The sequence below is a fragment of the Syngnathus scovelli genome, unplaced genomic scaffold, assembly GCF_024217435.2.
Source record: "Syngnathus scovelli strain Florida unplaced genomic scaffold, RoL_Ssco_1.2 HiC_scaffold_41, whole genome shotgun sequence".
NCBI lineage: Eukaryota > Metazoa > Chordata > Actinopteri > Syngnathiformes > Syngnathidae > Syngnathus > Syngnathus scovelli.
Window position 1 is genome coordinate 1 of NW_026061507.1, and position 72,089 is coordinate 72,089.

At 45.2% G+C, this 72,089-nt stretch overlaps 5 non-coding genes and 2 pseudogenes across 5 annotated transcripts; 4 read left to right on the top strand and 3 right to left on the bottom strand.

The window, feature by feature from the left end:
- The first annotated feature begins 1,685 nt into the window (after nucleotides 1–1,685).
- On the top strand, nucleotides 1,686–1,758 carry trnah-gug (transfer RNA histidin (anticodon GUG)). Its single transcript has one exon. It is a non-coding gene; the product is annotated as a tRNA-His (tRNA).
- Nucleotides 1,759–3,711: 1,953 nt separating this feature from the next.
- LOC125967997 (U5 spliceosomal RNA) lies at nucleotides 3,712–3,823 on the bottom strand. Its single transcript, XR_007480990.1, has one exon. It is a non-coding gene; the product is annotated as a U5 spliceosomal RNA (small nuclear RNA).
- A 1,400-nt stretch (nucleotides 3,824–5,223) lies between these two features.
- trnas-gcu (transfer RNA serine (anticodon GCU)) lies at nucleotides 5,224–5,305 on the top strand. Its single transcript has one exon. It is a non-coding gene; the product is annotated as a tRNA-Ser (tRNA).
- Nucleotides 5,306–12,024: 6,719 nt separating this feature from the next.
- LOC125967995 (U5 spliceosomal RNA) lies at nucleotides 12,025–12,134 on the bottom strand. Its single transcript, XR_007480988.1, has one exon. It is a non-coding gene; the product is annotated as a U5 spliceosomal RNA (small nuclear RNA).
- A 12,322-nt stretch (nucleotides 12,135–24,456) lies between these two features.
- LOC125967993 (U1 spliceosomal RNA) lies at nucleotides 24,457–24,622 on the top strand. Its single transcript, XR_007480987.1, has one exon. It is a non-coding gene; the product is annotated as a U1 spliceosomal RNA (small nuclear RNA).
- Nucleotides 24,623–25,923: 1,301 nt separating this feature from the next.
- Nucleotides 25,924–26,008, top strand: LOC125968002 (U5 spliceosomal RNA; annotated as a pseudogene).
- Nucleotides 26,009–30,611: 4,603 nt separating this feature from the next.
- LOC125968000 (U2 spliceosomal RNA) lies at nucleotides 30,612–30,819 on the bottom strand (annotated as a pseudogene).
- Between the last annotated feature and the right edge of the window lie 41,270 nt (nucleotides 30,820–72,089).

A 72,089-nucleotide genomic window follows, 5' to 3' on the forward strand; every position in this document is an offset into this window, starting at 1 on the left:
TGTAGTTTATTTAGAGTAGCAACGTGTATGTTGTTAGACTTCAGTAGTTTCCGATTTTTTAGGGAGGCCGTGAAGGCAGCAGGGCGTGGGGGGGGGCGGAAAGAGCGATCCTGGGCGCTTGCGTGTGTTGGCTCACATGTTGAGCTCTTGATTTGTGAAATAAAGAGCCGGCCTGTTACCAAACCCACGTCTTGCCTGGTACTTCTGTAACGCTACGATATAGTTATATATGTAGATCTGTGGAATAATTGGAGCCGCCAACTGAAAATGAGGCTGACATCAGCGCCGCACGTAGGTCCGGAATCGACAGCTGTTTATTTTGGGGGTTTTTTTACACATAGGATGAATATTCCGGTGGATTTAATGATTTGGAGTGACACGGATGGTTTGTTAAAATTGATGTTTATATTACATTTATTTGATATATCTAGTCTGACGTCCGTGGCACACGTATTCTTTCCGGCGTCAATTTTTTTTTCTTTTGTTTTTTTCTCAAGTGACACGGAAGACGAAGATTCTGATGGATTTATTGATTTGGAGTGACATGCATGGTTCGATAAAATAGTTGTTTATATTTTTGTTATTTCATACATAGTTTATATATTGTTATATGGGCCTGTAGCAAAATTTGAACTGCAACGCGCCGCTGACATCGGACTTGTTGACTTGACTTAAATCACTGACATTCAGTCTTCAGGTCCATGTCACATGGGCTACCAATCGGAATATAATGGGGTCAGCTGGTCTAGTATGGGGCTCATTGGTGCAGGGGAATGATTCTTGCCTAGGGTTCTTTGATTACCCGGGTAAAACTCCCGGACGGACTCTTCTTTGAAACACTGTTGTCTATCGTTGTATGGAGTGTTTGACAGGCCAATGTTACACAGAATGTAACATGGTCTGCAAGCTTTCTTTGAGGCTCGTTGGTCTAGGGCATGGGTGTCAAACTCATTTTTGTCGCGGGCCACATTGTAGTCAAAGTTTCCCTCGACGGGCCATTATGACTGTCAACCCAAATAAATAAACGCCTCATATTATATACAGTATAAGCTACAAAACAAACTGACAAATAATTGCTTTTTCAAATCAGACTCGTGGAAACTTTTCACATATTTCAAAAATAATTTTAAGAAGATTCTTAAAAGTTCCGACAATTTGCAATGTTAGTATGACATAGATTTAATGCACAATTTGTCGTTGCGGGCCACAGAAAATGATACGGTGGGCCATAACTGGCCCCCGGGCCTCGAGTTTGACACCAGTGGTCTAGGGGTATGAATCTTGCTTTGGGTGTGAGAGGTCTGGGGTTTAACTCCCAGATGATCCCTTCGTTAAAACATTGCTGTTGATCAACTAGCCCCATTTCATCTGAGGTGCATGTCACATGGGCTGTCAATTGAAACGAAACGGGTTGTGTTCATTTACCTTGGGTCTCTTGAATCTGTTGTTTCGATTCTCATCACTTGAATCTGCCGTCATGTGTCATCCATTGCGCCACTCACCCTACAAGACTGTATCGACTGTAAACTTGTGTGGAAAACTGTCATTGTCCAAAGGAAGGCTGTTTAGCAACAGTGACCAGCAGACAAATTCAACAAGGTCATTTGATTATACCATAACCCGGATTCGAATCGAACATTAACCACTACACGATCATGGCCTGTATGCAGTAGCGTTAATAAGATGCACATGATGGTATAGTGGTTAGTACTCTGCGTTGTGGCCGCAGCAACCCCGGTTCAAATCCGGGTCATGGCACACTCCAATTACTGTGTGGAATTTGTCCCTTTCTTAATATTGCTAAACAGCCATCTTTTGGACAATGACGATTTTCCACACGTTTGCGGTCGATAGCCTTAACTTGTAGGGCGAGTGGCGCAATGGATAAAGCATCATGGCGTATTCAAATAATGTCACCCATTTTTTATTTTATTTTTTCATTTTTGCAAAAGCTTACAAGCCACATATTCCCGTGGGGCTCGTGGAGCAATGGATAACGAACGCATCTGTCTACAGATCAGAAGATTCCAGGACTCCTGGCCAGCTCACATGCCATTTTGTGGTCAACATTAGCTATGTGTAATTTCTGTGAACTATTGGGTTGAAGTAACTCACAGACACTGTCAACCAATAGTCTTTCCAATTTTGTCTCATCTCGAGACTTAGGGATCATCGGATCTGCGTAGTTATTGGATAGTTCCACCAACATTTTAACATCAACAATCTTTCATGGTCTGCTTGAGTGTCGTGGCTGAAGATCCTAGAGAAAAGACCCTAAACATGCAACTGCATGTTGGCCATAATATAGCATTGAGGCGGCTGCAACCCCAGTTTGAATCTGGTTAATAGCCGAATGAACTTGTTGCAGTTATTTTTTATTCACCCTCAACAGTCTTACGTTGGACCATGACAAATTTACATACACGCAAGCTTACAGAAAATGACAACTTCCCGTGGGGCTAGTGGCTCGTTCCTTGCTCTGAACGGACAGCCAAAACGATTCCTAACACTTACTAATCAAGTCCTAACCAATTCCTGTGTGTGTATGGGGGAGGGGGGGGGGCAAAGGAACCAATCAGATGGCCCGAATCCATGCATGGCCGATGACGGCAGTGATCGACACAGTGATATTTGAGAATTGAAATGAAGTTTATAGGATTTGCAGACAGTGTACAATCATTATTTAAACAAAAGTAGGCAGGCGCATACATTTGGAAACCCCAACAGAAAAATGACATCAATATTTAGTAGTTCCTCCTTTTGCAGAAATAACAGCCTCTGAACCAGTGGTTCTTAACCTGGATTCGGTCAAACTCTAGGGGTTCGGTGAGTCGGTCTCAGGGGTTTAGCAGAGCCTCCCTCCACTGCGGAGGTCCGAACACACCTGATTTATAAATTCGTGATAACGCATATCTGAACTGGTCTCGCAAAGGCAACAGCAGAAGTACTACTGATTTGCTGGTATATCATTTGTCGTGAATTCATGCATTGTGTTGGTTTTATTCTTTCAACAAGGTGGTGTCCATGCACTTCTGCATAAGTTCCGCTCTAGTCTTCTGGCCCAACTCTTTCGTACATATGATGACCATGGAAAGTTCTTTGCGAATGATCAATCTTTGCCTTTCATGTTCATCGGGACTACCCTTTTAATAGGTACCTACACTGTGTATTTGGATAGAGACTGCTGAAAGGGGACACATATATGCCTCGTGAACTACATGCATTACTGCGGGTGAAGAAGAGTGAACAAATAAGTCAGCAGACAAGCTTGCCGATTTATTAGTGCCCAGAAGAGCAGCACTCTGTTCCGTACTGTAACCTGCTAGGTTTGTTCCCGGTTCTTTATCTTTAATGCTCGATATGCTAACAGCAATTACCAAGAGGCAGCCTTCACAGTTTAACTCTTTAATGTATGCCAGAATGATCGATGCACAGCTGTGGAGCCCTTTCTGCCAGATGCGAAAGAAGGTCCCTCTCTCAGCGCCAAGGTTCCTGCTCTTATACTACTCTGGGCCGCCTTCCTGCAAGGAGGCGACTCTGCCTAATCTGTATGATAACGTGTGACCTTGTCGTCTTAACTGAGAGCGAATTCTACATATGTGCAAAGGGTGTCATAGAGAAGAGAAAGCTAATAAAGCAAGAGAAGGGTTGCAGCAATATAACGGCATAGCTCAAGCTGCCCAGCTAAACACATGTGCCAAAGAGGCCTATTCTAACAAACCGTTGGTGAGAATGGCTAGAGATAGACTCTTATTGTTCCTCCCCACGGAAATCTTTAGTAAAAGGCGAACGATTTATTCGATCTGAAGAGAAAAAAGAATGAGCTGATAATCTGGGTGAAAACGGGCCACCCCACTGCTGGTCTCACCAAATTCACAGAGGGTCTCACACTCAAATTGCAGCAACCATTCCTTCTAATACAAACAATAGACGTTCATAGATTTACTATACTTAGAAGGCCTCAACCTAAATAGAAGGTTTAAACGAACGAGTATTTTGTGTTCATTAATGTCTTTTTTACTTAAAACATTGTTGGCGCACAGGATTGTAGGTACCTGATCGAACACATTCTTTCAAACAGCGATTGGGCGTCTATTTTGAGTATTGAAGGTAAAAACAGTTGTATGTCTTGGTACGTGTACTTTTGATATCAGAGAATGGGAAACGATCCCATCTCTGTGTTTTATTTGAAAACATGTGATTTCATAACGACACAAATCGGGAAAGAAAATACGATCGTAATTTCTCAAATGATTTCTCAAATTTCAGAAGTGCTCTATATCTCTCGTGTCGCAAATAATTGAGGCTTTTGTCGTTGCAGTGGAGGTGAATTTGGAGTGTAATTCACCTCCACTGCGACGGTGGCGTTCGAGATTTGACATTTGAATATAAATCTGTCCGTTACATTCCGATTGGTAGCGAATATGACATGGACCTGAGGACTGCATTTTAGTGATGAACGAATTCTGATTAATATCATAGCCGGTTTGGGCGTGCCCTTTCAGGGTCATATTTTGTTTCTACCGCTGCCTCGTGGCAGCCAGGCCTAAAAAAAGATGGGAACACCTGAGGGAGGGAGTTTCACCAAGATGAATTTGGAAGAACTTTATGAAATAAAGTTGATGTTAAAACATAGGTGGACGTAATGTCTGGAAGCCTGCGTTCAACAGAAGGCTGTTTGGCAACAGTGAACAACGGACAAATTCAGCAAGGTAATTTACTGACGCCATGACCCAGATTCGTTCCGGTGATGCTACGGCCACAACACTATACGATCATGACCAATATGCAATCGCATACAATAAGTTTAGGGTCTTTTCTTTAGGATCTTCAGCCAAGACACCCATGAAAGAATGTTGATGTTAAAATGTCGGTGGAACTATCCAACTGTGCAGATCCGATGATCCCAAAGATTTGGGGTGAGACAACATTGAAAAAACGTTTTGCTTTGTTTACAGTGTCACTTATTTTGTGGCTTACCTTTTCTTCGTTACACATCTAAAGTATCGTATCATTTTACCTTGCGGCTTATACTACACCGTACATACCATATCACGTCGCCTATTCAACTCATGCATGAGATGCGATGGCTGAAATATTTAGGCGATGGGTTGCTACTCCATTGTGCTCTCCACTCATCATTTCATATCACATCCTCGTCGGTTTCACATTCACATCCAAAGTATCTTGGCACAACATACGTAACATGACTTATCAACACAAGACGAGGTGGCCGAGAGGTTAAGGCGATGGATTGCTAATCCGTTGTGCTCTGCACGCATGGGTTCAAATCCCATCCTCGTCGAAGGCTTGCTTTGAGAGAATATTTGCCACAAACTAAACAGGAAAGAGGGTTCTTACCTGTGTATGTGTTTTGAACTGTCGCTTCTCTGAGAATCTTTGACCACAAACTGAGCAGGCAAAAGGTTTTTCTCACCAGTGTGGGTTCTTGTGTGTCTTTTGAAGTTTCCCATCTCTGAGAATCTTTGGCCACAAACTGAGTAAGAAAAAGGCTTTTCACCTGTGTGTGTTCTTGCATGTGTTTCTAAATTTACCTTCTGAGAGAATCTTTGGCCACAAACTGAGCAGGAAAAAGGGTTCTTACCAGTGTGGGTTGTTGTGTGTCTTTTCAAGCTTCCTTTCTCTGAGAATCTTTGGCCACAAGCTGAGCAGGAAACATTTTTTTCACCTGTGTGTGTTCTTCCATGTGTTTTTAAGTTTACCTTCTGGGAGAATCTTTGAAATTCTGCTGGAATGTAATGGGGTCAGCTGGTCTACTATGGGGCTCATTGGTGCAGGGGAATGATTCTCGCCTAGGGTTCTTTGATTGCCCGGGTTAAACTCCCGGACGAGCTCTTCTTTGAAACACTGTTGTCTATCGTTGTGTGGAGTCAAAGTCAAAGTCAAAGTCAGCTTTATTGTCAATTTCTCCACATGCCAAAGACACACAAAGAAACCGAAATTTCGTTCCCCCCTATCCCACGGTGACAAGACATGGCTCACAACAGACAAACAAGTAAACAAGTATAACAAAAGCGTGCTGAATAAATAATGAATAAATAACACAACAATAAATAAATAAATAAATAAATAAATACCGTATTTGCCGGTGTACAGGTCGACTCGGTGTATAAGTCGACCCCCTAAAATTCAACGGAAATTTACGATTTTATGATATATCCTTTGTATAAGTCGAGCTCAATTGTTGCATTATATTAAACTTCAAAATTCAATATGCGAAATTTATTGACGAAATGTGTTCAAATTCCGGGAGGCCGTGCGCATGCGGCTGTTTATAAGCACCGCGGAGGAGATCGCGGCCGGCGAGCTCGCGCACGCCGCCCGGCACCAACGGGAGGCCGGAAATAGCTCCAAGCCGAGCGGATCGGCACTTTATAAGCACCGCGCAGGAGATCGCGGCCGGCGAGCTCGCGCACGCCGCCCGGCACCAACAGGAGGTCGGAAATAGCTCCAAGCCGAGCGGATCGGCACTTTATAAGCACCGCGCAGGAGATCGCGGCCGGCGAGCTCGCGCACGCCGCCCGGCACCAACGGGAGGCCGGAAATAGCTCCAAGCCGAGCGGATCGGCACTTTATAAGCACCGCGCAGGAGATCGCGGCCGGCGAGCTCGCGCACGCCGCCCGGCACCAACGGGAGGTCGGAAATAGCTCCAAGCCGAGCGGATCGGCACTTTATAAGCACCGCGCAGGAGATCGCGGCCGGCGAGCTCGCGCACGCCGCCCGGCACCAACGGGAGGTCGGAAATAGCTCCAAGCCGAGCGGATCGGCACTTTATAAGCACCGCGCAGGAGATCGCGGCCGGCGAGCTCGCGCACGCCGCCCGGCACCAACGGGAGGTCGGAAATAGCTCCAAGCCGAGCGGATCGGCACTTTATAAGCACCGCGCAGGAGATCGCGGCCGGCGAGCTCGCGCACGCCGCCCGGCACCAACGGGAGGTCGGAAATAGCTCCAAGCCGAGCGGATCGGCACTTTATAAGCACCGCGCAGGAGATCGCGGCCGGCGAGCTCGCGCACGCCGCCCGGCACCAACGGGAGGTCGGAAATAGCTCCAAGCCGAGCGGATCGGCACTTTATAAGCACCGCGCAGGAGATCGCGGCCGGCGAGCTCGCGCACGCCGCCCGGCACCAACGGGAGGTCGGAAATAGCTCCAAGCCGAGCGGATCGGCACTTTATAAGCACCGCGCAGGAGATCGCGGCCGGCGAGCTCGCGCACGCCGCCCGGCACCAACGGGAGGTCGGAAATAGCTCCAAGCCGAGCGGATCGGCACTTTATAAGCACCGCGCAGGAGATCGCGGCCGGCGAGCTCGCGCACGCCGCCCGGCACCAACGGGAGGTCGGAAATAGCTCCAAGCCGAGCGGATCGGCACTTTATAAGCACCGCGCAGGAGATCGCGGCCGGCGAGCTCGCGCACGCCGCCCGGCACCAACGGGAGGTCGGAAATAGCTCCAAGCCGAGCGGATCGGCACTTTATAAGCACCGCGCAGGAGATCGCGGCCGGCGAGCTCGCGCACACCGCCCGGCACCAACAGGAGGTCGGAAATAGCTCCAAGCCGAGCGGATCGGCATTTTATAAGCACCGCGCAGGAGATCGCGGCGCCTCATTGGACTTCCAGTGGGCCGCGCACTCGCGCACGCCGCCCGGTTCAAATTTTCTAAGTGCAACGCACAATGAGATGCATGAGAAACGGCCTTGGTTACCATCACATTTGAAGCGATGAATACGAAGTTAAATTTTATGACTCGGTGTATAAGTCGAGGTCGATTTTTTTCGGTTGATTTTGGATCGAAAAAGGTCGACCAATACACCGGCAAATACGGTAAATAAATAAATAAATAAATAAATAAATAAATAAATAAATAAATAAATAAATAAATAAATAAATAAGAGGAGCAGAAAAAAAAGGAGCAAGTGCGCGTACAGCAGACATTCCCGAAAATAGCGCAACAGTGCCGCACGCTACGCAGAAGGGGGTCGCGAGTTCAGGGCCCTAACAGCCTGGAGAAAGAAGCTGTTGGCGAGTCTGGTGGTGCGGGAGCGCAGGCTCCTGTACCTCTTCCCAGAGGGCAGAAGGTCAAACAAAGAGTGAGCCGGGTGACTCACATCTCTGGCAATCGAGGTTGCCTTGCGGGCGAGATGGGAGGTGTAAATGTCCTTCAGGGAGGGGAGCGAAGCACCAAGAGTCTTACCAGCCGTATTCACTATGCGCTGCAGGGCCTTCAAGTTCTGTTCAGTGCAGTTACCACCCCAGACAGCGATGCAACTGGTGAGGACGCTCTCAATGGTGCCATGGTAGAATGTAGACAGGACTGCCTGAGGAGCACATGCACGCCTGAGCTTCCGCAGGAAGTACAGGCGGCGCTGAGCTTTCTTTGCCAGTGACGAGGTGTTTGCGGACCAGGAGAGGTCCTCACTGATGTGCACCCCCAGGAACTTGGTGCAGCTCACCCTCTCCACCACAGCACCGTTGATGATCAGCGGCAGGTGTGTTGTGTGACCCTTCCGGAAGTCAACAATGATTTCCTTGGTCTTATTGACGTTCAGCAGGAGGTTGTTGTCCCTGCACCACGTGGTCAGAAGGTCAACTTCCGACCTGTACCGAGTCTCGTCGCCTTTCGTGATGAGACCCACCAGAGTCGTGTCGTCAGCAAACTTCACTATGTGGTTGTCGCTGTAGGTCGCAGTGCAGTCATGCGTCAGCAGGGTGAAGAGCAATGGACTGAGCACGCAGCCCTGGGGGGCCCCCGTGCTCAGCGTGATGCTGGCGGAGATTTTGTCGCCAACACGCACCACCTGAGGCCTCTGACAGAGGAAGTCCAGTATCCAGTTGCAGAGGGAGGTACTGAGGCCCAGCTCATAGAGTTTGCAGATGAGTCGCTGCGGCACAATGGTGTTGAAGGCAGAGCTGAAGTCCACAAACAGCAACCTCACATATGAGTCCTTTCTCATATGACAGGCCAATGTTACACAGAATGTACCATGGTCTGCAAGCTTTCTTTGAGGCTCGTTGGTCTAGGGCAGGGGTGTCAAACTCATTTTTGTCGCGGGCCACATTGTAGTCAAAGTTTCCCTCGATGGGCCATTATGACTGTCAACCCAAATAAATAAACGCCTCATATTATATACAGTATAAGCTACAAAACAAACTGACAAATAATTGCTTTTTCAAATCAGACTCGTGGAAACTTTTCACATATTTCAAAAATAATTTTAAGAAGATTCTTAAAAGTTCCGACAATTTGCAATGTTAGTATGACATAGATTTAATGCACAATTTGTCGTTGCGGGCCACAGAAAATGATACGGTGAGCCATAACTGGCCCCCGGGCCTCGAGTTTGACACCAGTGGTCTAGGGGTATGAATCTTGCTTTGGGTGTGAGAGGTCTGGGGTTTAACTCCCAGATGATCCCTTCGTTAAAACATTGCTGTTGATCAACTAGCCCCATTTCATCTGAGGTGCATGTCACATGGGCTGTCAATTGAAACGAAACGGGTTGTGTTCATTTACCTTGGGTCTCTTGAATCTGTTGTTTCGATTCTCATCACTTGAATCTGCCGTCATGTGTCATCCATTGCGCCACTCACCCTACAAGACTGTATCGACTGTAAACTTGTGTGGAAAACTGTCATTGTCCAAAGGAAGGCTGCTTAGCAACAGTGACCAGCAGACAAATTCATCAAAGTAATTTGATTATACCATAACCCGGATTCGAATGGAACACAACCATTAACCACTACACGATCATGGCCTGTATGCAGTAGCGTTAAATAAGTTGCGCATATTGGCCATGATCATATAGTGGTTAGTACTCGGTGTTGTGGCTGCAGCAACCCTGGTTCGAATCAGGGTCATGGCATACTCAAATAACTATGTGGAATTTGTCCCTTGCTCACTATTGCTGAACAGCCATCTTTTGGACAATGACGATTTTCCTCACGTTTGCGGTCGATAGCCTTAACTTGTAGGGCGAATGGCGCAATGGATAAAGCATCATGGCATATTCAAATAATGTCACCCATTTTTTTTTTGTTTTTCATTTTTGCAAAAGTGTTACACACAAGTTTATAAGCCACATATTCCCGTGGGGCTCGTGGAGCAATGGATAACGCATCTGTCTACAAATCAAAAGATTCCAGGACTCCTGGCCAGCTCACATACCATTTTGTGGTCAACATTAGCTATGTGTAATTTATGTGAACTTTTGGGTTGAAGTAACTCACAGACACCATCAAAAAATAGTCTTTCCAATTTTGTCTGATCTCAAGTCTTAGGAATCATCGGATCTGCGTAGTTATTGGATAGTTCAACCAACATTTTAACATCGACATTCTTTCATGGTCTGCCTGGGTGTCGTGGCTGAAGTTCCTAGAGAAAAGACCCTAAACATGCAACTGCATATTGGCCATAATATAGCAATGAGGCGGCTGCAACCCCAGTTTGAATCTGGTTAATAGCAGAATAAACTTGTTGCAGTTATTTTTTATTCACCCTAAACAGTCTTACGTTGGACCATGACAAATTTACATACACACAAGCTTACAGAAAATGACAACTTCCCGTGGGGCTAGTGGCTTGTTTCTTGCTCTGAACAGACAGGCAAAACGATTCCTAGCATTTACTAATCAAGTCCTAACCAATTCCTGTGTGTATGGGGGGGCAAAGGAACCAATCAGATGGCCCGAATCCATGCATGGCGGATGATGGCAGTGATCAACACAGATATTTGAGAAGTGAAATGAAGTTTATAGGATTTGCAGACAGGGTGCAATCATTATTTAAACAAAAGTAGGCAGGTGCATACATTTGGAAACTCCAACAGAAAAATGACAGCAATATTTAGTAGATCCTCCTTTTGCAGAAATAACTGCCTCTAAACCAGTGGTTCTTAACCTGGATTTGGTCAAACTCTAGGGGTTCGGTGAGTCGGTCTCAGGGGTTCAGCAGAGCCTCCACTGCGGAGGTCCGAACACACCAGATTTATAAATTCGTGATAAAGCATATCTGAACTGGTCTCGCAAAGGCAATAGCAGAAGTCACACCGATTTGCTGGTATGTCATTTGTCGTGAATTCATGCATTGTGTTGGTTTTATTCTTTCAGCAAGGTGGTGTTCATGCACTTCTGCATGAGTTCCGCTCTATTCTGGCCCAACTCTTTCGGTGCAGCCGTTGTACATATGATGACCCTGGAAAGTTCTTGGCGAATTATCCATCTTTGCCTTTCATGTTCATCGGGTCTACCATTTTAATAGGTATCTACACTGTGTATTTGGATAGAGACTGCTGAAAGGGGAAGCATATATGCCTCGTGAACTATATTTATTACTGCGAGTGAAGAAGAGTGAACAAATAAGTCATCAGACAAGTTTGCCGATTTATTAGTGCCCAGAAGAGCAGCACTCTGTTCCGTACTGTAACCTGTTAGGTTTGATCCCAGTTCTTTATCTTTAATGCTCGATATGCTAACAGCAATTACCAAGAGGCAGCCTTCACAGTTTAACTATTTGATGTATGCCAGAATGATCGATGCACAGCTGTGGAGCCCTTTCTGCGAGATGCGAAAGAAGGTCCCTCTCCCAGCGCCAAGGTTCCTGCTCTTATACTACTCTGGGCCGCCTTTCTGCAAGGAGGCGACTCTGCCTAGCCTGTGTGATGACGTGTGACCTTGTAGTCTTAACTGAGAGCGACTTCTACATATGTGCAAAGGGTGTCATAGAGAAGAGAAAGCTAATAAAGCAAGAGAAGGGTTGCAGCGATATAACGGCATAGCTCAAGCTACCCAGCTAATCACATGTGCCAAAGAGGCCTATTCTAACAAACCGTTGCTGAGAATGGGTAGACGGGGAAGCCTGTAAGTGAGTCCGTCACTCGCATACTCCATCGCTTCTCGGCCTTTTGGCTAAAATCAAGTGTAGTCTCGGTTCTTGGGTTTGAGGGATTAAGAGAGCTGATCATAGAAGAGAGAATTTTAACCATAAAAGTGGTGCCAAAGAGGCCTATTCTAACAAACCGTTGGTGAGAATGGGTAGAGATAGACTCTTATTGTTCCTCCCCACGGAAATCTTTAGTAAAAGGCGAAAGATTTATTCCATCTGAAAAGAAAGAGAGATCTGATAATCTGGGTCAAAACGGGCCACGTCACTGCTGGTCTCACCAAATTCACAGGCGGTCTCACACTCAAATTGTAGCAACCAGTCCTTCTAATACAAACAATAGACGTTGATAGATTTACTATACTTACAAGGACTCAACCTAAATAGAAGGTTTAAACAAGTATTTTGTTTTCATTAATGTCTTTTTTACTTTAAACATCTTTGGCGCACAGGATTGTAGGTACCTGATCAAACCTTCTTTCAAACAGTGTCACCTATCGATTGGGCGTCTATTATGAGTATTGAAGGTAAAAACAGTTGTATGTCTTGGTACGTGTACTTTTGGTATGAGAGAATGGGAAATGATCCCATCTCTGTGTTTTATTTGAAAACGTGTGATTTCATAACTTTATTCAAATCGGGAAACAAAATACGATCGTAATTTCTCAAATGATTTCTCAAATTTCAGAAGTGCTCTATATCTCTCGTGTCGCAAATAATTGAGGCTTTTCTCGTTGCTGGCATGGTTTGGAGTGTAATTTACCTCCACTGTGATGGTGGCGTTCGATATTTGACATTTGAATATAAATCTGTCAATTTACTTTAGAAAGTAAATGTTGTTTTCTAGAAATCTATACTGAGATGTATGAGGAACAACAATCGGGCGTATTCTTAAAAAGACAGACCTACAGCCGACAAAAAGGTTTTGATACGTTCATATCATATGACGAGTCAGGAACGTGGTAATTCCATATTATTTTGCATTGACTAATTTGGTTAATACAGTTTAGCAAGCAAATGCACAGTTCCATAGTACAGTTAATAACATGCTCAAAAGCATTCAGTGTGTCACAGCACCGCAGACCTAAACTCCATGTACGTACGACTGCGTGTGATTTTTGTTTTAATCAGAAAGACCAGGGGAGAGCGCGAACGCAGTCCACGACTGTTGTGTTTATACGGAGTAGAGATGAACACGAATGCAACTTCTTTATTCAGCAACTTTTTATTTTCTCCCCACTCATGTCTTACATAGCAGTACAATGCCCCTGGCGCACCACAGAGCCCCCAACTGTCAACATTATTTGAGACCTCCAATAACAAACTATATAATATTATAGTTTCAACATACGATAATACCACATCTCCCTTTTTCCAGGGATCATAGGGTAGACTGCCTTTGTCTCGTCAGACCTTAGAGCAGTGGTTCTTAACCTGGGTTCGATCGAACCCTAGGGGTTAGGTGAGTCGGCTTCAGGGGTTCGGCAGAGCTGGTATGTCATTGCCCCGCCCCCGCCCCGGGACCCCCCCCCCCCGCCCACGGATGGCTGAACACACCTGAATATCGTGTAAATTCGTGATAACGCATATCTGAACTGTTCTTGCAAAGGCAACAGCAGAAGTCACACTGATTTGCTGGTATGTCATCCCCCCCTATATAGAGGGGTTCGGTGAATGTGCACATGAAACTGATGGGGTTCGTTTAACCCGCCCCCCAAAGAGGGGTTTGTTGAATGCACATATGGACCTGATGGGGTTCGGTACCTCCAAAAAGGTTAAGAACCACTGCCTTAGAGGATTATTCTGCCTCTTGTGTAGAAAGGTCTGTTCCTAACTTTTGCCAAGGTCTTTCAGGGCACCCTGATGGCACGAGTGCCTCTTTTGGGTTGTGTCGCTCTTGTATGCATGTCCTGCAGTTCAGTACCATTTTGTTCACTTGCTGGCTGAGTCCCGGCCACCACACAGATTGACGTGCACGTGATTTACATTCCAGGACACCTAAGTGTCCTTCGTGTAATTTGAACAGCACGTCGTTCCTCATTGCGGAAGGTATTACCAGTCGTGTGTCCTTTAGCATCTTTCACTGTTAATGTGGCTCGCTCCGGCCAGTCATTTTTTAGCGCTGGTTCCTGTTTTGCATGTGCTGGCCATCCTTCCATGCACATGGTCATGACACGCGAGCAGACACTGTCGGCTTTCAACTGCTCTTTCAGGTTTTCTGTATATGATGAGCTGACAGGTAGACTCTCAGTGACACAGTCCACAAATATGTTTGTGCTCTCCATCAGCTCCTGGTCATCAGTGGACATGCGTCATTTTACAGGTTGCACGTGAAAGTGTGTCTGCTGTCCAAAGCGACTTTCCTGGTACGTGCACGATGGAGTATGAGTAGCACATCACCCTCATCCTGAAACCCTGGATTCTCTGTGGCAAAAGATCCAGTGCTTGGGCTCCAAGCAGGATGAGAAGGGGTTTATGGTCGGTCTCCAGGCAAAACTCCTTTCCAATGAGGAAATCCCGAAACCGTTCACAGGCCCATGTGAGGCCCATGTGAGGCCCAGAGCTTCCTTCTCCACCTGTGTGTATCGTTGCTCAGTTGGAGTGAGTGACCGTGATGCGTAAGACACAGGCTTCCATCCTTCCCCTCATTTCTGAAGAATTACGCCCCCCAACCCATACGATGATGCATCAGCAGATACTTTGGTGTCTCTGCCCGGGTCATACATAGCCAGCACCGGAGGAGAGGACAGAGCTTTCTTTAGGTCTTCAAATGCTGCTTTTGTCCTTTTGGGGCACGACCACCATGCCGGCACACCAATCAGTTGGCTCCTTCACCCGACTAATGACGCCCAGAGCTTCCATGCGCTGGAGCTCTCTCTTGACTTCACCCACCAGTGGTAGTGGAATCCTCCTGTTTTTTTTTACTGAATATGGCACGGCACCTGGCTTGACCTTTATGGTGTATGGTTGTTGTAGCTAACCCAGACCGCTGCGCAACTTGGGGTAACTTGCCTTGAAAGTCTCCATGTCTATGCTGTCGACTCGGATAAGCAAGCCAAGAAATGTGCTCTGGTTTTGATCAATATATCAGTGTTTTTTTTCATTTGCCGTTCTCATCCCTGATGTTTAGCTCTGCTTCAAAATGAGGCTTGTCATCTTTCTGTGGCAACTGTGATTTTTTTCTGTGGCTCATCACCTGACACCTACCCACAGTTTGCGGTGTATTTGTCTCCCTAGACTCAATATATATATTTGTGTGTGTATATATAAACAGTGATCTCCAAGAACCACCATCATGTGTTTTTTTTTTTTAACAACGATTACTTCTAGAACATTCCTTGAAAATAATACGTCCTCATCAGTGAGTTGTTTTAGAACAGGCCTGTCGGCTACTCATGTGGTAGTTGGGGGCTGCCTTTTGCCGATGGGCACAACTGTAGTGAATGCAAACTTCCTGTGTTGCAGAGAAGAACCAGCGGACACACATAGTCATTGCTTTTCTTTTTGTACCTTTAATCAGAAATCTGCTATTGGCTGTAATGAAGATTTGGCACACAAAACGTACCTATATTCCTGGACTTGGACTCTGACTCGGGGACTCGGACTCGGTCGGACTCTGTCATTTTTGCCGGACTCGGACTCAGACTCGGTGCTGATTTTGACCGAGTCCACCGAGTCCGACAATAAAAAAATCACGTTCAATTTTATTTTCATCATGCTGCTCAGAATGCGAGTAGGAATACTGTCCACAGCCCTGCTTACGATCAATGTGGCCACGTTGAGTTGCACTTAGGCTAATGTTTACATTATGTACCAATGTCAAGGACGATTATGTCACCCAGCTTATATCATTGATGTGTTTCGATAGTTGTGGGGTCGTCACTAATTATTTGTGTTTAGATAAATGTCTGAGCTATAATGGTGTAATTAATGATTAAAAAATATTATCTTACATGTCCCGTGTTTCAGAATGGTTATTTAATTGGGCAAGAGTGTTTTCAAGCGTTTTGCCTCATGCCAATGGCACTCAGGGCTAAGGGTGGGCTTCAATGACCGTTTTTGTAAAGCCACGCATTTAATACCATGTCAAATAATATATTAGAGTGTAGGTTATGTTCCAATGTATCCACTTCTATCGGTTAAATTGTCAACCGTACATTTATGACTATGCCTCGAGTGATCTACGTTATGAACTAGCACAACTCCGGTGGGGCAGGGAAAATGTTATCGATCCGACGTCCGATTGGAACGTCGCCTCACTTTTACGTCCGCCCTCTCAGCAAGGGATCCTATATAAGCCGAACCAGCCAGTGTGAAAGCAGTTGCGTTCGTTCTGATAGATTTTGATCTAAATTAGCCTTGACTAAAGACGAAGCAGTCACATGAATTAACGGAAAAAATTGACAGCCGGACTGGGACCCGGACTCGGACTCGGTGGTCAAGAGGCCGGACTCGGTGCAAAAATCCGACCGAGTCCACAGCCCTGGCTCAAACCTCATTGAATAAAGTACATAAGCAGACAAGTATATTCACATATTAAATAAATAAAAGAAACATTTTAAACATAATTATACCTACACACCAAATCAATAAAGAAGACATAACTAGACATTTTTGATAAGTGGTAATGAGAAAGGTTTTTATAACTTTATGATCTGATATATATATTTCTGAGCACTTTGAAATAACAAATGTTTTTTGATATATTGCCTGAATAGCTTAATGACCCTTAAGGAACTGTTCAATGCATGCCTGATGATTTTCTAAATCACGGACACTGCCAAAGTTGTCTAAAAATGTTCAGTACTTGATTGTATCTTATGTTTTGACTAATTCTAGACACCAGTTTTCGATTACTACTGAACGTTCTGGACAGAGGGAAATATTTTGCCTAACAAAGAAAAGATATGGTTGAAAGCATGATTAAATTAAGAATATGATGACGTAAGCAAGTACATGGAGATCAAAAGAACAAACAAACAAAAACATGGTAAGTGGTGAGTACAAACTTTGCATGGTCAGGGAACATTAATAAATAGGTAGATGATGTCACAGCCAAAAGCTCACATAATTCCGTACAAAATGACAAAATTGAAAGAATGATGAATGGATGAGGTGGAACAGTATATGTGCAAGAATGTTTACAGGAAGGTCACTTGGAGATAAAACCAGCAGGTGCCAGAGGGAGACAGCCAAGCCAAAGACGATCGTCAAGGCTGAAAGACGGAAAGGACAACAACAGCCCCCACAAATCGAATCTCCCATAATCAGCACCCAACCCCACGGAACCAGCTCTCACCGAACCAGCACCCACTCCCATGGAATCAAACTCTCCTGTGAACTTGCCCCACCCCAAAGACTCATCACCCATCAAACTCGGCCCACACTGGCCGACTGAATATAAGCTGACCAAAGAACCTTGAAGGTGGCCTTTTCTGAATGGAGACTTTGCGCTCTTGAAAGGCCCAGCGCTGTATTGTACTTTCCTGAAGACAGAGCTTTCTGAACAAGAATTGTGATTGAACTCAACCAACCTGTGTAAGTCTAATTTCTGCTTCAGTGTCTTAGCATTTTCCTAAATCTGAAGAAATCAAACGAGCACACAGTGAGTAAATTGGATAACTGGTGATTGGCAATGACTTTTGCCGTGAGGCGCAGATAGTGCGCTCCCTAAATTGTGGACAAAATCCAACAGGTGCATGAACTCAATCTGTTCTTCAACAGATTTGATTCCGCCTCCCCCCCCCACCCCTTCACCTCGCTCCGCATCTTTTTCTACCACCTTCGACACTCCAGCCCCCCCGCCAGCTCACCAACCCCCTCCCCCGGAGTCACTCTTCTGTCTCCTGTCTCCACTCCATCACCCCGGTCTTCCGACATCCCCCTCTTCTTTACAGATCTTCAGGTTCACTTCAGAAAGATCAAAGCAGGGAAGACCCCGGGCCCAGACGGCATCTGGCCGAGACTGCTCAGGGATTGTGCGGACCAGCTGAGTGGTGTGGTCAGGTACCTGTTCAACCTAAGCCTGAGCCTGAACAAGGTCCCAGTACTGTGGAAGACCTCCTGCGTGGTCCCTGTACCAAAGGTGCCATGCCCCAAGGAGCCTAACCACTTCAGGCCTATTGCCTTGACTTCCCACCTGATGAAGACTATGAAGAGGATCATCCTGGGTCACCTGCGTTCACTAGTGGGAGCGCAGCTGGACCCCCTGCAGTTTGCTTACCTGCCTGGTGTTGGGGTGGACAATGCATTGATTTATTTACTGCACAGAACACTGCTTCACCTGGAGGACAACAGGAGCACTGGGAAGATCATGTTCTTTGTTTTCTTCAGCGCTTTTAACACCATCCAGCCGTCACTGCTTAGGGTGAAGATGGAGAAGGCGGGTGTGGACCAGTGCCTGACTGCATGGACAACGGACTTCCTCACCGACCGGCCGCAGTTTGTGAGGTTACATCGCAGTGAGTCCGACGTGGTGCACTGCAGCACTGGTGTCCCCCAGGGTAGGGTGCTCCTTTCCTTTTCACCCTGTTCACGTCAGACTTTACCCACGACACCGCGCACTGCCAAATCCAGAAGTTCTCCGACGACATGGCCATTGTTTGAAATGTCGCAGAGGGGAACGATCTGGAATATAGGTTGGTCATCAAGGACTTTGTCAGCTGGTGTGAGCTCAACCAGCATCAGGTGAACAACACCAGCAAGACGAAGGGGTTGATTGTGAGCTTCGGGAGGACAGCACCCATCTTCACTCCAATGAACATCCAGGGATCGGACAGTGAGGTAGTGGAGAACTACAAATTCCTGGGTGTTCGCCTTAACAACAAACTGGACTGGACTGGACTGGACTGATCACACCCATATCCTGTACAAAAAGGGCCAGAGTCGCCTCCATCTGCTGAGGAGACTGAGGTCCTTCGGTGTGTGCAGGGCTCTCCTCCGGACCTTCTATGACTCTATGGTGGCCTCGGCCATCATCTACGCTGTGGTCTGCTGGGGTGGGGGCAGTAGTGACCGGGACAGGGGGGGACTGAATAAGATGCTCAGAAGAGCGAGCTCTGTTCTGGGCTGTCCCCTGGACTCCATTGAGGTTGTGGGTGAGAGGAGGACGTTGATTAAGCTTAAATCCATCATGGACAACACCTCTCACCACCTCCATGAGAGTGTGCGGTTCCTGAGCAGCTCCTTTCGCGGCAGACTTTTGCACCCTCGGTGTAGGAAGGAACGGTTCCTCAGGTCCTTCATTCCCTCTGCTGTCAGACTTTACAACATGCATGCCGCCTGATAAAATGAATGTGTTTCGTCTCTACTAGCAGCACTTGTGTTTATCCTTGTCTGTTATTTACTCTTTTTTGTAATTCTGGCACTTGTTTTATTCTTGCACTCGTATTATTATTGCACTGATATGCGCTGCTGTGACAAGTGAATTTCCCTGCTGTGGGATGAATAAAGTTCAATCAATCAGTCAAGAGTTGGTTCAGACTGAAGTCAAGTTTTTGATTTCAAAGCATGACACGTTAAATTGACTATGAAAGGGATCGTCTGATCCGAAGTCAGGTGCCTTATCCATTAGGCCACATCGCCATGTGAAATACTCCATGTTTTCAGTGTGGCCTTGATAAGACTGTTTAACGGTTCCCAACAAGCAAGGATGCCCAATGTGGGAACCGAACCCACGGCCCTGAGTTTAAGAGTCGCATGTTCTCCCCACTGAGCTAACCAGGCTTTTCGACCTTGGAATTGTTTCATTTTTTCATTTTTTTTGAATGGGTTAGGGGAAATAGAGAAATGTTTTAAGTGTGGCCTCTGAAACACATCTATTGATAAGACTAAAGAATCAAAGGTTCCCGACAAGTGTGGGCTGCCCAATATGGGGATAGAACCCACAACCCTGAGATTAAGACTTGCATGCTCTACCACCTGAGCTAACCAGGCTTCTCCTATTAAGAACTGTTTCATTCTTTCACTTTTTTAATGGGTTTGGTTCACGAAAACCAGAAGCCACGTTTTAAATCTGGCCTCTGAAACACATTCGTTGATAAGACTAAACATTTAAAGGTTCCCAACAAGTGGCAGCTGTCCAATGTTGTCTCTAGTTGGAAACCCCAGCCCGAGTTGGAAACCCTAATTGGAAACCCTTGCCCCAGTTGGAATTCCTAGTTTGAAACCCTACCCGGAGTTGGAACCCTAGTTGGAAACCCTAGCCCTAGTTGGAAATGCTGGCTCTAGTGTGCAATAGAGAAAGCATTTTTTCTTTTGGTTTTTGTCACTTTGTTGCACTGAAAATGGAGATTGGGGGGGAGTCAGCACAACAAAAAAGAAATCAGAAACCAAAACCTTTCTGACAGTATAGAAAAGAATAATAAATAATACATAGAATAAGGTTTACTGTCTGTGAAGTTGAGTTTAATTGAAATGGCCAGTGGTTGAATCAATTTTACAGTAAAATAGCTTTGTAAAACCAACTATTCATGGCCTCGGTAGCGCAGGCGGTAGCGCGTCAGTCTAGTAAACTGAAAGTCGTGAGTTCAACCCTCACACGGGGCTATGTTTTATTTAGTCCTAACCCTAACTCGAGCCCTTGTTGGAAACCCTAGCCCCAGTTGGAAACCCAACTTTGAGAATGGTCAGACAGAAGTACCTTTTTCTTTTGATGAAGTTCAGTTTGATGGAAATGGCCGGTGGTTGAATCAATTTTACAGTAAAATAGAATTTTAAGACAGGTGCCACAAATTCTCGTTGGCGCAGGCGGTAGCGCGTCAGTGTCGTAATCTGAAAGTCGAGAGTTTGATCCTCACACGGTGCATGATTTATATATATTCCAACCCTAAATCTAGCCCTACCTGTAAACCCTAGTCCTAGTTGGAAATCCTAGCCCTAGCCTAGTTAAGTTTGATCAAAATGGGCGGTGGTTGAATCAATTTTACAGTAAAAAACAATTGCACAAATTGCAAATGCATAGCCTCGTTCGCGGAAGTGGTAGTGTGTCAGTCTCATAATCTGGAGGTCGTAAATTCGACCCTCACACAGGGCACACTTTTATATAGTCCTAACTCTAGCCCGAATTGGAAACCCTCATCCTCGTTGGAAGCCCCAGTTGGAAACCCTGGCCACAATTTGAAACCTTAGTTGGCTTCCCTAACCCGAGTTGGAAACCCTAGTTTCAGAATGCTCAGACTAAAAGTCACTTTATCTTTCTGTGAAGTTCAGTTTGATTGAAATGGCCGGTGGTTGGATCAATTTTACAGTAAAAAAGAATTGTAAAACTGTAAATGCACAGCCTCATTAATGCAGGTGCTAGCATGCCAGTCTCACAATCTAAAGGTCAAGAGTTCGGTCCTCAGGTGGGGCAGACTTTTTATATACCTAGTCCAAACTAGCCCTAACCCTAACTCTAGCCCTAGTTGGAAACCCTAGTCCTAGTTGGAAGCCTTAGTTGAAAACCCTATTTTCAGTAGGGAGCAGGTTGCTCAGACTAAAATAACTTTTTCTTCTTTTAAGGGGTAGGGCAGCAAAGTAAGCAGGGATTGTGAATATCAGCAAGCACAGGTTGCTCAACTGGAGTCAAGAGAAACAAATTAAAAATTGTACATCAGATGAAAAATGTGCCTCTTTCTTTTGGCTTTTGTCACTGACATTTGGGGTCACCACAACAAAGATCAAAACAGCACAAAAACAGTTTACCTATATTTTGTCACGTCTCGCCCCCAACTGCTCCACTATGTGTCTGTCTTGGTTTCTGTCTGTGTGCTCGCCCCTCCCCTCCTGTGTGCCCATGATCAGTGTGATTGTTCCCACCTGCTTCTCGTTACCTGTCGTGTATAAAAGTCCTGTCTGCCCCTCTCTCCCTGTCGGATCATTGGTTTTGGTTTTGGTTGCTGTCGTTCGGTGTTGGCGTGCTGTCTTGGTGCCGTCGTGTCCTGCTGTCTTCTTGTTTCACGTCCTGGTCAGTCAAGTTATTGTTTAGGTCATGTCAGTTTACCGAGTCTGTATTTTGAGTTGCTTCGGTGGACCCTGGTCCGGGCTGCACTTGGTCGTCCTGCTCCATGCTCCACACCCGACCGTGACATATTTTCCTCTTTCAATTTGATGATACACTAGACATGAATACCTGTTTAGATTTGAAATCTTATCCATTAGGCCAGATAGCCATACAGGAAATTCTGACAAGTGATAGCAGTGCAATGATTTTTGAGCATATACAGTAAATCTACAGCCTAGATTCAAGTGGAGTTAACTGACTGGATCAGAAGATTAAGGGGTTCAAGTCCCTTCGTTGTCAATTTAATGAATGTCAAGAGGAAAGTAGCCTAGTGGATAATGTGTCTAACATTAAATAATAGTTTTTATTTTGTTTCTGCATTACCCAATACATCTCCTTCACATTGTGACACATTCTCCCATTATCTGTCTGTGTTAGGTAGAGAAAAAGATTTTAAAGGAAAGGTAAGTATTGTTGTGTTGTGTTTTGTTGTATTGTGTGTTGTCATTACCGTATTTTCTGGACTATAAGTCACGTTTCTTTTCATAGTTTGGGTGGGGGGGCGACTTATACTGAGGAGCAACTTATACGTGATTTTTTGTCACAAATTTTCAAAATAAAAAAAAAACGAAAAATGGATAAACGAACCGTGATGTAGCAAGGGATTACTGTAGTTTGAACTGCAAGTGACATCAGCGGCGCGGCGGTTGTTTACTTAAAGGACAAAGGATTCGATCACGGGATGACGAAGATGACGAAGGGCCCCATGTACTACCGGCATCTTTAGTGGCTTTGCTTGTAAGTGACACAGAGGACAGAGAGTTTTTTTTTCCCAATGATCATCACACACACATCTGGGTGTGGTGAGATTTGTCCTCTGCATTCAACCCATCCCCGTGTGATTTTGATCCATCCCCTGGGGGAGAGGGGAGCAGTGAGCAGCAGCGGTGCCGCGCTCGGGAATCATTTGGTGATCTAACACCCAATTCCACCCCTTAATGTTGAGTGCCAAGCAGGGAGGCAATGGGTCCCATTTTTATAGGTATGACCCGGCCGGGGTTTGAACCCACAACCTTCCAGTCTCAGGGCGGACACTCTACCACTAGTTTGAAGGATTTAATGATTTGGAGTGACACAGAAGGTTTGAAAAACTATTATATGTTTCACGCACACCCGGTCCTATTCTATGGAGCTCTCTTCGACCTCTGTGGCTGGAAGTGCCACCTCCAGGGATGGAAGTCCACGCTGCCACACGCCTGGAAGTCGATGCCGGTGCTTGGGGCTGTGTGGCGGTGAACTGTTTATGTTATTGTTATTTGATATATTTGTCATTTTCAAAACTTGTTCAGGAAAAAAAATATTATTCAGTGGTAATGTTGGACGTTTTCAATAAATACAAATTCATACAGTTTTAGGGTTCTCAGGTTAAAAAAGGCAATGCATGCACGGGGGCCCCCAGGGCTGCGTGCTTAGTCCATTGCTCTTCACCCTGCTGACGCATGACTGCACTGCGACCTACAGCGACAACCGCATAGTGAAGTTTGCTGACGACACGACTCTGGTGGGTCTCATCACGAAGGGCGACGAGACTCGGTACAGGTCGGAAGTTGACCTTCTGACCATGTGGTGCAGGGACAACAACCTCCTGCTGAACGTCAATAAGACCAAGGAAATCGTTGTTGACTTCCGGAAGGGTCACACAACACACCTGCCGCTGATCATCGACGGTGCTGTGGTGGAGTGGGTGAGCTGCACCAAGTTCCTGGGGGTGCACATCAGTGAGGACCTCTCCTGGTCCGCAAACACCTCGTCACTGGCAAAGAAAGCTCAGCGCCGCCTGTACTTCCTGCGGAAGCTCAGGCGTGCATGTGCTCCTCAGGCAGTCCTGTCTACATTCTACCGTGGCACCATTGAGAGCGTCCTCACCAGTTGCATCGCTGTCTGGGGTGGTAACTGCACTGAACAGAACTTGAAGGCCCTGCAGCGCATAGTGAATACGGCTGGTAAGATTATTGGTGCTTCGCTCCCCTCCCTGAAGGACATTTACACCTCCCATCTCGCCCGCAAGGCAACCTCGATTGCCAGAGATGTGAGTCACCCGGCTCACTCTTTGTTTGACCTTCTGCCCTCTGGGAAGAGGTATAGGAGCCTGCGCTCCCGCACCACCAGACTCGCCAACAGCTTCTTTCTCCAGGCTGTTAGGGCCCTGAACTCGCTACCCCCTTCTGCGTAGCGTGTGGCACTGTTGCGCTATTTTCTGGAATGTCTGCTGTACGCACACTTGCTCCTTTTTTTGCTCCTCTTATTTATTTATTTATTTGTTGTGTTATTTATTCATTATTTATTCAGCACGCTTTTGTTATACTTGTTTACTTGTTTGTCTGTTGTGGGCCATGTCTTGTCACCATGGGATAGGGGGGAACGAAATTTCGGTTTCTTTGTATGTCTTCGGCATGTGGACAAATTGACAATAAAGCTGACTTTGACTTTGACTTAAACAGTTCTACGAATCCTGTTTCATCCACTGAGTGTGTATGTGTGCCACACGTTTTTAGCAATTAAGCCCGTGACTGAAAATGGCGTGTGCGGTAAAGACGTCGGCCCATGATCAAGAAGGTGGTTCACCCCATGTGAGGCTCAGCCATTGCACTACGGTTGTGCTGACCTCTGCAAATTCCCCTACTGTGTGAATCTTGACTGCATTATTTCTGGTAGTGGGGGACTGTGTTCGCGCTCTCCTCTGGTCTTTCTGATGAAAACAAAAATTAAGCGCAGTAGTATGCACATGGAGTTTAAGTCTGCGATGCTGTGACACACTGAACGCTTTTGACTATGTAATTAACTGTACTCTGGAACTGTGTGTCAGGGTTCTCCAGATTATTCTTATCGTATGATTATGTTGGAATGCAGCCTGTAATAAATAACCTAGCTAGATTAGTTTTATGCTTATGTTGGAATGCAACCTGTGATAAATCACCTAGCGTGTCCCATCCTACACAAAGTCGTAAAACACCCCTTGCTATGTTTTGACTAGAGGTCAAGGGCTTTCTCTATTCAGTCCACTCTTACCCCCACCCTGTTTCTCTTAATAAAAATGCTCTTGCAGGAGGCGAGAGTCAGACCTCCATTCGAACATCGCTGTACGCACAGCGACGAATGGACTCTCCACCTGCAGGTGTCTAAAGGGACTTACTCGTCTCCCGTGTGGTTCTTGCAAAATAAGTTGGACTGAGCGAATCTCTAACACTGTGCATTTGCTCGCTAAACTGTATTCACCAAATTAGCAAATGCAAAATAATATGTAATTACCACGTTCCTGACTCGTCATATGATATGAACGTATCAAAACCTTTTTGTCGGCTGTAGGTCTGTCTTTTTAAGAATGCGCCCGATTGTTGTTCCTCATACATCACAAGTATGGATTTCTAGAAAACAACTTTTACTTTCTAAAGTAAAATGACAGAAATATTTTCTAATGTCAAATATCAAACGCCACCAACGCAGTGGAGGTGAATTACACTCCAAACCATGCCAGCAACGTCAAAAGCCTCAATTATTTGCGACACAAGGGAGACATAGAGCATTTCCGAAGTTTGAAAAATCATTTGAGAAATTACGATCGTATTTTGTTTCCCGATTTGTGTTGAATAAAGTTATGAAATTACAAATTTTCAAGTAAAACACAGGGATGGGATCATTTCCCGTTCTCTCAGACCAAAAGTACACGTACCAAGACATACAACTGTTTTTACCATCAATAATCAAAATAGACGCCCAATATAATTGAAAGAACGAGCGCCATCAGTGTTCGATCAGATACCTACAATCCTGTGCGCCAACAATGTTTAAAGTAAGTGAGACATTAATGAACACAAAATACTCGTTTAAACATTCTATTTTGCTTGAGTCCTTGTAAGTATAGTAAATCCATCAACTTCTATTGTTTGTATTAGAAGGAATGGTTGCTGCAATTTGAGTGTGAGACCGCCTGTGAATTTAGTGAGACCAGCAGTGGGGTGGCCCGTTTTGACTCAGATTTTCAGATCACTCGTTTCTCTTCAGATCGAATAAATCTTTCGCCTTTTACTAAAGATTTCTGTGGAGAGGAACAATAAAGAGTATACCATTTCCGTGGAGAGGAACAATAAGAGTATATCTCAATTTGTTGATGCTCTGCGAAAGAATATCAATATTGCAACGGATAGCCGCCTATATCATACTCCGTGCAACAATCATACGTTCACATAATTCATACCGGCACGTGTGAACATGTTCACATAAACAGAGAAATTATGCCGAGTGCAGACAGACAATCACGTTTAAAACCTCGTTTATCATCCATCCATTTATCCATCCTATTCCGCTTATCCGGGTTGGGTCGAGGGGGAGACCGCTTTAGGAGGGACTCCCAGGCTTCCCTCTCCCCAGCCACTTCATCCAACTCAACCCGGGGAATCCCAAGGCGTTCCCAGGCCAGCCGAGAGACATAGTCTTTCCAGCACGTCCTGGATCGCCCGCGAGGTCTCCTACCGGTGGGACATGTCCGGAACACTTCCAAAGGGAGGCGTCCAGGAGGCATCCTGATGAGATGCCTGAGCCACCTCATCTGGCTCCTCTCACCGTAGAAGAGCAGCGGCTCTACTCCGAGTCCCTCCCGGATGACCAAGCTTCTCAAGGGAGAGCCCGGACACCCTGCAGAGGAAACTCATTTCGGCCGCTTGTATTCTGGATCTCGTTCTTTGGGTCACGACCCAAAGCTCGTGACCATAGTTGAGGGTAGGAGCGTAGATCGACCGGTAAATTGAGAGCTTTGCCTTTTGTCTCAGCTCTCTCTTCACCACGACGGATTAGTACAGAGTTCGCATTACTGCCGACGCTGCACCAAACCGCCTGTCGATCTCGCGCTCCATCCTGCTCTCACTCGTGAACAAGACCCAAAGATACTTGAACTCCTCCACTTGGGGCAGGATCTCATCCCCGATCCGGAGAGGGCATCCCACCCTTTTCCGACCGAGGACCATGGCCTCGGATTTGGAGGTGCTGACCCTCATCCCGACCACTTCACACTCGGCTGCGAACCACCCCAGTGAGAGCTGGAGATCACGGCTTGAAGAAGCCAACAGCACCACGTCATCTGCAAAAAGCAGAGACGCAATGCTGAGGTCCCAGAACTGGACCCCCTCAACGCCTTGGCTGCGTCTAGAAATTCTGTCCATAACCATTATGAACAGAATCGGTGACAAAGGGCAGCCTTGGCAGAGTCCAGCCCTCACTGGGAAAGAATCTGACTTACTGCCAGAAATGCGGACCAAACTCTGGTATTGGTGATACAGGGACCAAACCGCCCTTATCAGTTGGCTCAGCACCCCGTACTCCCGAAGCACCCTCCACAAAACTTCCCGAAGGACACGATTGAACCCCTTCTCCAAGTCCACAAAACACATGTGGACAGGTTGGGCGAACTCCCATGCCCCCTCGAGGATCCTGCCCAGGGTGTAGAGCTGGTCCACTGTTCCATGGCCAGGACAAAAGCCACACTGCTCCTCCTTAATCCGAGGTTCGACCTCCCGACAGACCATCATCTCCAGCACCCCTGAATAGACCTTACCAGGGAGGCTGAGGAGTGTGATTCCCCTATAGTTGGAACACAACCTCCGGTCTCCCGTCTTAAAGAGGGGAACCACCACCCCAGTCTGCCAATCCAGAGGCACCGTCCCCGATGTCCACGCAATGCTGTAGAGGCGTGTCAGCCATGATAGTCCCACAACATCCAGAGCCTTTAAAAACTCTGGGCGGATCTCATCCACCCCCGGGGCCATGCCCCAGAGGACTTTTTTGATTACCTCAGTGAGTTCGACCCCAGAGATTGGAGAGTCCACCTCAGAGTCTCCAGGCCCTGTTTCCACAATGGAAGGCGTGTCGGTGGAATTGAGGAGGTCTTCAAAGTACTCTCCCCACCGACTCACGACGTCCCGTGTCGAGGTCAGCAGCACGTCATCTCCAGTGTAAACAGTGTTGACGGTGCACTGGTTCCCCCTCCTGAGACGCCGGATGGTGGACCAGAATTTCCTCGAAGCCATCCGGAAGTCATTCTCCATGGCCTCGCCAAACTCCTCCCACGCCCAGCTCGGGCTCCTTTTCAGTCAGAGAGGCGATATTCCATGTCCCAAGAGTCAGCTTTTGCAGCCAGGGATCGGTCCGCCAAGGTCCCTGCCTTTTTCCGCCGCCCATTTTGCACTGCACCCGACCCCTTTGGCCCCTCCGGCAGGTGGTGAGCCCATGGGAAGGGGGACCCATGTTTCCTTTTCGGGCTGTGCCCAGCCGGGCCCCGTGGGCGAAGGCCTGGCCACCAGACGCTCGCCTTCGAGCCCCACCTCCACGCCTGGCTCCAGATGTGGGGCCCGGTGACCCGCGTCCGGGCGAGGGAAAACAAAATCCATTTATGTTTTTCTTCATAAGGGGCTTGTGAGAGCCGTGCTTTGTCTGGCCCTTCACCTAGGATCCGTTTGCCATGGATGACCCTACCAGGGGCATGAAGCCCCAGACAAGATGGCTGCTAGGATCATTGGGGCGTGCAAACCCCTCCTCCACGGTAAAGTGATGACTAACGAAGGGGCTTCGTTTATCAATGCAGTTTAACTTCTGGTGGGACCCATTTGAATTGGCACATGCCAGTCTATTGTAATTTGGCAAAAAATATTGTTTTTAAATAAAAACCAATAACCAACCCTGTCAATTGCACAAGCACTCCTCTTTACTGTTCACAAGCACAATCACAAGTACAAGTCGTCTTCATCCATAAGCACATGAGTCTTTCCTTGTTAAAACACAGCAGCCCTACAAAAAAATGTTCCATCAACTTTTAGTGTCTTAATAGACAATGATGGTATTTATTTATTGAAACAAAATATCTACCTCCTTCAATGTTACACGTGAATGCACATACAGAGAGAAGTTTTATTCATTTTGATAAGGCTACATGAAGCAAAATATAAAGGTGAATACACACTGTTTTCGTGCACCATTTTAGCCCAATTCCATCATTTCCTTGTCTGTCTGTGCCTCCTTACCAGCAAATTTCTGGAAGTCCACATGGCGTCTTTGATGGCAGCAAAAGTGAGCCACTGCTTTGTAAAGTCTTCTTGCTTGATTTTCAACGGGCTCACCCCATAGAGTACAAGGTTCAAGATTCAAGATTCAAGAGTTTTTTATTCGCCATGTTTGAGCGTGCCAAACAAGGAATTTGACTTCGGTAAATCACAGCCTCTGTTCAACATTTAGGTGACTAACAACAACATGTGAAAAATGAAAGATATTCTCAAACATCCCCTGATCTTAAACTAATCTTAAACTCCCAAGAGGGCAAGGAAAAACTCATAACTCCAGCTAGGGGAAATGAGAAACCTTGAGAAGAGACCACAGATGGGAGGGTCCCTCTTCGAGGATGACCAGGCTGCAATGGATGCAGAGAGGACACATAGTACAAACAGTGTAAACAAAAAAGGTGTGGAAAGCGGGATGTTATTGCACAGTAATGACTCTGAGACTCTAAGAGTGGTGTGAGTTCATCAGAGCGACAGCCTGGGGGAAGAAGCTGTCTCTGTGTCTGCTGGTTTTAGTGTACAGAGCTCTATAACGGCGTCCGGAGGGGAGTAGTTCAAACAGGCTGCAACCTGGGTGCGAAGGGTCTGTTGAGATGTTGATGTCTGCATTCAACACTTCCCTTGCCGGGAACTGCAGGTCGCCCACAGGTATACGGCAGCCATGAACTACCTGAGCAGGTGCCACACTGACTCCTGGGCGCCACAGCCAGGTCGGGGGCACGTTGAGAGCGCTGATATGCCCCGGGAGTGCATAACGGACCTGACTGGGAGGCCATCATGGGCCACCATCCACGACAGGTCCCAACAAGTTTGTTTCGAGAGGGCGGGGTGGTTGACGTTGTGCCAAACTGTTGTGGGCTCGCCGAATGCGGGTCCGAGCACTGGACAAACCACTTCCCGCTGTACGACAGAGATCATAGATCTGTGACTTGTTAAAATGTCACTATTTTCTTGCTGTAATTTAAAGTTCTTCAAAAACTTTTTGGTGAAGAAATAAGAAGGTGGCGCGTTAAAAGACACAGGAATTCATTGGTCGATGGGTATTAGCTTTAGTTTCCGGAGGTATGTGTCACGTCTCGCCCTGCTCCACTATGTGTCTGTCTTGGTTTCTGTCTGTGTGCTCGCCCCTCCCCTCCTGTGTGCCCATGATCAGTGTGATTGTTCCCACCTGCCTCTCGTTACCTGTCGTGTATAAAAGTCCTGTCTGCCCCTCTCTCCCTGTCGGATCATTGGTTTTGGTCATTGGTTTTGGTCATTGGTTTTGGTTCCTGTCGTTCGGTGTGTCGTCCTGTCTTGGTGCCGTCATGTCCTGCTGTCTTCTTGTTCCACGTCCCGGTCAGTCAGTCAAGTTATTGTTTAAGTCATGTCAGTTTACCGAGTCTGTATTTTGAGTTGCTTCAATAAACCCTGGTCCAAGCTGCACTTGGTCGTCCTGCTCCATGCTCCACCACCCGACCGTGACAGTATGAGCCCATCCAGAATCGTGTCATTGCTTGGCTTTTCGATGCATTTGGTGTAACGAGCGCGCTTCGCAGGTGCAGGGCAACATATCTGCTTCCGAGGAAGAGTTTTAAGTTCGGGACTCCTTCTCCTCTGTTTTTTTTTTTCTTTTTCTTCAGTCCCTCTGACTTGGATTTCCAGGTGAAGTAAAAAATGGCTCGGTCCAATTCTAAAAGCAACTTACTTGCTGGGATGAAAACAGAACTGATTAGTAAAAGCAAGGGTAAAATCACCACTTTTATGGTTAAAATTCTCTCTTCTACGGTCAGCTCTCTTAATCCCCCAAACCCAAGAACAGATACTACACTTTATCTTAGCCAAAAGGCAGAGAAGCGATGGAGTATGCGAGTGAGGGACTCGCTTACAGGCTTCCCCGTCTACCCATTCTCACCAACGGTTTGTTAGAATAGGCCTCTTTGGCACATGTGATTAGCTAGGGAGCTTGAGCTATGCCATTATATCGCTGTAACACTTCTCTTGCTTTATTAGCTTTCTCTACTCTATGAAACCCTTTGCACATATGTAGAAGTCGCTCTCGGTTAAGATGACAAGGTCACACATTATCACACAGGCTAGGCAGTCGCCTCCTTGCAGGAAGGCGGCCAGAGTAGTATAAGAGCAGGAACCTTGGCGCTGGGAGAGGAACCTTCTTCTGCATCTCGCAGAAAGGGCTCCACAGCTGTGCATCAATCATTTTGGCATACATTAAATAGTTAAACTGTGAAGGCTTTCTCTTGGTAATTACTGTTAGCATATCGAGCATTAAAGATAAAGAACTGGGAACAAACCTAACAGGTTACAGTACGGAACAGAGTGCTGCTCTAATGGGCACTAAAAAATCGGCAAACTTGTCTGATGACTTATTTGTTCACTCTTCTTCATCCGCAGTAATGCATGTAGTAGTTCACGAGGCATATATGTGTCCCCTTTGACCAGTCTCTATCCAAATACACAGTGTAGATACCTATTAAAATGGTAGACCCGATGAACATGAAAGGCAAATGAGAATTTGCCAAGAACTTTCCAGGGTCATCATATGTACAACGGCTGCGCCAAAAGGAGTCAGGCCAGAAGAATAGAGCGGAACTAACACAAGATTTGAACGCACGCCTTAGTAGAGACTGAGAGCCTAAATCCAGCGCTTCAGCGACACTACCTACCAACTGCAGTTTCAACATTGAATTTTGTTGACATTTCTAATAAAATGTGAAAGTGGATAAAAAGTTGGTTTCTCCACCAGCATCCAGGTTAGTGCTGCCCGACTGAGCTTTGTTCATAATGTAATGAGTGACAGTCAGAATCCAGTTACGAGTTGGAACCGAATGCTTGTTAGCCGATTAGAGGACTTGATGAATTGCTAGCACTGAGCAGCAGAGTGGCGCAGCGGGAGCGTGCTGGGCCCATAACCCAGAGGTGGATAGATCAAAACCATCCTCTGCTGTTTGTCTGGTTTGGACCTTCTTTCAAGTCATGCTTTTGAGAAAAAATGTCGTGCGCATTATCTTTTCCACACGTTGGTTGTGCTGCACCTGGAGGCAGGGCTCGAAGGCGAGCGTCTGGTGGCCGGGCCTTCGCCCATGGGGCCCGGCCGGGCACAACCCGAAAAGGAAACGTTGGTCCCCCTTCCCATGGGCTCACCACCTGTGCGAGGGGCCAAAGGGGTCGAGTGCAGTGTGAGCTGGGCGGTGGCCAAAGGCAGGGACCTTGGCGGTCTGATCCCCGGCTGCAGAAGCTAGCTCTTGGGACATGGAATATCACCTCTCTGGCTGGAAAGGAGCCCGAGCTGGTGTGCGAGGCAGAAAAATTCTGACTAGATATAGTCGGACTAGCCTCCACGCACAGTTTGGGTTCCGGTAGAAGCCCTCTCGAGAGGGGCTAGACTCTCTTCCACTCTGGAGTTGCCCACGGTGAGATGTGTCGAGCAGATGTGGTGGGTATACTTATTGCCCCCCCGGCTGGGCGTCTGCACATTGGGGTTCACCCCGGTGAACGAGAGGGTAGCTTCCCTCCGCCTTCAGGTGGGGGGACGGGTCCTGACTGTTGTTTGTGTCTATGCCCACCCTTCTTGGAGTCCCTGGAGGAAGTGCTGGAGAGCGCTCCTTCTGGGGACTCCATCGTTCTACTGGGTGACTTCAATGCTCACGTGGGCAATGGCACCAGGACTTTGTAGTTGTGTCATCAGATTTGCGGCCGCATGTTTTGGACACTCGGGAGAAAAGAGGGGCGGAGCTGTCAACTGATCACCACCTGTTGGTGGGTTGGCTCCGATGGTGGGGGAAGATGCTGGTCCGACCTGGAAGACCCAAACACTCTGTGAGGGTCTGCTGGGAACGTCTGGCAGAATCTCCTGTCAGGAAGAGCTTCAACTCCCACCTCCGGCAGAGCTTTTCCCACGTCCCGGGGGAGGCGGGGGTCATTGAATTTATATAACTCGACCTCTACGTTTTAAGCTTGATGAGCCAAAATATCAGATCTTGCTCGTTTCCTACCGTTTTAGCCTATTTGTTTTATCCAAATCTGTTCAATCTCTGATTATAATCTGTAGCCCTACGTATTTTTCAAATTTTTATTTATTTATTTATCAAATCTCCTCAGTTCTGTCAAACTCAGTGCACAATGAACCTCCCTTCCACTTTGAACCAAGCTTCACCAAATTTGGGAACGCCGTAGCAAGGAGTGCGATTTGGTTGTCGGACACTCCAAGTCCATATCTTTTTGCCGCACTTCACCCTCTCAAGTTGGTGTTCTTTTGTTGTTGCTTCAGAGCGACCCCATCCATCACTCTTGAATGAGTCCATTGTTCAAATGAGTCAATTTTCATCATTGTGAGTTCCTCCGCTTTTCACTGTCTTTTCTCGTCCCCGAGGATGTTGTCTGTCCTCCGGAGTGTACTTGTCCTCCTCCAAGCACAACAGCAGTCTTTTCTTGTCCTTCGCCAAAGGTCAAAGGTGCTTCAGAGCCAGGCACCATTTTGTAGTTGTTCACGGCTGCAGGCGAAGTCTCGGATTGGGTTTCAGGGACTCTGACACTGAGAATGACAGGCTGGGACATCAAACTTGTAAGACTATTTCCAAATGTAGCTGCTTCCATCAATTTGCTGGTAACGTTTATTTACCAAACTTCAAATTCTCCTAATAACAGCGGTCTCGGTTTTATATCGTAAATCCTGCAACTCATCCTATTTTTGAGCTACATTTTATCTATAGTTCCAATTTAATCGGACAGTATGTTGTCTTCAGTATCATTATTGAAAATCAACTCATCGAGGTCTGCTTTCCACATCAAGCCCTGATCTGTATGTCTTGACCTCTCACATGTTATTGTCATGCTTGCTCAAAAATGTGACTTAGAGTATGGTGCTGTGAATTCTCAATCTCCCCAATGAAATTGGATCCCACCTCGTAGTTCTTATCGTTCTCATGTTCCTGTTAGCCTGCAATTGTCCAAATCAAAAATGTTTTCTTTTAACTGTCTTTCTTTTGAACCTCTAAATCTCTCGTGTTGCTAACCTATCTACACCAGAACAAAAAAATTACCACAATATAACATGTATTTGAAAATTCATTGTCATAACGTGTTGTATTATTACTATCTTCCACTATCTGTCCTACTCACTCCCCCCTTTTTGAGGCTTGGCAACGCCCATGCCTCACACCTTGACAAACTTTTTGGGAGAATGCGTTCTTTACTACATACGATTCCATCATCATTTAAGTTGACTTTCTTTCCAAAACGCTTCTCAATTTCTCAGTTCACACATCTTCTGCATGTGTTACTGGTTCTCCAGTTTTTTTTCTTCTAGTTAATTATCAATCCAAAAGCTATGTGTTTCTTTCTAACATTCAACCTGCTCAAAATCACTCTTTCATCGAAGTCGCTCTACTAATTTTCTATAGTAGTCGCCAACGACTTCAACCATTCAACCTGTAATTTCTTTTCATTCAGGCTATCATTCATCAATGTTCATTTGCATCTCACACGCAGTCTCCAAAAAGGAGTCTTTCTATCACATTGGTCCCAATTCATCCAAGCTCACCACACAACATTCATATATCATTTTCAACTCAGGTTTCCTGGTAGAACAATCCACCAATTCAAAAAAACTTAACTAAAACAAACAATTGGCAAATTAATCTGAATTTCTTTTCTTTGTTTTTAAATTTGAAGAACTCAATCTCTCAGATTTAGCTTGCATTTAAAAGTTTGCATAATCTTATAACACAACCAATCAATTATTCCTATTAAATGTAGCATTGCAAAATCTTAAATTCACAATTTAGCTTCTCCCAATTCCTGAAAGCATGTTCTGTTGTTTTGTTAACTCAGAATTTCTCATGAGGGCTTGACACTAACATGCACTAGTGTGGATTAGTTTCTGTTCGCAAACAGATTTCTCTCTTTTTCTTTCATTTTTATCTGTCAAAATTGTTTCTGTTCTGCGGTGTAAATTGAATAGACCACAGTCTAGCAATTTTTTTTATACTAAAACTATAGCCAATGTTCATCATTTTAACATATACGCACACACATGCACAGCTCTCGCATGCAAAAGGTAGTTCCCAGCACCAATGATTCGTCACAGGCTGGCCATTTCCTGTGGTCGATCATGAGCTGGTCCCTCCCATGCACACGAGGACAGCACATTCTACTTTTATTTATTTATCTTCTAGAAGCAAGTTGCATTTCTTTACCACTTGATTTGCATATTTTAACTTCAGTGTAACACAATTTGATCCCTATTCATTTGTAATTGGGCCTACAAACAGCATTGTCATACTTCTTGTGTGGACAGGGGCTCTAACAATCTAAAACGATTTTTGATAACCTGACAATGACATGTTTTGCTGTCATATGGGAGAGGTTTCAGATCTTTTAAATTTCGATACATGATTTGCATAGGACCGGAAACTCCTCTTGCCCCTTGCTTGAGCCGCGGCTTGAGCTGCGGCCTTGCACCTGCTCACAGGGGCCTTATTGTCTCCTGGTCTGACAAACACTTGTGACCGCATCAGTTTTCATCTTTCTAGCTTTTGTCTCTTGAATTCGTTCTCATCTCTTTGTTAAGATTTCAACCACACTCTAGCACTTCTACCACTTCAGCATGTATTCCATACAATTAAGAAATCTACTTGCCATGAACTTCTCGTTTTAAAGAAGAGCAGAGCAAGAGATTTACCGTTCTTTTTTCCCATCTTAATTTCAGTAGTTTAAGGTTTTACATTTTTTTTCCAATTTTTTTTCTTTGAGGATCCTCAATGCAGGTTTAAATTGACCTTTCGACAGATTACTAGCCTGTTTTATTGCCGTGGATCAACGCTAGAACTGCTTCTTAGTCAATTTATCCTACCAGTCACACACTCAATCACGCAAGTTATCCCTGCCTACGCGAAGTCCTCCTTTTAAAAAAAAAAGGAGCTGCTTCATCCAGTGAGGGGACTCTACAACACCCCCCACCTTCCCTGGGAACTAAAGACAAAAGTCCTTGTCCCCAGCCCTGCCAACGCGAAGTCCTCCTTTTTTTTTAAAAAAAGGAGCTGCTTCATCCAGTGAGGGGACTCTACAACACCCCCCACCTTCCCTGGGAACTAAAGACAAAAGTCCTTGTCCCCAGCCCTGCCAACGCGAGGTTGTACTCCCTAGAACAGTGGTCGTCAAATAATGATTCACGGAGGTACTGAGATTTTAAAACAGTTTGAGAACCACTGCTCCAAAAGAGACACCTCATCCAGAGGGGGACTCTACAACACCCCCTCCTTCCACAAAACTTATTCCTGTGCACTTCTTCCTTTTTACGCGTTTCACAAGCAACAACACAATCACACAACTTCAGGCCTTTAACTTACTTGTCCCCTGGTTCGTTGCACTGCCGGGTCCCGTCAATCCACCTCTGTCAGACGAAGGCAGACCTAAGATGCTGGCCCAGCGAAGAATTCTCTTCCCAGGACTTTCTCTTCCAGGTCCTCCTAATGGACGCTGGCTTGTCGACAATGCAGCACGTCCTCCTTCGCCGGTCAGATGGTGGGTATGAGGATCCCGGGTTTCGGCACCAAAATGTTAGAGATTTGCTCACTCCAACTTATTTTGCAAGAACCACACAGGAGACAAGGCAAGTTCTTTTAGACACCTGCAGGTGGAGAGATCACTCGCTTCAGGAATGAAATCTGCCCTCCTTCCTGCACGTGGATATTTATTAAGAGAAACAGAGTGGGGGTATGGGTAGGCTGGCTAAAGCCCTTGTCCTCTAGTCTAAACATGTCAGGGGATGTTTTACGACCTTGAGATAAGGAGGACAAGGTAAGGTATTTATTACCTGTTGCGTTCCAACATAATCCTACGATAAAGATAACCTGGAAAACCCTAACACTAGTGCTGTGTTGCATTGGTGTGTGCATGAGGAGGCGGAGCTTCGCTACCGCCAGCTGACGCAAGAATATCAAGCGCTGCAACGAGCCTACGCGCTTCTCGCCCAGACCAGCGGAGGGGACTACGACGCCGAGAAGGAGATCAAGGTGGCGCCCCTTCCCGCAACCCCCGGCCGGGTCGCAGCCTCCCCGTTCTCACCCAGCCTCGGGTGTTCTCTGGTCTGAAAGGAGGAGGAGGAGCCTCCCTCCTCCTCCTTTCAGACCAGAGAAAAGCTGATGGTAGAAATGGGTCACTATCAAAGCAGAGTAGCAGATCTGGAGTCAGCGCTGAAGCAACAAGGACAGGTAAGCTCATCAATGAGCACACCTTTTTCTCAGACAAAATAGCTACATTCTTCAGTCATTCATTCGTCTGGCATTACTGGACCAACCCCTCCCTGAACGTGGCTGGGAAAATGCGGAGAAAAGCAAATGTCATTTTCCAGTCAAACAAAGAATTTGTGGATGAAAATGACACAACATTCCAAAGCTGTCCACGCGTTTGTCTCTTCTAGAATGTCAAGTGGGTGGAGGAGAAGCAGCTGCTGCGTCAGAGCAATCAGCAGTTGGCCGAAAAGGTGACGGAAAGAAAGGCGCTGGGCGGAGTCGCTTGGCGTCACACCCGTCGGGAAGCCCCGCAGATGAGGTCTGACTGTCTTTTCAGGTCAGGCGGATGGAGGCGGAAGAAGCGCGTCTGAAAGAGCACATCCAGGATATCCGAGACCAAAACGAACTGCTTGAGTTCCGCACCCTGGAGCTGGAGGTGGGAAGACTCGCACAAGCGTGTTGAGGCCAGAGATGTGACAGACGGACGGACGGACGGATGCATGCCTCTGCCTTTCAGGAGAGGGAATGGCGCTCCCCCGTCTTGAAGTTTCTGCAAGTCCGTTTCCCAGACAGCCTCAGCCCTTTGCAGATCTACTGCGAGGCCGAGGGCGTGAGCGTACGTAAGGCGTCCCTCGCAACCCTAACCTTAACCCGAGGTCCCAGAACACCTTACATTGCTCCTTGCGCCTTTCCCCCGGACATCGTCATCAGTGATCTGATGAAGAAGCTGGACATCCTGGGCGATAACGCCGTAAGTGTATGTCGAACTCCTTATGTTCGCACTCCACGAGACTCGGCGGCTCAAATGTGACTTTTGGAAGGCTTTGCGCTGAAAGAAGCTTGTTGACGCTGTGCCTTTGGGCTCTTGCAGAATCTCACCAACGAGGAGCAGGTGGTCGTGATTCACGCCAGGACCCTTCTCACCCTAGCCGAGAAGGTAACGGGCACGTCCACGCACGCTCTCGCATTCTGCTTATGTGACAGCAGCCTTTCCTCAGTGGTTAGAATACATCAAAGTGACCAAGTCAGCACTTCAACAGTAGATGTTGGACATTGAAAGTGAGAAGGTAGACAGACACGCGACATCAGCCAAGGGGAACTCCGGCAATGTGCCCCAACAATTCTGACCTTGAGCTGTGCTAGGATATGTTCTGTAAGCAGAAGGGCTACCTGGATGAAGAGTTGGACTTCAGGAAGCGTTCCATGGACCAGGCTCATAAGGTAAGCCGCCCTCAAATCTCCCGCCGGACCACTGATGGACGAGGATTGCGGCCCAGAGGATCCTGGAGCTGGAGGCCATATTGTACGAGGCGCTACCGCAGCGGGACTGGCCCGCCACGGACGGCGAAAAAGCCAGCCACGCTGGCGTGAATGACGTGCTGACGCCGGATCAGAGAGAAGAGCTTAGGAGCGCCGTGGACCAATGGAAGCGAGCCCTGATGTGCGAGTTAAGGGAGCGCGACGCTTGCATCCTCCAAGAGAGAATGGATCTGCTGCACAGCGCGCAACAGGTAAGGGCCCAAAGCCAGCCCGGCACTTACTTGCACGCTTACTGGCTTTTGAAGGCCGCTTTCCATTTCTCCGTCCTAGAGGAACAAAGAGCTGAAAGAATTCATCGAAGCTCAGAAGAGACAAATCAAACAATTGGAGGAGAAGTTTCTGTTTCTCTTTCTATTCTTCTCCTTGGCCTTCATTCTGTGGCCCTAACACCAGCTGGTGAGTGAGCTCCAGCGGCACCGCACTCGACACTTCCGATACACCGCCAGCCGGTCTCAGACGTTGGCAGACGCTCCGATGCCGACGTATACCCCCCGCCACAGTGACAGAGGCACCGCGTCACACCGGCGCTCATCCAATCAGAAGGCAGGAAAGGCAAATTCACATGCAGGGCACTCTTGAACCAGAAGAGAGCGCCACAAAAAACGGTTGTTGCCCCAAACGCGCACTAAAAAGGGTCAGAATAACAAGAGTCCCACCGGCCAGCCGGGGCCACCCGTCCATCCATTTCTTCAGGGGGGAAAAAAATTGGAGTCACCGGTGAGTACATTTTGCATTTAGCTCTGCTTTTCTGCTTCTGTCTTCAAGTGTGTGGCATCCTGCGACCAAAGATTCAGCCAACCCCAAAGCGGTTGACCTCAACGTCCCACCACCATGCCGACCAGAGCAGGTGACGTGATGCTTTGGACATCCTTCCGTCTCAGATGCCCAAAAGTACTCTTTGCCACATCTGCGGCAATACGGTGTCTTTTCAAAGGTGCAAATAAATCCAGCGTGGGCGGAACACGCACTGTTAGAGATTTGCTCACTCCAACTTATTTTGCAAGAACCAAACAGAAGACAAGCAAGTTCTTTTAGACACCTGCAGGTGGAGAGTCCATTCGTCGCTGTCTGAACAGCGATTATCGAATGAAGTCTAAAAATCTCCTCCCTGCAAGGGCATATTTATTAGGAGGAACAGAGTGGGGGTGAGTGGACAGGTTTGGTGAACCCCCGGGCTCTGATAAGATCAGAGCAGGGGGTGTTTTACACTGTTGTGGGAAACAGAACAACTTTGATTGCTTCCCCTGCAGCTGGTCAATCAAGCAGAGGAAGCAACCACTTCATCTTACTCTGCATTGTGAGGGCAAGACGTGATTGATTTAATCATTACATTGTGAGGGCAAGACAAGATTGATTTAATCATTACAGTCTACATTCCAACATAATCCTACGATAAAGATAACCTGGAAAACCCTAACATCTCCCTCCTGTTTTATCATATGATTATGCCACCCCAAACAACAACGATAAGCAAGAAGAAAAAAAAAAACACATATATATATATATATATATATATATATATATATATATATATATATATATATATACGTATAATGAAGAAAGTAGAATGGTAAAAATAAAAACAACAAACAATGATAGCAACACTTTCCAGTGAAGATGAGGCATTACCTCAATACCCCAGATCAAACTTATTGTGTAAGCGAAAAACCTGCTGGCCAGATGTCATTAGCAGGAAAATTCTTACACGGCCCCGTTGCCACAGGCGACCAGAATGCTATCAATAAAAAAGAAAAAGAAAAACACAGAAACAGTACATCTGAGGGAAGAGCGCAAGGACAACTTTGTCTCCGACGGACCATACTTTATGGTCATCTGGAACGTTCGCACCCCAGACAGGGTCATGAGGGTCAAAGGTTGCAACTGCTCTGCGTCGAGTCCAGAAGAGTTGTGTGCTCCTGTCAGCTGATGATGCCATATCCTGTAGGTGTGGTCTGTCACCCACACTGGTGCACACACTCCTGTCCAGTTGGCGGGCAGCATCGGATAAACCTTGTGACCACAAAGCCACCAGCCATTCTGTATGAAGTATGTTCCGTTTGATGGTGTAGCCATGTTGGTTGGAGAGCCCTGACCACCTGAAATGGCTCTCTTATCTTGACACTCATCGGTGATGTCCAGAGCTCCCATCCAGTTTCCTCCTGGAGAGCAGTCGTCGTTAATGCAGACGTGGGTCTTGTTACCTTGGATGTAACATGTGTAATTCACTCCAGCTGGTCTCTCTGTGTAGGCCACTTGTGGTATTGTTCGTCCTTTAACAGTCACATTGAGATTTGCCCAGAAGTGTTCATCATAGGCACCGTCTGCAAGTCCAGAGTGGGATGGGTCGGCATCACTGATTGTGACTGCTCGGCGTTGATATCCAACTCCTCCCATGGATGCCATACGTTTCGCTTCAGTGACATTCATTGCTCTGGCCTCCAAGCGAACTTGCGTGGAGGAAGGGGGGAGTTTCGAACACGCATAGCACGCCTCCTGTGTGTGAGCTCTCACAGTGAACCTGAGGGTTGTCCACCTGTGAGGGGGAGAGATCAGGCGGCAGTAAATTTGCATTGGACACATCTTTCAGTTTGAGCGTCCTGATTAGATAATCTGCCCAGGACTGCTCTTCATCTGTTGCTTGCAACTCTCGTAGTCAATTGTAGTGCCCATTTAACTGGCAAACAGGAGTTTTTTTTGTTTTTTTTGTTTTTTTTTTGTTTGTTTTTTGTTTTGTTTTGTTTTTTTTTTGAAACAAGCTCTACAAAAAAAAAATGTTTGTTTTGTTTTGAAAATATTTTGAATATGAATCAAATCCATATGTTGTATAAAGCTGACTGACCTGCCCCACTATCCCTCCTCTTGAGCCATGTGACGCGCACCATGGCTCAATATTGCAGCCCATTTGCATAGGTTCTTTGGTAGGGTAGGTCATTTATAGATGCCCTTCTCTAATCTTGCCCCTGTTTTGACAACTAGCTTAGCAAGTAAATGGATGGCCTCCCCGAATGGGGAGCGACTCAGCTAGCAAATGATTAGACATTTTCACTTTGTTGTAGTTTCTTTAGTTACTTTTCAATCGTTTTCTCATTGTTTATCACAAGAATCTTAGAAATTTGAATACAAATCAAAACGTATGTTTTATTTTACTCAATTGTATGATTTAGAGAATCCATATGTAGTAAAGTTTTGTAGTACTACATATGATTTCATCATCATTTAGTTTGACTTTCTTTCCAAAACGCTTCTTAATTTCTCAGTTCACACATCTTCTACATGTGTTACTGGTTCTCCATTTTTTTTCTAGTTAATTATCAATCCAAAAGTTACGTGTTTCTTTCTAACATTCAACCTGCTCAAAATCATTCTTTCATCAAAGTCGCTCTACTAATTTTCCATAGTAGTCGCCAACGACTTCAACCATTCAACCTTTCATTCAGGCAATCATTCATCAATGCTCATCATATGTATCTCACACAGTCTCCAAAAAGGAGTCTTCCTATCACATTGGTCCCAATTCATCCAAGCTCACCACACAACATTCATATATCATTTTCAACTCAGGTTTCCTGGTAGAACAATCCACCAATTCAAAAAAACTTAACTAAAACAAACAATTGGCAAATTAATCTGAATTTTTTCTTTGTTTTTAAATTTGAAGAACTCAATCTCTCAGATTTAGCTTGCAATTAGAATTTTGCATAATCTTATAACACAACCAATCAATTATTCCTATTAAATGTAGCGTTGCAAAATCTTAAATTCACAATTTAGCTTCTTCCAATTCCTGAAAGCATGTTCTGTCATTTTTTTTTTTTTTTTTTTTTTTTTCTTCGAATTTCTCATGTGGGCTCGACACTTAACATGCACTAATGTGGATTAGTTTCTGCTTGCAAACAGATTTCTCTCTTTTTCCTCTCATTTTTATCTTTCAAAATCATTTCTGTTCTGCGGTGCAAATTGGATAGACCACAGTCTAGCAAAAATTTTTTTTTTTTTTTTTTTTTATACTAAAACTTTAGCCAATGTTCATCATTTTAACATACGCACACACATGCACAGCTCTCGCACGCAAAAGGTAGTTCCCAGCACCAATGATTCGTCACAGGCTGGCCATTTCCTGTGGTCGATCATGAGCTGGTCCCTCCCATGCACACGAGGACAGCACATTCTAATTTTATTTATTTATCTTCTAGAAGCAAGTTGCATTTCTTTACCACTTGAACTCTCAACTTCCTTTCTACTCCATACTTTCTCTTCCACTTCGGCATATATTGCATACAATTAAGAAATCTACTTGCCATGAACTTCTCGTTTTAAAGAAGAGCAGAGCAAGAGATTTACCGTTTTTATTTCCCATATTAATTCTAGTAGTTTTAGGTTATACAATCTCCTTGTCTCAAAAATATTATTATTATTATTATTACTATTATTACTTATTTATTTCTTTAACTATTGCTTTGAGGATCCTCAATGCAGGTTTAAATTGACCTTTCAACAAATTACTAGCCTGTTTTTTTGCCATGGATCAACGCTAGAACTGCTTCTTAGTCAATTTATCCTACCAGTCACACACTCAATCACACTAACTCCAGCGCTTTTTTAGGCCTCATGGCTCGGACAAACCAAAGCCGTATCTCATAGCTCGGATAAACCAAAGCCGAATCTCATAGCTCGGACAAACCAAAGCCGAATCTCATAGCTCGGACAAACCAAAGCCGAATCTCATAGCTCGGACAAACCAAAGCCGAATCTCATAGCTCGGACAAACCAAAGCCGTATCTTTAGCGCTTTAACTTACTTGTCCCCTGGTTCATTGCACCGCCGGATCCCGTCAATCCACCTCTGTCAGACGAAGGCAGACCTAAGATGCTGGCCCAGCGAAGAATTCTCTTCCCAGGACTTTCTTTTCCAGGTCCTCCTAATGGACGCTGGCTTGTCGACAATGCAGCACGTCCTCCTTCGCCGGTCAGATGGTGGGTATGAGGATCCCGGGTCACGGCACCAAAATGTTAGAGATTTGCTCACTCCAACTTATTTTGCAAGAACCAAACAGAAGACAAGCAAGTTCTTTTAGACACCTGCAGGTGGAGAGTCCATTCGTCGCTGTCTGAACAGCGATTATCGAATGAAGTCTAAAAATCTCCTCCCTGCAAGGGCATATTTATTAGGAGGAACAGAGTGGGGGTGAGTGGACAGGTTTGGTGAACCCCCGGGCTCTGATAAGATCAGAGCAGGGGGTGTTTTACACTGTTGTGGGAAACAGAACAACTTTGATTGCTTCCCCTGCAGCTGGTCAATCAAGCAGAGGAAGCAACCACTTCATCTTACTCTGCATTGTGAGGGCAAGACGTGATTGATTTAATCATTACATTGTGAGGGCAAGACAAGATTGATTTAATCATTACAGTCTACATTCCAACATAATCCTACGATAAAGATAACCTGGAAAACCCTAACACGCACGTCTTCGTTTTTTCCCGCTTTGTTTGTGTGTGTGTGTGTGGGGGGGGGGGGGTTGTGCGTGTTGGCTTCACTTGAGTTCAATTTGGTATTTTGGTCAAAAGCGCATGTGGTGAAATTCCACAAAGTAGGATGGGCAAACACATTCCAGTAAACTATTAGTGTCAATTGGGCTCTCGAAATGGCAGGGAAAAGATGCACAGCAAAACGGAAATATGTAGATGAACACAGGACGTTTTTATCAGAGTGGGAAAGTTTCTATTTTTTGTTGAACGTGATGGCAAACCATTCTGCCTGATATGTCAGACCTCAGCGCATTTCAAAGATTCAAATCTTCAGCGCCATGCACTTCAGCTCACTCCATGGCTAACATTGATCAGGCGTCGAACCCGCAACATCATGCTTAAGAGGTGGACATGCTAACCAGTGCGCCATTATGTCAACGCATAATAACTAAGTCTACTGATCAAAACAGCGGTTACTATATGACGTCGCTACGTCGTGGTCAAGTGACGCAGACAAGACATCAATGGACGGACCTTCCTCCGAAATTAGAATCCGTGGGCAGAGTTAACTTGTTTAAAAGGGAGTGGGCAGAAGAAATATTTAATTTATTTAAATCTATTTTGAGTGCACACCATTATGCCAATGCATAACAACTGTAAATCTACTAAATGGAATGTCTGCTGTACGCGCACTTGCTCCTTTTTTTTCTGCTCCTCTTACTTATTTATTTATTGTTGTGTTATTTATTCATTATTTATTCAGCACGCTTTTGTTATACTTGTTTACTTGTTTGTCTGTTCATTGTTCTTCATGTCTTGTCACCGTGGGATAGGGGGGAACGAAATTTCGGTTTCTTTATGTGTCTTTGGCATGTGGAGAAATTGACAATAAAGCTGACTTTGACTTTGACTTTGAAAACAAAACAGCGGTTGCTATAGGACATCTGCCACGTTGTGGTCACGTGACAGACGTGACGTCGATGGGCGAAACTTCCGCCGGAATTCAAATCCGCGGGGAGAGTTAACTTGTTTAAAAGGGAGTGGGCAGAAGAATTATTTAATTTATTCAAATCCATTTGGAGTGTGCGCCATTATGTCAATGCATAACAACTGTAAGTCTACTAAACAAAACAGCGGTTGCTATATGACGTCTGCCACGTCGTGGTCACGTGACGCGGATGTGACGTCGACGCCTACTTTAAATCCCACCGATCACAGGACCCCTCGGCTGCATAACCGCGCCCCCTTCCCAACCAATCGGATTTGCTATACGCGAAAACGACGCCAATGGGCGGGCTCTTCCGCCAGAATTTAAATCCGTGGGCGTGGCTCGCAACAGGAAGTAGGAAAATGTTGACAAAGACACAGCGGATGGTAACATACGACTAACGAGAGAAATATTTTTATTTTCTGCTTGCAACTGGACCGTCCAGAGTGTACACGGTAAGTACAACTCATCGTTTTTAAAAAGAAGTACTTTTGTTGCCCTGAAAAGCGAGTGAGTGTGGCGTTTGGGGGGGAACGTCGAATTTCGACGATTATTTCGACTGGTCAACGGTTGTAAATGATTGCGTTGATTAAAAACTTTATTTAACTCTACTCTTAACTTTGCCGTTTCAGATATGCGGGTATTACACCGCGGAAATGACGTCAATAGGCTGAACTGTCACCAAAATTCAAATCTGTGGGCGCAATGGCCTTGAGCGAGACAACGGATACAAACACGACGACTATCAACAGAAATATCTTTATTTTCTGCTTGCAAGTGGACCGTCTAGAGCACATATGTCAGAGTCAAGGCCCGCGGGCCACATCCGGCCCGCGAGAAGGTTTTGTACGGCCCCTGGGATGATCTTGATTTATTATTAGAACCGGCCCGCAGACCGCAGCAAGCCGGCAGCCCGCAGATCTTTCACACGCACCAATACTATATTTTCCCACAATGCAACGCTGAAGCACCGAGCAGTAGGCTGCTTGATTTCAGTGTTTATTAGCAAAGCAGTCGTCAGCATAACTGTAAAATTAACCCTCAGATACCCATCATAAATGGCAAAAAGGAAGGTGGACACTGAGAACCGGGGGTTTCAAACAAGGTGGGAGTCGGAGTATATGTTCGCGGAGGTAGCTGGAAAATCTGTGTGTCTTCTGTGTGGAGAAAGTGTGGCGGTACTGAAAGAGTATTATCTGAGACATTATGAAACGGAACACGCGGACAAAAACAAGAATATAGACATGGAACAAAGGCTACAGAAGGCCGAGGAATTAAAACGAGGCCTCAAATCTCGACAGGCTCTGTTCTAAAAAGCCAAAACACAAGGCTAGGCTGCTGTCAAGGCCAGTTTTATTTTGGCAGAAGAGATCGCTAAATTAGCCCGGCCATTTAAGGAGGGGGATTTCATCAAAAACTGTCTGATTAAAGTTTGTGTTTTTACTCAGTTCAAGTTTAAAAGTTAAAGTTTAATATTTTTTTCACTGCATGTTACTTATCCTTGAGGAAAGTGTTGTTTTTGATTAACAGATTTCTGCACTTTATTTTATTGTATTTCAATCCAATTATATTTTTAAAATATTTCAGTTGAGTGGATAATAGAAAATTGCTATTATTTTTTTCTTTGAAGTAAATTTAGCTCACTTTTGCTAAAATAGAAAATATAGGTTACTGGTGGTGCCTTGAATAATACAGGTTTCTTTCATTTAATGTTCATGTTATGGGGATTTTTATATAAAGGAAATTTGTCTTTTCTGTCTGTTGAAAATTAAAGATTATTGACAAAGCCATAAGAAAATATTGCTTTATTTATCTGATCATATTGGAATATATTTGTTAGGTTTTCAGTAGGTTCAATTAGGTTCACTAGACTACATGCGTCATTTAAAAAAAAAATTCAATGAACATTCGATCAGTCCGGCCCTCGGCTTGTAGCTAAATTTTTTATTGGGCCCTCCGTCCATTTGACTTTGACACCCCTGGTCTAGAGCGTACACGGTAAGTACAACTCATTGTGTTTAAAAATATTTACGTTTGTGTAGTTTGCGTTGCGTTACATCTGTGAATGTTGGTTGAGGCTAAATGTTAATGTTCAATTTCCTTCCTTTAGGTTCCACGGTGTTTGTTGGCTGTAAGTTTTCCACTGCAAGAAGAGGCTCGTATCATTGACCAGGAGCGAGCTACAAGTATCATTGACCAGGAGCGAGCTACAATGGTGAGTAGCCATAACATTCATGTTAAACACTTCCTATTTCATGTCTAACAGTACTTGATTTAACAAATAACCATAAATAAATACAGTGTGGGCACTGAAGTTAACATATGTGATTATACTGCCTAATCCGTCACCGAGTATATTGTTGCAAAGTAATAAAAGATCCAAAGTTGTAATTCAGAATAGTTTTCAAAAGAAGGCCATTAGAATTATATACAAGTCTGATTACCCTGAACATAATAACAAGCTATTAATTAAATCACAAATTCTTCAACTCAAAGATTTGGTAGATTATCAGACAAATAATGTCTAACAGTAATTGATTTAACACATCACGATAAGTAGATTGAGTGTGGGCACTCTCAAGTTAACATATGTGATTATACTGCCTAATCTGTTACAGAGTATGTTGTTGCCAAGTAATGTAGAATAGATCCAAAGTAGTAATCCAGAATAGTTTTGAAAAGGCCATTAGAATAATAAACAAATCTGATTACCTTGAACATAGTAACAAGCTAAGTGTTTAATATGTCCTATGAAGTCAAAATTGGGCACCATCATGTGGTGAAATTTGGAATTGCATCACATCCAATTTTGCCTGGGAACAAACAGATTAAATAAATCTTAGTTTTGAATAAGCCACTCCTTCTCAAACAAGTAAACTCTGCCCATTTTGCGCAGTAGATGTTCTGTTAATATCTAGTATTTATACAAAGTCATAATTTAAATTGCTTTCAACCTTCATTCATCGGTTCAACCAACATTACTCGCTCTTATTACCAATTTGTATCGATTTAACTAAGCGTTTAATACTTCCTATCAGGTCTCAAGTCAAGATTTGGCAAAATACAATTTCAGCAAATCCAATTTTGCCAGGGAACAAAAATAGATTAAATAAACTAAATAAGTCTTCTTCCCATTAAATACATCAGAAAAGTTTGTCTTGTAACCAGTCCTCTTCAAACAAGTAAAGTCTGCCCATTTTGTGCCGTAGATTTTGTGTCTATGCCTAGTATTTATAAAAAATCATAATTTAAACGACTTCTTTCCTTCATTCACTTTGGAAATTTGGAATTGCAGCAAATCGAATTTTGCCAGGGAACAAAAATAGATCAATTAAACTAAATAAGTCTTCTTCCCATTGAATAAATTAAAGAAGTCTGTCTTGTAACCAGTCATTTTCAAACAAGTAAAGTCTGCCCATTTTGTGCCGTAGATTTTGTGTTTATGCCTAGTATTTATACAAAATCATAATTTAAAGGATTTCATTCCTTCATTCACTTTGGAAATTTGGAATTGCAGCACATCAAATTTTGCCTGGGAAGAAAAGTAGATTAAATAAATTTAATAAGTCTTACTACTTCCCATTAAATAAATTAAATACGTCTTACTTGTTCCCACTCCTTTTCAAAAAAGTAGTTTAAAACGAGGGCCCTTCACTCAACCTTTAACCCTATTTATTCACCTTCTAGGCTAAGTGTTAAAGGCTAAATGTTAAAGGCTAAGTGTTAGAGGCTAAGTGCCAGAGGCTAGGCGCCAGAGGCGAGTTTTTGTGGGCTGAAGTTTTAGTAGGGTTAGTGTGAATACAATCCAAAAGAATACAACAGAATACAATACAATAGAATATAATACATAGATTAAATTCAATAGCTCTTACTACTTCCCATTAAATAAATTAAATACGTCTTACTTGTTCCCAATCCTTTTCAAAAAAGTTGTTTAAAACGAGGGCCCTTCACTCAACCTTTAACCTCAACCCCGCACGTCACATTGTGTTGTATCTGTGAATGTTGGTTGTGGCCAAATGATAGTTTTCTTTCATTCGTTTAGGTTCCACGGTGTTTGTTGGCTATATGTTTTCCACTGTCAGAAGGATGAAAATACAAAGTACAACGCTTGGACGTGGGCAAAGACGTCACCGGTGAGTCCTTCCTGTTAAGGATCGGACAGTACAGCCAAGTGCGGGACGACGGACTTTATTGGAAGGGGATGAGGGGAACAGCCGGCGCTGGAGCGGCGATCGGGCTGGAGAGGACAAACGGTTCTGCGGGGGTTTCGAATAGTCAAGCGAGTCAAGTTTCTCCGGGACTGATGAGCGAAGCAGCATCAAGGGACAGACTGGCACTCGGTTCTGCGCTTGCAGCGCTGATATAGCGCTGTCCATGAATCCGTGGCAGGTGACGGTGATTCCACTGACAGGGGGGGCGTGGTCCCGTCGCAGGTGGCACCAGCACGTGACAGAACCCCCCCCACAAGGGACGGCTCCCGACGTCCCCAGGAACCGAAAACAACAAAACAACAACAAAAAAAATGGAAGGCAATACCCCGGGCGGCCAGGTGGAGGGGTCAGCACACCGCTGAAACGTCCGACACCTCGCCAGACGCAGGCTCGACGGGCGCGGGGGCAGAAGAACCCGGTACCGGTGGGCAAGACCTCCCCGGACCCTCACCCCTGGTCCCCTCGTCCCTCCTCGGGCGCCCGCGCCGAGGACCCGGTTGGTCCGGATGACAGCGATGGAACTCCGTGATGAGCGAACGGTCGAGTATCCAGCGGCTCGGAACCCAGGAGCGGTGCGCGTCGTCATAACCCTCCCAGTCCACGAGATATTGTAGGCCCCGACCACGCCGCCGCGATCGGAGCAGGGAGCGGACAGCGTAAGCCGGGCCCCCATCGACGAGCTGGGGCGGCGGCGGCGGAACGGGCGCCGGCGCCAACGCGCTCTCATGGATGGGCCGCACACGGGACACGTGGAACGTGGGATGAACCTTCATGGAGTCTGGAAGGAGCAGACGGACTGCGGCCGGGCCAATCACCTTCTGGATAGGGAACGGTCCAACAAAGCGGGGCGCCAGTTTGCGGGATCCCGCTCGCAGCGGCAAATCCCGCGTCGAGAGCCACACACGCTGCCCCACTCTGTACTCCGGAGCCGGCGTCCGGTGCTTGTTCGCCTGGCGGGCGTAGCCTGAAACAGAGCGGAGAAGAGTGACCCGGCCCCTCGCCCAGGCACGATGACAACGGCGGACACAAGCCTGGGCCGACGGGCACGCCGCACCACGCTCCTGGTGGGCGAACAAGGGTTGCTGGTACCCGAAGACGCAGTGGAAAGGCGAAAGTCCCGTGGCCGAGGTGGGAAGGGAATTGTGAGCATACTCTACCCAGGAAAGCTGTTGAACCCACCCGCGCTGGTCCCCGGCGGCCATGCATCGGAGAGCCCTGCCCAGTTCCTGGTTCAGGCGCTCCGCTTGACCGTTGGACTGAGGGTGAAACCCCGAGGAGAGGCTGGCCGTGGCGTCGAGGAGTCGGCAGAACTCCATCCAGAAGGTGGACGCGAATTGAGGTCCTCGGTCTGACACGATGTCTTGTGGAAGACCGTGGTGACGAAACACCTCCCGCACCATGATGGACGCCGTCTGCTTCGCAGATGGGAGCTTAGGCAGAGGGATGAAATGCGTCATCTTGCTAAAACGGTCTACCACCGTGAGGACCACCGTGTTTCCCTCTGAGGGGGGGAGGCCTGTGACAAAGTCAATTGACAGGTGAGACCAGGGACGCTGGCGAACCGGCAAGGGTTGAAGCAGCCCGGCCGGAGGACGAGTAGACGTCTTTTAGCGGTTACAGATTGAGCAGGCTCTGACGTAATCGCTGGTGTCCACTTGCCAGGTGGGCCACCAGAAACGCTGTGCCACCACGTACCTCGTGCGTGCAGCGCCGGGATGACAGGCCAGGCGTGAGTCGTGCGCCCATTGCAGCACGGCCAATCGCAGGCCTTCAGGGACGAACAGGCGACCCTCCGGGCAGTTGCTGGGGCCGGGTTGATCGCGTGATGCGGTTTCCACTTGGCGTTCGATCTCCCATGTGAGAGCCGCCACCCGAACCGAGCTCGGGAGGATAGTGGGAGGCGGACCCTGTCCCTCCTCCCCACCAGGAAACAAACGCGACAGGGCGTCCGCCTTCGCGTTACGGGAACCCGGTCTGTAGGAAAGAGAGAACTCAAACCGGTCAAAGAACAGAGCCCACCGTGCTTGTCTCGCGTTCAGTCTCTTGGCCGATCTCAGATACTCCAAGTTGCGGTGGTCGGTCCAGACAATGAACGGAGTGGTGGCGCCCTCCAGCCAATGTCGCCACTCCTCCAAAGCCAACTTGACGGCGAGGAGCTCACGATTACCGATGTCATACTTCCTTTCTGAGGCTGACAAACGGCGAGAAAAGAAGGCACACGGATGGAGACGATCGTCTTGGCGGCTACGTTGAGACAACACCGCCTCGACACCCACGTCCGAGGCGTCCACTTCGACCACGAACTGTCTGTCGGGATCGGGAACTCTGAGGATGGGAGCGGATGTGAACCTCCTCTTAAGCTCCTGAAATGCCTGTTCCCCCTGTTCTGTCCATTTGTATGGGGAGGCGGGGCTGGTAAGGGCGGTGAGTGGCGCGGCCACCGTGCTGTATCCACGGATAAAACGTCGCTAAAAGTTCGCGAAACCTAAGAATTGTTGCAGCCGCTTGCGTGTCTCGGGAACAGGCCATGACGTGACCGCCTCCACCTTCCCAGGGTCCATTTCGATGGATCCCTCACGCACCACGTAGCCGAGGAATTTGACAGAGGAGGCGTGGAACTCGCACTTCTCTGCCTTCACGTAGAGCGAATTCTCTAGGAGGCGTCGCAGCACCGCCCAAACATGCTTGATGTGCTCAGGAAGCGAGCGGGAGAAGATGAGGATGTCGTCCAAATAAACGAACACAAATTTGTCCAGCATGTCTCGTAACACGTCGTTTATCAGGGACTGGAAAACTGCTGGGGCGTTGGTGAGCCCAAACGGAACCACCAAGTACTCGTAGTGTCCGCTCGGGGTGTTGAAAGCCGTCTTCCACTCGTCTCCCTCCCGGATGCGGATCAGGTGGTAGGCGTTGCGAAGATCCAGCTTTGTGAAGATGGTGGCACCCTGAAGGCTCTCAAAGGCGGAAGAAAGAAGAGGCAGAGGGTATCGGTTCTTTACGGTGATCTCGTTTATTCCCCGGTAGTCGATACACGGGCGGAGCGTGCCCTCCTTCTTCTTCACGAAGAAAAACCCCGCTCCCGCAGGTGAAGAGGACGGCCGTATGATACCGGCTGCCAGGGACTCCCGGATGTATTCCTCCATAGCCCGGCGCTCAGGAGCGGACAGGGACTAGACGCGTCCCTTGGGAGGGAAGGTGCCGGGCAACAGGTCGATGGCGCAATCGTAGGACCGGTGTGGAGGAAGAGAAGCGGCCCTGGCTTTACTTAAAACCTCCTTGAGTTCGTGATAAACTGCTGGGACATTGGAGATGTCGGGACTGTACCTGGGCAGGGCTCTGCCGAGTGGGCTGGTGGCCGCCTTCAGGCACACTCGATGGCAGCGTTCGCTCCACTGCCGTACCACCCCCACCTCCCAGTCCAGCACCGGGTTGTGCTGCCGCAACCAAGGGTGCCCCAGGATGAGCTGCTGTCCTAGGAGGGAAAGAAGAAAAAACTGGATGGTCTCGTGGTGATTGCCGGAGAGCATTACCTTAACCGGTTCCGTCACAAAAGCCACCTCGCCAATCAGACGGCCATCAATGGCACGCGCGGGAATGGACGGGCTCAGCGGGAGGAAGCCGACACCCCACTGACGCGCCAGGCTAATGTCCATGATGTTCCCCTCCGCGCCGGAATCCACCAAGGCCGCCACGTTCTGGTCGCCCGCCGCAAGCTGGACACGTGCCTGTAGCGTGAGCGTGCTGGGACTGGGAGAGCCGGTGCTGGTCGAGCTCACGCGGATCCCCCGACGCCGCGTGAGCTCCGGCCTTTTAACGGGCACCCCGCCACCCGATGGCCCCCCACCCCACAGTAAAAACACAAGCCCAGCGAGAGGCGTCGACGGTGCTCCTCCGAGGGAACCCAAGCCCCTCCCAGATCCATGGGCTCGGCGGGTGGTGTGGTTGACGGGTCCCCAGCAGACGGAGGAATGTGGCCACGCGGATTCCGCGGGGACCTCCTCTCCCGATCGCGCCGCCGCGTCCGGATCCGCCGGTCTACTCGGGCCGCCAAGTCCATCGCGCCCTTCAGGGTTCGCAGGCGATCGTAAGACACCAGTTCGTCTTTCATATACTCGGCGAGGCCGTTTAGGAATGTGCTAACGAGCGCTGGCGCGTTCCATCCGCTGCTGCCGGCCAACGTCTGGAACTTAAGGGCGTACTCCGCGACCGATCGGCTACCTTGACGCAGCGTCGCCAGTTCCTCGGCGGCGTCTTCGGCGGCGGATCCCAGGTCGAACAGGCAGAGCAATTCCTCTGCGAAGGCGTCGAAGGAATCGCATGCCGGGGCCATCCTTTCATACTCTGCCAAACCCCATAGCCGCGCCTCGCCCGTGAGGTGGGTTAGAACGAACCCGACCTTGGCTGATTCTGACGCAAACGTGATGGGCTGGAGGCTGAACATTATGCGACAGTTGGTCACAAACGCCCTCACGTGCTTGGGATCGCCGTTGAACTTCTCGATGTTGCCGAGGCGGGGCTCCGGGACGTCCACGAGCCTCCTGGCCTCGGCAGACGGGCGGTGCTGGGGTGCTGTGACAGCCGGGGACGCAGCCACCGACAGTCTCTGGAGGGCTTGGGCCATCTCCTGCTGCTGCAGCTGTTGTTGCTGACCAACCTCGATCAGGTTCCGGATGTCGGCGGACAGGTTGCTGATGGCGGTCTCGGCTCGCTCCAGTCGGCTCAATGCCGTCTCGTCGTTCGCTGACTGCATAGTGTTGGCCAGTCTGTACTGTTAAGGATCGGACAGTACAGCCAAGTGCGTGACGACGGACTTTATTGGAAGGGGATGATGGGAACAGCCGGCGCTGGAGCGGCGATCGGGCTGGAGAGGACAAACGGTTCTGCGGGGGTTTCGAATAGTCAAGCGAGTCAAGTTTCTCCGGGACTGATGAGCGAAGCAGCATCAAGGGACAGACTGGCACTCGGTTCTGCGCTTGCGGCGCTGATATAGCGCTGTCCATGAACCCGTGGCAGGTGACGGTGATTCCACTGACAGGGGGGGCGTGGTCCCGTCGCAGGTGGCACCAGCACGTGACACTTGCTTCCTATTTATTTACCTTCTAGGTGCTAGAGGCTAAGTGTTAGAGGCTAAGTGTTAGAGGCTAAGTGTTAAAGGCAACACAATCCGAACAACACAACACAATACGAACAACTCAACACAATACGAACAACACAATATGAACAACACAACACAATACGAACAACACAACACAATACGAACAACACAACACAATACGAACAACACAACACAATACGAACAACACAACACATTACTAACAACACAACACAATACGGACAACACAACGATACTGCACTGAACAACACGATACCGCACTGAACAACATGATACCGCACGGAACAACACCATCCCGCACTGAACAACACCATGCCGCACTGAACAACACCATGCCGCACTGAATTACACCATGCCGCACTGAACTACACCATGCCGCACTTAACAACACCATGCCGCACTTAACAACACCATGCTGCACTGAACAACACCATGCCGCACTGAACAGCACCATGCCGCACTGAACAACACCATGCCGCACTGAACAACACCATGCCGCACTGAACTACACCATGCCGCACTGAACAACACCATGCTGCACTTAACAACACCATGCCGCACTGAACAACACCATGCCGCACTGAACAACACCATGCAGCACTGAACTACACCATGCCGTACTGAACAACACGATGCCGCACTGAACAACACGACGCCGCACAGAACAACACGACGCCGCACAGAATAACACAATACCGCACAAAACAACACAATACCGCACAAACAGTTTTAGATAATATTATGTCGCAGTCATGTGACGCGGACATGACGTCAATAGGCGGAACTCACGGCAAAAGTATAATCCGTGGGCGTGACTTGCAACAGGAAGTAGGAAAGCGGCAATGCTGGCAAACAAGACACAGCGGTTAGTAACACGACGACTAACAAGACAAATATTTTTGTTTTCAGCTTGCAACTTGACCGTCTAGAGCGTACAGGTAATTACAACTCATTGTTTTGAAAAATATGTTTTTTTTTGTGTAGCCCTGAAAAGCGAGGGAGTGTGGCGTTTGGGAGGAACGTCGAACTCGGCGTCTGCTTCCAGCCACAGACGCCAAATTTCGACGATTATTTCGACTGGTCAACGGTTGTAAATGATTGCGTTGATTAAAAACGTTAACTCTACTCTTAACTTTGCCGTTTCAGATATGCGGGTATTACACCGCGGAAATGACGTCAATAGGCTGAACTCTCGCCAAAATTCAAATCTGTGGGCGCAATGGCCTTGAGCGAGACAACAGATACAAACACGACGATTATCAACAGAAATATCTTTATTTTCTGCTTGCAAGTGGACCGTCTAGAGCGTACACGGTAAGTACAACTCATTGTGTTTAAAAATATTTACGTTTGTGAATGTTGGTTGAGGCTAAATGTTAATGTTTAATTTCATTCCTTTAGGTTCCATGGTGTTTGTTGGCTGTATGTTTTCCACTGCAAGAAGAGGCTCGTATCATTGACCAGCAGGAGCTACAATGGTGAGTACCCCTTTCGTCGTCCATTTATGTGAAACACTTCCTATTTCACGTCTAACAGTACTCGATTTAACAAATAACCATAAATAAATACAGTGTGGGCAGTCAAGTTAACATATGTGATTATCCTGCCTAATATGTTTATCACAAATATGTCACTAATCACTAAAATGTTTGTTTATCACAACACCTTTGGACCTTCAGCAATCGATTATTTCCCTTCATCTACATAGAGACAGAACGATGGTGTCATAAACATCTCATTCATTTCACCAAATAACTTCACGCAGGTGGATAACGGCCGTCTCGGTCACGCTATGTTGCGTGATGCAGTTTTGAAGAACTAAATGCATTTATTCAATGAATAAGTCAAGCTAGATCTATGTTTACGATGTTGTAAGTTACGGTACCGATTGAAGTTGAGTCCGAAGCCAGTGGAAAACAGCACTGCGTTTGTGCTCTCCAGGTACAAATGTTGTGATCTCTGACTGACGACCGGGCGAGACTCGAGTAAGAGATGTCCAAACGAGCTCCGGCAGGGCGGGCCGAGGCGGAGTGAACGGGCACCCTTCAGGCCGCCAATGACGAGCTGAGAGCCAAACTGATGGACGTCCAGTTAGAACTTCAGCAGGAGAAGAACAAGGTGAAAACCTCAACAGACAGACACTGCCTGCCTCCAGTGGCAGAGTTTACTTGTTTGAGAAGGAGTGGCTTATTCAAAACTAAGATTTATTTAATCTGTGTGTTCCCAGGCAAAATTGGATGTGATGCAATTCCAAATTTCACCACATGATGGTGCCCAATTTTGACTTCATAGGACATATTAAACACTTAGCTTGTTATTATGTTCAAGGTAATCATATTTGTTTATTATTCTAATGGCCTTTTCAAAACTATTCTGGATTACTACTTTGGATCTATTCTACATTACTCGGCAACAACATACTCTGTAACAGATTAGGCAGTATAATCACATATGTTAACTTGAGAGTGCCCACACTCAATCTACTTATCGTGATGTGTTAAATCAATTACTGTTAGACATTATTTGTCTGATAATCTACCAAATCTTTGAATTGAAGAATTTGTGATTTAATTAACGGCTTGCTATTATGTTCAGGGTAATCAGACTTGTATATAATTCTAATGGCCTTCTTTTGAAAACTATTCTGAATTACAACTTTGGATCTTATATTACTTTGCAACAATATACTCGGTGACAGATTAGGCAGTATAATCACATATGTTAACTTCAGTGCCCACACTGTATTTATTTATGGTTATTTGTTAAATCAAGTACTGTTAGACATGAAATAGGAAGTGTTTAAGATAAATGTTATGGTTACTCACAATTGTAGATTGCTCCTGGTCAATGATACGAGCCTCTTCTTGCAGTGGAAAACTTGCAGCCAACAAACACCGTGGAACCTAAAGGAATGAAATTAAACATTAACACTTCGCCTCGACCAATATTCACACGTACAACGCAACGCGGCTACACTTCTGCTAGGGTTAGCGCCTCAGCTACACGTTGCTATTACCGTGAACGCTAGCTACATCGACAACTTTAGTCAAACTACACAAACGTAAATCTCCTTAAACACAATGAGTGTTACTTACCGTGTACGCTCTAGACGGTCCAGTTGCAAGCAGAAAATAAAGATATTTCTGTTGATAATCGTCGTTGCTCAGTGGCTCACGGCCATCGCGCCAACAGATTTGAATTTTGGCGGACGTTCCGCCAATTACGTCATATCCGCGGCACATGACTGCGACGTAATACCCGCTTATCTGAAACGGCAGTTAAAAGTAGAGTTACATCAAGTTTTCTTGGAACCTAAACGAATGAAAGAAAACTATCATTTGGCCACAACCAACATTCACAGATACAACACAATGTGACGTGCGGGGTTGAGGTTAAAGGTTGAGTGAAGGGCCCTCGTTTTAAACTACTTTTTTGAAAAGGAGTGGGAACAAGTAAGACATATTTAATTTATTTAATGGGAAGTAGTAAGACTTATTAAATTTATTTAATCTACTTTTCTTCCCAGGCAAAATTTTATGTGCTGCAATTCCAAATTTCCAAAGTGAATGAAGGAATGAAGTCCTTTAAATTATGATTTTGTATAAATACTAGGCATAAACACAAAATCTACGGCACAAAATGGGCAGACTTTACTTGTTTGAAAAGGACTGGTTACAAGACATACTTTTATAATTTATTTAATGGGAAGAAGACTTATTTAGTTTAATTGATCTATTTTTGTTCCCTGGCAAAATTCGATTTGCTGCAATTCCAAATTTCCAAAGTGAATGAAGGAAAGAAGTCGTTTAAATTATGATTTTTTATAAATACTAGGCATAGACACAAAATCTACGGCACAAAATGGGCAGACTTTACTTGTTTGAAGAGGACTGGTTACAAGACAAACTTTTCTGATGTATTTAATGGGAAGAAGACTTATTTAGTTTATTTAATCTATTTTTGTTCCCTGGCAAAATTGGATTTGCTGAAATTGTATTTTGCCAAATCTTGACTTGAGACCTGATAGGAAGTATTAAACGCTTAGTTAAATCAATACAAATTGGTAATAAGAGCGAGTAATGTTGGTTGAACCGATGAATGAAGGTTGAAAGCAATTTAAATTATGACTTTGTATAAATACTAGATATTAACAGAACATCTACTGCGCAAAATGGGCAGAGTTTACTTGTTTGAGAAGGAGTGGCTTATTCAAAACTAAGATTTATTTAATCTGTTTGTTCCCAGGCAAAATTGGATGTGATGCAATTCCAAATTTCACCACATGATGGTGCCCAATTTTGACTTCATAGGACATATTAAACACTTAGCTTGTTACTATGTTCAAGGTAATCAGATTTGTTTATTATTCTAATGGCCTTTTCAAAACTATTCTGGATTACTACTTTGGATCTATTCTACATTACTTGGCAACAACATACTCTGTAACAGATTAGGCAGTATAATCACATATGTTAACTTGAGAGTGCCCACACTCAATCTACTTATCGTGATGTGTTAAATCAATTACTGTTAGACATTATTTGTCTGATAATCTACCAAATCTTTGAGTTGAAGAATTTGTGATTTAATTAATAGCTTGTTATTATGTTCAGGGTAATCAGACTTGTATATAATTCTAATGGCCTTCTTTTGAAAACTATTCTGAATTACAACTTTGGATCTTTTATTACTTTGCAACAATATACTCGGTGACGGATTAGGCAGTATAATCACATATGTTAACTTCAGTGCCCACACTGTATTTATTTATGGTTATTTGTTAAATCAAGTACTGTTAGACATGAAATAGGAAGTGTTTAACATGAATGTTATGGCTACTCACCATTGTAGCTCGCTCCTGGTCAATGATACTTGTAGCTCGCTCCTGGTCAATGATACGAGCCTCTTCTTGCAGTGGAAAACTTACAGCCAACAAACACCGTGGAACCTAAAGGAAGGAAATTGAACATTAACATTTAGCCTCAACCAACATTCACAGATGTAACGCAACGCAAACTACACAAACGTAAATATTTTTAAACACAATGAGTTGTACTTACCGTAGAGTTGTAGACCAGGGGTGTCAAAGTCAAATGGACGGAGGGCCCAATAAAAAATTTAGCTACAAGCCGAGGGCCGGACTGATCGAATGTTCATTGAATTTTTTTTTTTAAATGACGCATGTAGTCTAGTGAACCTAATTGAACCTACTGAAAACCTAACAAATATATTCCAATATGATCAGATAAATAAAGCAATATTTTCTTATGGCTTTGTCAATAATCTTTAATTTTCAACAGACAGAAAAGACAAATTTCCTTTATATAAAAATCCCCATAACATGAACATTAAATGAAAGAAACCTGTATTATTCAAGGCACCACCAGTAACCTATATTTTCTATTTTAGCAAAAGTGAGCTAAATTTACTTCAAAGAAAAAAATAATAGCAATTTTCTATTATCCACTCAACTGAAATATTTTAAAAATATAATTGGATTGAAATACAATAAAATAAAGTGCAGAAATCTGTTAATCAAAAACAACACTTTCCTCAAGGATAAGTAACATGCAGTGAAAAAAATATTAAACTTTAACTTTTAAACTTGAACTGAGTAAAAACACAAACTTTAATCAGACAGTTTTTGATGAAATCCCCCTCCTTAAATGGCCGGGCTAATTTAGCGATCTCTTCTGCCAAAATAAAACTGGCCTTGACAGCAGCCTAGCCTTGTGTTTTGGCTTTTTAGAACAGAGCCTGTCGAGATTTGAGGCCTCGTTTTAATTCCTCGGCCTTCTGTAGCCTTTGTTCCATGTCTATATTCTTGTTTTTGTCCGCGTGTTCCGTTTCATAATGTCTCAGATAATACTCTTTCAGTACCGCCACACTTTCTCCACACAGAAGACACACAGATTTTCCAGCTACCTCCGCGAACATATACTCCGACTCCCACCTTGTTTGAAACCCCCGGTTCTCAGTGTCCACCTTCCTTTTTGCCATTTATGATGGGTATCTGAGGGTTAATTTTACAGTTATGCTGACGACTGCTTTGCTAATAAACACTGAAATCAAGCAGCCTACTGCTCGGTGCTTCAGCGTTGCATTGTGGGAAAATATAGTATTGGTGCGTGTGAAAGATCTGCGGGCTGCCGGCTTGCTGCGGTCTGCGGGCCGGTTCTAATAATAAATCAAGATCATCCCAGGGGCCGTACAAAACCTTCTCGCGGGCCGGATGTGGCCCGCGGGCCTTGACTCTGACATATGTGCTCTAGACGGTCCACTTGCAAGCAGAAAATAAAGATATTTCTGTTGATAGTCGTCGTGTTTGTATCCGTTGTCTCGCTCAAGGCCATTGCGCCCACAGATTTGAATTTTGGTGACAGTTCAGCCTATTGACGTCATTTCCGCGGTGTAATACCCGCATATCTGAAACGGCAAAGTTAAGAGTAGAGTTAAATAAAGTTTTTAATCAACGCAATCATTTACAACCGTTGACCAGTCGAAATAATCGTCGAAATTCGACGTTCCCCCCAAACGCCACACTCACTCGCTTTTCAGGGCAACAAAAGTACTTCTTTTTAAAAACGATGAGTTGTACTTACCGTGTACACTCTGGACGGTCCAGTTGCAAGCAGAAAATAAAAATATTTCTCTCGTTAGTCGTATGTTACCATCCGCTGTGTCTTTGTCAACATTTTCCTACTTCCTGTTGCGAGCCACGCCCACGGATTTAAATTCTGGCGGAAGAGCCCGCCCATTGGCGTCGTTTTCGCGTATAGCAAATCCGATTGGTTGGGAAGGGGGCGCGGTTATGCAGCCGAGGGGTCCTGTGATCGGTGGGATTTAAAGTAGGCGTCGACGTCACATCCGCGTCACGTGACCACGACGTGGCAGACGTCATATAGCAACCGCTGTTTTGTTTAGTAGACTTACAGTTGTTATGCATTGACATAATGGCGCACACTCCAAATGGATTTGAATAAATTAAATAATTCTTCTGCCCACTCCCTTTTAAACAAGTTAACTCTCCCCGCGGATTTGAATTCCGGCGGAAGTTTCGCCCATCGACATCACGTCTGTCACGTGACCACAACGTGGCAGATGTCATATAGCAACCGCTGTTTTGTTTTCAAAGTCAAAGTCAAAGTCAGCTTTATTGTCAATTTCTCCACATGCCAAAGACACATAAAGAAACCGAAATTTCGTTCCCCCCTATCCCACGGTGACAAGACATGAAGAACAATGAACAGACAAACAAGTAAACAAGTATAACAAAAGCGTGCTGAATAAATAATGAATAAATAACACAACAATAAATAAATAAGTAAGAGGAGCAGAAAAAAAAGGAGCAAGTGCGCGTACAGCAGACATTCCATTTAGTAGATTTACAGTTGTTATGCATTGGCATAATGGTGTGCACTCAAAATAGATTTAAATAAATTAAATATTTCTTCTGCCCACTCCCTTTTAAACAAGTTAACTCTGCCCACGGATTCTAATTTCGGAGGAAGGTCCGTCCATTGATGTCTTGTCTGCGTCACTTGACCACGACGTAGCGACGTCATATAGTAACCGCTGTTTTGATCAGTAGACGCCTGATCAATGTTAGCCATGGAGTGAGCTGAAGTGCATGGCGCTGAAGATTTGAATCTTTGAAATGCGCTGAGGTCTGACATATCAGGCAGAATGGTTTGCCATCACGTTCAACAAAAAATAGAAACTTTCCCACTCTGATAAAAACGTCCTGTGTTCATCTACATATTTCCGTTTTGCTGTGCATCTTTTCCCTGCCATTTCGAGAGCCCAATTGACACTAATAGTTTACTGGAATGTGTTTGCCCATCCTACTTTGTGAAATTTCACCACATGCGCTTTTGACCAAAATACCAAATTGAACTCAAGTGAAGCCAACACGCACAACCCCCCCCCCCCCACACACACACACACACACACAAACAAAGCGGGAAAAAACGAAGACGTGCGTGTTAGGGTTTTCCAGGTTATCTTTATCGTAGGATTATGTTGGAATGTAGACTGTAATGATTAAATCAATCTTGTCTTGCCCTCACAATGTAATGATTAAATCAATCACGTCTTGCCCTCACAATGCAGAGTAAGATGAAGTGGTTGCTTCCTCTGCTTGATTGACCAGCTGCAGGGGAAGCAATCAAAGTTGTTCTGTTTCCCACAACAGTGTAAAACACCCCCTGCTCTGATCTTATCAGAGCCCGGGGGTTCACCAAACCTGTCCACTCACCCCCACTCTGTTCCTCCTAATAAATATGCCCTTGCAGGGAGGAGATTTTTAGACTTCATTCGATAATCGCTGTTCAGACAGCGACGAATGGACTCTCCACCTGCAGGTGTCTAAAAGAACTTGCTTGTCTTCTGTTTGGTTCTTGCAAAATAAGTTGGAGTGAGCAAATCTCTAACATTTTGGTGCCGTGACCCGGGATCCTCATACCCACCATCTGACCGGCGAAGGAGGACGTGCTGCATTGTCGACAAGCCAGCGTCCATTAGGAGGACCTGGAAAAGAAAGTCCTGGGAAGAGAATTCTTCGCTGGGCCAGCATCTTAGGTCTGCCTTCGTCTGACAGAGGTGGATTGACGGGATCCGGCGGTGCAATGAACCAGGGGACAAGTAAGTTAAAGCGCTAAAGATACGGCTTTGGTTTGTCCGAGCTATGAGATTCGGCTTTGGTTTGTCCGAGCTATGAGATTCGGCTTTGGTTTGTCCGAGCTATGAGATTCGGCTTTGGTTTGTCTGAATTACACCATGCCGCACTGAACTACACCATGCCGCACTTAACAACACCATGCCGCACTTAACAACACCATGCTGCACTGAACAACACCATGCCGCACTGAACAGCACCATGCCGCACTGAACAACACCATGCCGCACTGAACAACACCATGCCGCACTGAACTACACCATGCCGCACTGAACAACACCATGCTGCACTTAACAACACCATGCCGCACTGAACAACACCATGCCGCACTGAACAACACCATGCAGCACTGAACTACACCATGCCGTACTGAACAACACGATGCCGCACTGAACAACACGACGCCGCACAGAACAACACGACGCCGCACAGAATAACACAATACCGCACAAAACAACACAATACCGCACAAACAGTTTTAGATAATATTATGTCGCAGTCATGTGACGCGGACATGACGTCAATAGGCGGAACTCACGGCAAAAGTATAATCCGTGGGCGTGACTTGCAACAGGAAGTAGGAAAGCGGCAATGCTGGCAAACAAGACACAGCGGTTAGTAACACGACGACTAACAAGACAAATATTTTTGTTTTCAGCTTGCAACTTGACCGTCTAGAGCGTACAGGTAATTACAACTCATTGTTTTGAAAAATATGTTTTTTTTTGTGTAGCCCTGAAAAGCGAGGGAGTGTGGCGTTTGGGAGGAACGTCGAACTCGGCGTCTGCTTCCAGCCACAGACGCCAAATTTCGACGATTATTTCGACTGGTCAACGGTTGTAAATGATTGCGTTGATTAAAAACGTTAACTCTACTCTTAACTTTGCCGTTTCAGATATGCGGGTATTACACCGCGGAAATGACGTCAATAGGCTGAACTCTCGCCAAAATTCAAATCTGTGGGCGCAATGGCCTTGAGCGAGACAACAGATACAAACACGACGATTATCAACAGAAATATCTTTATTTTCTGCTTGCAAGTGGACCGTCTAGAGCGTACACGGTAAGTACAACTCATTGTGTTTAAAAATATTTACGTTTGTGAATGTTGGTTGAGGCTAAATGTTAATGTTTAATTTCATTCCTTTAGGTTCCATGGTGTTTGTTGGCTGTATGTTTTCCACTGCAAGAAGAGGCTCGTATCATTGACCAGCAGGAGCTACAATGGTGAGTACCCCTTTCGTCGTCCATTTATGTGAAACACTTCCTATTTCACGTCTAACAGTACTCGATTTAACAAATAACCATAAATAAATACAGTGTGGGCAGTCAAGTTAACATATGTGATTATCCTGCCTAATATGTTTATCACAAATATGTCACTAATCACTAAAATGTTTGTTTATCACAACACCTTTGGACCTTCAGCAATCGATTATTTCCCTTCATCTACATAGAGACAGAACGATGGTGTCATAAACATCTCATTCATTTCACCAAATAACTTCACGCAGGTGGATAACGGCCGTCTCGGTCACGCTATGTTGCGTGATGCAGTTTTGAAGAACTAAATGCATTTATTCAATGAATAAGTCAAGCTAGATCTATGTTTACGATGTTGTAAGTTACGGTACCGATTGAAGTTGAGTCCGAAGCCAGTGGAAAACAGCACTGCGTTTGTGCTCTCCAGGTACAAATGTTGTGATCTCTGACTGACGACCGGGCGAGACTCGAGTAAGAGATGTCCAAACGAGCTCCGGCAGGGCGGGCCGAGGCGGAGTGAACGGGCACCCTTCAGGCCGCCAATGACGAGCTGAGAGCCAAACTGATGGACGTCCAGTTAGAACTTCAGCAGGAGAAGAACAAGGTGAAAACCTCAACAGACAGACACTGCCTGCCTCCAGTGGCAGAGTTTACTTGTTTGAGAAGGAGTGGCTTATTCAAAACTAAGATTTATTTAATCTGTGTGTTCCCAGGCAAAATTGGATGTGATGCAATTCCAAATTTCACCACATGATGGTGCCCAATTTTGACTTCATAGGACATATTAAACACTTAGCTTGTTATTATGTTCAAGGTAATCATATTTGTTTATTATTCTAATGGCCTTTTCAAAACTATTCTGGATTACTACTTTGGATCTATTCTACATTACTCGGCAACAACATACTCTGTAACAGATTAGGCAGTATAATCACATATGTTAACTTGAGAGTGCCCACACTCAATCTACTTATCGTGATGTGTTAAATCAATTACTGTTAGACATTATTTGTCTGATAATCTACCAAATCTTTGAATTGAAGAATTTGTGATTTAATTAACGGCTTGCTATTATGTTCAGGGTAATCAGACTTGTATATAATTCTAATGGCCTTCTTTTGAAAACTATTCTGAATTACAACTTTGGATCTTATATTACTTTGCAACAATATACTCGGTGACAGATTAGGCAGTATAATCACATATGTTAACTTCAGTGCCCACACTGTATTTATTTATGGTTATTTGTTAAATCAAGTACTGTTAGACATGAAATAGGAAGTGTTTAAGATAAATGTTATGGTTACTCACAATTGTAGATTGCTCCTGGTCAATGATACGAGCCTCTTCTTGCAGTGGAAAACTTGCAGCCAACAAACACCGTGGAACCTAAAGGAATGAAATTAAACATTAACACTTCGCCTCGACCAATATTCACACGTACAACGCAACGCGGCTACACTTCTGCTAGGGTTAGCGCCTCAGCTACACGTTGCTATTACCGTGAACGCTAGCTACATCGACAACTTTAGTCAAACTACACAAACGTAAATCTCCTTAAACACAATGAGTGTTACTTACCGTGTACGCTCTAGACGGTCCAGTTGCAAGCAGAAAATAAAGATATTTCTGTTGATAATCGTCGTTGCTCAGTGGCTCACGGCCATCGCGCCAACAGATTTGAATTTTGGCGGACGTTCCGCCAATTACGTCATATCCGCGGCACATGACTGCGACGTAATACCCGCTTATCTGAAACGGCAGTTAAAAGTAGAGTTACATCAAGTTTTCTTGGAACCTAAACGAATGAAAGAAAACTATCATTTGGCCACAACCAACATTCACAGATACAACACAATGTGACGTGCGGGGTTGAGGTTAAAGGTTGAGTGAAGGGCCCTCGTTTTAAACTACTTTTTTGAAAAGGAGTGGGAACAAGTAAGACATATTTAATTTATTTAATGGGAAGTAGTAAGACTTATTAAATTTATTTAATCTACTTTTCTTCCCAGGCAAAATTTTATGTGCTGCAATTCCAAATTTCCAAAGTGAATGAAGGAATGAAGTCCTTTAAATTATGATTTTGTATAAATACTAGGCATAAACACAAAATCTACGGCACAAAATGGGCAGACTTTACTTGTTTGAAAAGGACTGGTTACAAGACATACTTTTATAATTTATTTAATGGGAAGAAGACTTATTTAGTTTAATTGATCTATTTTTGTTCCCTGGCAAAATTCGATTTGCTGCAATTCCAAATTTCCAAAGTGAATGAAGGAAAGAAGTCGTTTAAATTATGATTTTTTATAAATACTAGGCATAGACACAAAATCTACGGCACAAAATGGGCAGACTTTACTTGTTTGAAGAGGACTGGTTACAAGACAAACTTTTCTGATGTATTTAATGGGAAGAAGACTTATTTAGTTTATTTAATCTATTTTTGTTCCCTGGCAAAATTGGATTTGCTGAAATTGTATTTTGCCAAATCTTGACTTGAGACCTGATAGGAAGTATTAAACGCTTAGTTAAATCAATACAAATTGGTAATAAGAGCGAGTAATGTTGGTTGAACCGATGAATGAAGGTTGAAAGCAATTTAAATTATGACTTTGTATAAATACTAGATATTAACAGAACATCTACTGCGCAAAATGGGCAGAGTTTACTTGTTTGAGAAGGAGTGGCTTATTCAAAACTAAGATTTATTTAATCTGTTTGTTCCCAGGCAAAATTGGATGTGATGCAATTCCAAATTTCACCACATGATGGTGCCCAATTTTGACTTCATAGGACATATTAAACACTTAGCTTGTTACTATGTTCAAGGTAATCAGATTTGTTTATTATTCTAATGGCCTTTTCAAAACTATTCTGGATTACTACTTTGGATCTATTCTACATTACTTGGCAACAACATACTCTGTAACAGATTAGGCAGTATAATCACATATGTTAACTTGAGAGTGCCCACACTCAATCTACTTATCGTGATGTGTTAAATCAATTACTGTTAGACATTATTTGTCTGATAATCTACCAAATCTTTGAGTTGAAGAATTTGTGATTTAATTAATAGCTTGTTATTATGTTCAGGGTAATCAGACTTGTATATAATTCTAATGGCCTTCTTTTGAAAACTATTCTGAATTACAACTTTGGATCTTTTATTACTTTGCAACAATATACTCGGTGACGGATTAGGCAGTATAATCACATATGTTAACTTCAGTGCCCACACTGTATTTATTTATGGTTATTTGTTAAATCAAGTACTGTTAGACATGAAATAGGAAGTGTTTAACATGAATGTTATGGCTACTCACCATTGTAGCTCGCTCCTGGTCAATGATACTTGTAGCTCGCTCCTGGTCAATGATACGAGCCTCTTCTTGCAGTGGAAAACTTACAGCCAACAAACACCGTGGAACCTAAAGGAAGGAAATTGAACATTAACATTTAGCCTCAACCAACATTCACAGATGTAACGCAACGCAAACTACACAAACGTAAATATTTTTAAACACAATGAGTTGTACTTACCGTAGAGTTGTAGACCAGGGGTGTCAAAGTCAAATGGACGGAGGGCCCAATAAAAAATTTAGCTACAAGCCGAGGGCCGGACTGATCGAATGTTCATTGAATTTTTTTTTTTAAATGACGCATGTAGTCTAGTGAACCTAATTGAACCTACTGAAAACCTAACAAATATATTCCAATATGATCAGATAAATAAAGCAATATTTTCTTATGGCTTTGTCAATAATCTTTAATTTTCAACAGACAGAAAAGACAAATTTCCTTTATATAAAAATCCCCATAACATGAACATTAAATGAAAGAAACCTGTATTATTCAAGGCACCACCAGTAACCTATATTTTCTATTTTAGCAAAAGTGAGCTAAATTTACTTCAAAGAAAAAAATAATAGCAATTTTCTATTATCCACTCAACTGAAATATTTTAAAAATATAATTGGATTGAAATACAATAAAATAAAGTGCAGAAATCTGTTAATCAAAAACAACACTTTCCTCAAGGATAAGTAACATGCAGTGAAAAAAATATTAAACTTTAACTTTTAAACTTGAACTGAGTAAAAACACAAACTTTAATCAGACAGTTTTTGATGAAATCCCCCTCCTTAAATGGCCGGGCTAATTTAGCGATCTCTTCTGCCAAAATAAAACTGGCCTTGACAGCAGCCTAGCCTTGTGTTTTGGCTTTTTAGAACAGAGCCTGTCGAGATTTGAGGCCTCGTTTTAATTCCTCGGCCTTCTGTAGCCTTTGTTCCATGTCTATATTCTTGTTTTTGTCCGCGTGTTCCGTTTCATAATGTCTCAGATAATACTCTTTCAGTACCGCCACACTTTCTCCACACAGAAGACACACAGATTTTCCAGCTACCTCCGCGAACATATACTCCGACTCCCACCTTGTTTGAAACCCCCGGTTCTCAGTGTCCACCTTCCTTTTTGCCATTTATGATGGGTATCTGAGGGTTAATTTTACAGTTATGCTGACGACTGCTTTGCTAATAAACACTGAAATCAAGCAGCCTACTGCTCGGTGCTTCAGCGTTGCATTGTGGGAAAATATAGTATTGGTGCGTGTGAAAGATCTGCGGGCTGCCGGCTTGCTGCGGTCTGCGGGCCGGTTCTAATAATAAATCAAGATCATCCCAGGGGCCGTACAAAACCTTCTCGCGGGCCGGATGTGGCCCGCGGGCCTTGACTCTGACATATGTGCTCTAGACGGTCCACTTGCAAGCAGAAAATAAAGATATTTCTGTTGATAGTCGTCGTGTTTGTATCCGTTGTCTCGCTCAAGGCCATTGCGCCCACAGATTTGAATTTTGGTGACAGTTCAGCCTATTGACGTCATTTCCGCGGTGTAATACCCGCATATCTGAAACGGCAAAGTTAAGAGTAGAGTTAAATAAAGTTTTTAATCAACGCAATCATTTACAACCGTTGACCAGTCGAAATAATCGTCGAAATTCGACGTTCCCCCCAAACGCCACACTCACTCGCTTTTCAGGGCAACAAAAGTACTTCTTTTTAAAAACGATGAGTTGTACTTACCGTGTACACTCTGGACGGTCCAGTTGCAAGCAGAAAATAAAAATATTTCTCTCGTTAGTCGTATGTTACCATCCGCTGTGTCTTTGTCAACATTTTCCTACTTCCTGTTGCGAGCCACGCCCACGGATTTAAATTCTGGCGGAAGAGCCCGCCCATTGGCGTCGTTTTCGCGTATAGCAAATCCGATTGGTTGGGAAGGGGGCGCGGTTATGCAGCCGAGGGGTCCTGTGATCGGTGGGATTTAAAGTAGGCGTCGACGTCACATCCGCGTCACGTGACCACGACGTGGCAGACGTCATATAGCAACCGCTGTTTTGTTTAGTAGACTTACAGTTGTTATGCATTGACATAATGGCGCACACTCCAAATGGATTTGAATAAATTAAATAATTCTTCTGCCCACTCCCTTTTAAACAAGTTAACTCTCCCCGCGGATTTGAATTCCGGCGGAAGTTTCGCCCATCGACATCACGTCTGTCACGTGACCACAACGTGGCAGATGTCATATAGCAACCGCTGTTTTGTTTTCAAAGTCAAAGTCAAAGTCAGCTTTATTGTCAATTTCTCCACATGCCAAAGACACATAAAGAAACCGAAATTTCGTTCCCCCCTATCCCACGGTGACAAGACATGAAGAACAATGAACAGACAAACAAGTAAACAAGTATAACAAAAGCGTGCTGAATAAATAATGAATAAATAACACAACAATAAATAAATAAGTAAGAGGAGCAGAAAAAAAAGGAGCAAGTGCGCGTACAGCAGACATTCCATTTAGTAGATTTACAGTTGTTATGCATTGGCATAATGGTGTGCACTCAAAATAGATTTAAATAAATTAAATATTTCTTCTGCCCACTCCCTTTTAAACAAGTTAACTCTGCCCACGGATTCTAATTTCGGAGGAAGGTCCGTCCATTGATGTCTTGTCTGCGTCACTTGACCACGACGTAGCGACGTCATATAGTAACCGCTGTTTTGATCAGTAGACGCCTGATCAATGTTAGCCATGGAGTGAGCTGAAGTGCATGGCGCTGAAGATTTGAATCTTTGAAATGCGCTGAGGTCTGACATATCAGGCAGAATGGTTTGCCATCACGTTCAACAAAAAATAGAAACTTTCCCACTCTGATAAAAACGTCCTGTGTTCATCTACATATTTCCGTTTTGCTGTGCATCTTTTCCCTGCCATTTCGAGAGCCCAATTGACACTAATAGTTTACTGGAATGTGTTTGCCCATCCTACTTTGTGAAATTTCACCACATGCGCTTTTGACCAAAATACCAAATTGAACTCAAGTGAAGCCAACACGCACAACCCCCCCCCCCCCACACACACACACACACACACAAACAAAGCGGGAAAAAACGAAGACGTGCGTGTTAGGGTTTTCCAGGTTATCTTTATCGTAGGATTATGTTGGAATGTAGACTGTAATGATTAAATCAATCTTGTCTTGCCCTCACAATGTAATGATTAAATCAATCACGTCTTGCCCTCACAATGCAGAGTAAGATGAAGTGGTTGCTTCCTCTGCTTGATTGACCAGCTGCAGGGGAAGCAATCAAAGTTGTTCTGTTTCCCACAACAGTGTAAAACACCCCCTGCTCTGATCTTATCAGAGCCCGGGGGTTCACCAAACCTGTCCACTCACCCCCACTCTGTTCCTCCTAATAAATATGCCCTTGCAGGGAGGAGATTTTTAGACTTCATTCGATAATCGCTGTTCAGACAGCGACGAATGGACTCTCCACCTGCAGGTGTCTAAAAGAACTTGCTTGTCTTCTGTTTGGTTCTTGCAAAATAAGTTGGAGTGAGCAAATCTCTAACATTTTGGTGCCGTGACCCGGGATCCTCATACCCACCATCTGACCGGCGAAGGAGGACGTGCTGCATTGTCGACAAGCCAGCGTCCATTAGGAGGACCTGGAAAAGAAAGTCCTGGGAAGAGAATTCTTCGCTGGGCCAGCATCTTAGGTCTGCCTTCGTCTGACAGAGGTGGATTGACGGGATCCGGCGGTGCAATGAACCAGGGGACAAGTAAGTTAAAGCGCTAAAGATACGGCTTTGGTTTGTCCGAGCTATGAGATTCGGCTTTGGTTTGTCCGAGCTATGAGATTCGGCTTTGGTTTGTCCGAGCTATGAGATTCGGCTTTGGTTTGTCCGAGCTATGAGATTCGGCTTTGGTTTATCCGAGCTATGAGATACGGCTTTGGTTTGTCCGAGCCATGAGGCCTAAAAAAGCGCTGGAGTTAGTGTGATTGAGTGTGTGACTGGTAGGATAAATTGACTAAGAAGCAGTTCTAGCGTTGATCCATGGCAAAAAAACAGGCTAGTAATTTGTTGAAAGGTCAATTTAAACCTGCATTGAGGATCCTCAAAGCAATAGTTAAAGAAATAAATAAGTAATAATAGTAATAATAATAATAATAATATTTTTGAGACAAAGAGATTGTATAACCTAAAACTACTAGAATTAATATGGGAAATAAAAACGGTAAATCTCTTGCTCTGCTCTTCTTTAAAACGAGAAGTTCATGGCAAGTAGATTTCTTAATTGTATGCAATATATGCCGAAGTGGAAGAGAAAGTATGGAGTAGAAAGGAAGTTGAGAGTTCAAGTGGTAAAGAAATGCAACTTGCTTCTAGAAGATAAATAAATAAAATTAGAATGTGCTGTCCTCGTGTGCATGGGAGGGACCAGCTCATGATCGACCACAGGAAATGGCCAGCCTGTGACGAATCATTGG